The sequence below is a fragment of the Urocitellus parryii genome, chromosome 10 (genome assembly GCF_045843805.1).
Source record: "Urocitellus parryii isolate mUroPar1 chromosome 10, mUroPar1.hap1, whole genome shotgun sequence".
NCBI lineage: Eukaryota > Metazoa > Chordata > Mammalia > Rodentia > Sciuridae > Urocitellus > Urocitellus parryii.
Window position 1 is genome coordinate 58595027 of NC_135540.1, and position 68507 is coordinate 58663533.

Consider the following 68507-nt stretch of genomic DNA (forward strand, 5'->3'; position numbering starts at 1 on the left):
AACACAGTGCGATGGCTCACGCTTATAATCTCAACAAATGGAGAAGTTGAGGCAGGAGGATTACCAGTTCAAGGCCAGCTTCGGCAAATTAGCAAGAGTCTGTCCTAAAAAATAAAAAAATAAAAAATAAAAAAAGGATGGGGTTGTAGCTCCGTGTTTTGTTTGAACACCTGGTTCAAACAAACAAAAACCAAAACCATGTATTTGAACAGGGATGCCACAGATCAGGAAGCTTTCCCTACACTCCTCTCCAACAATTTTGGGCAGATCATTGGCAAGGTTGGTGACCCTGAAAGACGGTAGCACTCTTGCAGATTTCCTCTGGATCCCAACTTCCCCACCTGGCCAGTGGTGCACCATTAATAAATTCCTTTAGTACACTGACAGCGGGTATGGAAATTGTGATGAGATCCAGAAAAAGAAATCATTGGTGCGCTCAGCATAATTTCAATCCATTTCTATTCCCAACGATGGTTGTATATTAACAAAAACGAAGCATATGCTGCAGAGAAATGCCTTTCACATTCATTGCTTTCCGGCCTGGGGCTCTAGGGAGACGCTCCCAGGGCTTTAGTACAAAGTTCGAAGGCTGAACCTTAACGATACGACACTCAGCGCGCTCGGGGCCCCGAGCCCAGAAACTGCAAGAAGAGAAGGAAACTTTCTAGTCCGGTCAAGGTCCGACAAATACAACACCTACACCCAGCCATCGAGCCGGGTCAGAGGCGGAGGCTGAGGCTGGCGGAAGTGAGGCAAGGACCGGTCGCCGGAGGAGGCGGGGCTGCAGAAGAAGGGAGCCCAATCGGGGCCCAGGAGTGGCCGGGGGTGTGGCAGCCTCGGCTTCCGAGCTCGGGCCTGGCTCGCGGGAAGGCGGGGCCTGCGCGCACGACTCCCCGGGACTGGCCTACTGCGGCGGCCGGAGGCGGTCACTCGTCTTGGGCTGGGGGCTGAGGCGAGAAGGCCATGCTGCTGGCCAGGCAGTCGAAACCCCGCAGCCCGGCGCACCTCTCTCGCGCGGCCACGGCTTGGGGGCCTCTGGACTAACCGCTGCCTTTGTTCCGAGCGCCTGGTCCCTCCCGTTGCCCCAGCCCCTCACGCTGCCGCGCTCCGGCCGGCCCGCCCTAGCTCCCTGAACCCACCTTCGGCTCGTGCCGCGCGGATGCGGCTGCCGGGCCTGGGTTTGGGCTTTGAGCCGGAGGAGGAGGAGCAGCGGCGGCACCTGGGCGGCATGCGATGGGGAACTGCTGCTGGACGCAGTGCTTCGGGCTGCTCCGCAAGGAAGCGGGGCGGCTGCAGCGTGTAGGAGGCGGCGGAGGGTAAGCCCGCTAGGGGACTGGCCCAGCCCGAGAGACACCTCTCCAGCTTCTGGCCGGGGAACCCTCTCAGTGTTGCCCATCTGTTAGGAGGGTCCGAGAGCCTTGCTATCCTTACAGCTTAACAGGCGTCGAGTGGGATGATGGTCGTGGAGGCCCTGCTAGGGGGCGGTCTGTGGGCCTCCTCGCAAAAGAGGTTGAGGAGGGGGCGGGGTGTGGCTCCTGCCACCCCCAGCAAGACTCCTTGTCACGCGGGAAGCAGTCACGGGAGGCATCATCTCGAGGAAGCTGGTGCACTCTCACGCTGATGGGCAGGAGGACCGGCTCTACAGCTACCTGGACACACCCTACATTGAGTTTGGGTTTAATTCCAAAGTCGGTATATCGCTGTATTTGATCTCCTCTTTAGTCCTGACAGAGGAGATGAGAATTTGGCTCCAAAGTTAATGCCTCAGATGGATTTTAAGTAGAAGTCATCTGGATGCAGAAATAAAATAAGATTCCAGGCACTGGTGAACTTTTTGATAGAAGGAGTTGCTAAATTGCTGAGTTTCCATTGGGCATTCAGATTTTTGGTACTGATGACAAGAGAGACAGGATGTCATTTTTTTCACATTATTTTATTTTGAAATTTGGAGGGGAATGCCATGCAGTGACTGCTACCCACACGCACACTAGGTAAATCCAAGTGTTTCTGAACCTCACTCCTTGAGTGAAACTGCGAATATGCTAAGGTTTTTCTATCCACACCATAGAGTAAAAATTTTTATATTCCATTTTTGTGTTTTATTTAATAGAGTGTTGAGAAAATTGGGGCAAATCCCTTTGGAGTTGACTTTGTTGTTAATAACTATCTCTCAGGAATCCAGACCTACAATTGGAAAATCTGAACCAAGCCACTTTATGTAAGGAATAAACTATTTTGCACTTTTTGAAACATTGCTGAGTTTTCAGCATCTGCCCCACTTAGCCAATAGTATTAAGTAATAAGATGTTCAGCATAAACATGCAGAAATCAGATGATTATAATTTGAGCCATTGGGTAATGAAGGTCTCATAAAATATAATATGATTTACTTATCAACCAGACATTGTATCATCTCACTGATACAAAGTAGTTTAAGGTTTTACTCTGAATGTCCCTGGAATGGAAGTTATAAGGATTTACAGATTTTTCTGCCTGATTTAGTCTTTTGGTTTCCCTGAATTATTACTATCACTGTTAAGAGGAGCATGATTGCTCTTTTATCTTGTCATCCACAATCTTCTAATTTACCTCTAACTTTTGTGTGTGTGTATGTGTGTGCACCCATAGAATTATGTTGTTTAAATAGGCTTCCCTAAGGACTACATGCACACAATAGTAGGATATTTGCCTTTTTTATTGTTTGTCTTTGTGTTGAGGAGGTTAAATTCTAACCTTTAGAAAGGAGGGAGGGTCTTAATTCTGAATGGGTAGGCAAAAATTACTGTTTACCTTTGGACTACATTATATAGATTTTGTGGAATTTTTGTTTTATCACAGAGATTTTACAAACTAATTATGTATTAAAAGTGTAGATTCTGGTCCCTGAGCACATGAGCTGGAGGAAATCAGTGTGTTAAATGTCCATGTTTAAATGTCATTGAAACATGGGTTTTTTTTTTTGTTGTTGTTGTTTGTTTGTTTTTTTAATCTGGGAGTTGTAGATGCTGTCATCTGAAACCATACAATCAATATTGATCCTATTTCTTTTAATCCAAAAACACAAGTTTTGACAGTTTCCTTACTTGAATCCTTTGATAATTTACTGTTTAATATTAATCTTAACATTTTTCTAGCAGCTTTTTGAAAACATTTAGACAGGTAGATATAATTATTTACACAATAAGGTTAAACTTTGTCTCTCGATTTGGTTGCTATTTTTACCCACCTAGTAAGTTTTGATTTTCCTTAAGGCATAGTTAACAAAAGCTTGATTTGGTTTTGTCATGGTAGTGACCACAGGTAGAAAAATAGGGCTTACTGGGTTTTCTTAGGCTGATTCAAACTGGACTTCACAGGAGTGCTTTATGATGCAAAGCCTGGTGTCTTACTCTTGCAGATTTCCCAGGAGTACTCAAAATCAGATCACTCTTATCCAGTCTCAAAACCAGAGTTAACCAAAAATACTACAGAATTCTAGAATTTTATATTCTAGAATATCTGTTGGCTAGTCAAAATATTAGTATCAGTGTTGAAGTATATATTGGAAATCTTACTGCTAATAAAGTTATTTGGTGATAAAATAGGGTTTTAAAAAATATCTTATAAGAAATAAAATTTAGACATAATGAGTTATCCTTCACTGAAATTTAGCCTGCCAACACATTCTAGAGAGCTCCACCTGCTGGTTAGTTCTGTTTCTTTGGGCAGTATTAGAAAACTTTCATGGAGACTTTGTGTCCCTTTCTTAGTTTTATTTTTTCTCAGAGACCCCAGTTATGTTTTATTGTATTGTGTATTAATTCCCATCTTTACTTTGCTTTATAATTGCACACAGTGGTTCCAGTTCTTATGTTCTATAGTTTAAGGGTACGATTATGTTTTTTATCCTCCTCAATATTTAACAGTTGTTCGCCCTTTTGGCTCCAAGTAGCAGAGTTACCTTAGGCAATAGTTTCCATGATTTCATGGTTTTCCTTTCTCAGTAAAAATAACATTAATAATATTTTACTCATTACTTGTATGCACCAGGCACTGTTCTAAGTACTTTATATTTCCTCATTCATTCCTCATCACGCTCCTATGAAGAAATAAGTACTATCACATATTGAGTATCCCATAGCCAAAATGCTTGAAACAAGAAGAACTTCAGATTTTAGATTTTTGTAGATTTTAGGATATTTGCATACACATAATGAGATAATTTAGGGATGGGATCCAATTGGAAATACAAAACTTATTTATGTTTCATTTATACCTTGTACAGATAGCCTGAAAGTAATTTTTATAGTATTTTTAGTGCATCTGCATTTTGACTGCTGCCTATCATGTGAAGTCAGGTGTGGAATTTCCCACTTATGACATTGTGTCAAAGCTCAGAAAGTTTCTGATTTGGGATCCTTTCATGAAATATTTAGGATTTTGGGATTAATTATTTCAACCTATACAAGTATTATAGGTTAAAAACTGAAGCTTAGAAAATTTAACTTGTCTAATAAGATAGAAGAATGGGATTGCAGCCCTCTGAATTCAGATCCCTTTTCCTTTCTAAGGAATATCTCATGACTCTTTATTCTGTATATAATCATTTGGTTGTTACCTCTCCAGATACTATCTTGTACTTTGTTACTGGAAGATCATTGAACATATCTCAAAAACCTGACTTTATTCTGTGTGACGAGCTATTGAAATTGTGCTCTTGACCTCTGTAGCATCACTTTTTTTTTCTTTTTTTTTATTGGTTGTTCAAAACATTACATAGTTCTTGATATATCATATTTCACACTTTGATTCAAGTGGGTTATGAACTCCCATTTTTACCCTGTATACAGATTGCAGAATCACATCAGTTACACATCCACTGATTTACATATTGACATACTCATGTCTGTTGTATTCTGCTGCCTTTCCTATCCTCTACTATCCCCCCTCCCCTCCCCTCCCCTCCCCTCCCCTCCCCTCTTCTCTCTCTACCCCCTCTACTGTAATTCATTTCTCCCCCTTGTATTATTTTTCCCTTTACTCAAACTAAAAAGTTTTTTCTCAGCAAAAGAAACAATAAGAGAGGTAAACAGGGAGCCTACATCCTGGGAACAAATCTTTACTCCTCACACTTCAGATAGAGCCCTAATATCCAGAGTATACAAAGAACTCAAAAAATTAGACAATAAGATAACAAATAACCCAATCAACAAATGGGCCAAGGACCTGAACAGACACTTCTCAGAGGAGGACATACAATCAATCAACAAGTACATGAAAAAATGCTCACCATCTCTAGCAGTCAGAGAAATGCAAATCAAAACCACCCTAAGATACCATCTCACTCCAGTAAGATTGGCAGCCATTCTGAAGTCAAACAACAAGTGCTGGCGAGGATGTGGGGAAAAGGGTACGCTTGTATGTTGCTGGTGGGACTGCAAATTGGTGCAGCCAATTTGGAAAGCAGTGTGGAGATTCCTGGGAAAGCTGGGAATGGAACCACCATTTGACCCAGCTATTCCCCTTCTCGGTCTATTCCCTAAAGACCTAAAAAGAGCATGCTACAGGGACACTGCTACATTGATGTTCATAGCAGCACAATTCACAATAGCAAGACTGTGGAAGCAATCTAGATGCCCTTCAATAGACGAATGGATAAAAAAAAATGTGGCATTTATACACAATGGAGTATTACTCTGCATTAAAAAATGACAAAATCATAGAATTTGCAGGAAAATGGATGGCATTAGAGCAGATTATGCTAAGTGAAGCTAGCCAGTCCCTAAAAAAAAAATGCCAAATGTCTTCTTTGATATAAGGAGAGTAACTAAGAACAGAGTAGGGAAGAAGAGCATGAGAAGAAGACTAACATTAAACAGGGATGAGAGGTGGGAGGGAAAGGGAGAGAGAAGGGAAACTGCATGGAAATGGAAGGAGACTCTCAGGGTATTACAAAATTACATGTAGCATCACTTTTATCTTTTTTTTTCCTTCTGATCTCCTAGCTATTCTTACTGTATCTACTTATTAATAATATGGAGTTTTCCTGTATTTTCCCTTTATTGATTCCCTTCACCTGTGTGCTAACATTTCCCAGAAAAAATTTCATCCATTTCTACAATTTTGAACAACTACCACTTCCAAATCTCACCTGCATTCACCTATTTTCAGTTGCCAACTGAAGAGATACTCCTGCAGATATTCTGTTCAATCTCTGCAGAACCTGTTTCCTTCCACTGTGCTTGTGCCTTAAACATTGTCTCTCCTTTTGTCTCGTTAGTAGCTTCCAGGCTACTTTCCTTATAGTATCTCTCTGCCCATCTTCCTTTTCTGTCGCTGGAGTCAGGTTTCCTAAAACCCATATTGGATGGTGCCAGTCCATTATTTATAACTGCTTTCTGCTTCCTGTTTCCTACAGTTAAAATTTCTCAGTTTTTTTTTTCATCCTGTGACAGCCATGACGAATTGCATAGTATTCAAATATGCAACATAACGTCTGTTGGTATACTCAGGATGATGGCAGTTGTGCATTAGGGTATCTATAATCTTTGTCTTCTCGTTTAGAAAAATCATGTCAATACAAATCAGTGAGAAACAAAAGAATAACATTGAAGCTATTCTAATTCCAAAAAATTAGCTCCTTCAGAAATCTTAGTATTTTAACTTTTTTGATTAATTATTATCCTTGAATTGAGTAATATCAAGTTTAAACTTCTGAAGAGGTAACTTAAACTTACCCTGTTTTGCTAGCCTTATTCTTTGCTGTTCGCTCACTTGCCACATCCTCAGTCTTCTCTGTACCAGATGAACTGTGAGTGTTCCTGTTCTCTTAAAATACAGTGTTCTCTCACCCTGTGCTTTTATATGTGATATTTCTTCCTTCCTCATTTCCTGGTTTGGGTGCATATTTACTTATCTTTATATATTACTTTTCCTATAAAATTTGCTCCAGCCCCGCAAGATAACATTTTCTCCCTGAGGAAATAATGTTTTCTTCAGGTTCTACATCAGGGGTTGGTAAACTTTTCCTGTAAATGGTTAGATAATATGTATTTTAGGCTTGTCAGACTGTAAAGTCTCTGTTGTAATTTCTCAGCTTTGCTGTTTTAGTGCAAGAACAGCTGTAGCAATGTATCAAGAAATGGGTAGTGACAATATTCCAATAAAACCTTATCAACAGAAACAGATAGTAGACTTGGTCATGGACCATAGTTTACCAACTCCTGGTAGGTAGCATGATATTGGCCGAGAGTCCTTACATTCCAATACTGTATTTTTATCTTTATCTCTTCTCATTCTCAGTATCAAATGTTTGTTGAATGAATAGCATTATCTATGGACTTATAGGATCTACAAAACAGAGATTTCTTCTGTCCTTCAGTTTCTTTTTTGGATCTCAAGATAATTCCCTAACTTTGGCAAAAACACCCCCATATACTCATGCCTCTTTATGTTGACTCTTTAGGAGACCATTTAGAGTCACAATGAAAAATTTAAAAATATTTTAGCATAATGTATGTCACTGAAGTACAGTAATTGATAGTGTTAGTTGTAAGAGATTCATGTTGGTGTTTTGCATGTTTACTAGCTTTGAAAATACGAAAGTGTAAGACATTTCTGTTGACATCTTAGAAGTTGGGAAAGAAAGCAGTAGTGAATTTAAATGGATATGAATATCTTGTACATTCAGTGTTACAGCTTAAAGATTCCCTAAGGCTCTCTTCTGAACCTTACTATATTCTTCCTTAATGTATTTTTCTCTTTAATGTGCTTTTTGGGTAATGGTGTGAAAACATATGACTTTACCTCTACCCATATACTAATGAGCTCAGTCATTTCATGCTGAGTTCTGAAATATATAGTTGCCTCCTGAATATTTCCACTTGGATATCAAATATAACTTAAAATTCATTTTACAAAGCCGAACTATCTTTATTTCCTTCTCATAACCCTTTTCTCTTTGTAAGCCCTAACATTATGACTTTGTTTCCTCTCCTGAGTGTAAACATTCTGTGAGCCTGAAAATCATATTAAACTCCTCTCTTTCATTCACCCTCCAAACCCAGGGTATAAAGTCCTACAGATAATTCCTTCTGAATGTTGCCTACATCTTTCCGTCCTCTGCCTCAGTAAAGACCTTGTTGTCTTCCGTATTGTAGTTCTGCACTCATGGTGGTACCTTTTGAGCTTGTATCTTTCTACTCCAAAAAACAAAGAGAAGGAACCATTAGAACTTAGTTAGATCCGAAGTCTCCTGCCAGCTGTTTTCCTATCTGCTACGTCTTCCATTTAACAGCTTAAGATTTGTCTTGTCTTGTCTTCATGTTTCCGTTTTCTTCTCACTTAGTCTTCAAAGTAATCTAATGTTCCCCTTTCCTGCTACCTCTTTCCTTGAATCTCTGTCCCCTGCATATGTTCGTTTTCTTCTCAGTCATTACATATTGGAGTCCTTCAAAATGTATTAGACTCTTCTCACTGTCTGTACTCCTCAGAGTATAGCATGCATATAGCTGCTAACCTAGAAGTTGTCTTTGATGCTACTCCGCATCATCCCACACTTCCAATCTATCTTCAGGACCAGGTGTTTTTCTGTACTTTCTAAATAGCTTTTTAATCCACCCACTTCTCTTTCTGCTGCCATCTTAATCCAAGCTGTCATCTTGTGTTGCCTGGATCTCTAATATGCTGTGTTAAAATAGCAGCCTTCCTCCTTCACCATTCTCTGGCTCTACTTTATTTTCCTTCATAGGATTTGCCATTCTATGACTTTGTAGACTAAGTACTTATTTGCTCTTGTCCATTGCTCCTGTATAAATTGCCTGAGGTCAGGGACTTTGTTTATTCCCATATCTGCAGTACTCCAGCAGTGCTTGCCATATAATAGGTCCTTAATAAGTATTTATTAACTGAGGGAATAAACTACCAAGTGGATCTACCCACATCTATTCCTGACTTTTTTCCTGCATCCTGGAGATTATGAGATCTTAGATGTAAATCTGTGACACAAGCACAGCACAAAATTATTTTTAAGGCTGTCTAAAGACCAAAATCTTTAGAATCTTTAATGTTAACATCCAAGACTCTACATTGTCTATTCCTTGCCTACTTTTGTTGTTGTTGTTGTTGTTTTATTATCTGTGTCACACTCTGCCTTGAATCTATTTTTATTTAAGTAACTTCTACTCACTCTTCTCTTAGATGCTAGTTTAAGAATTATTCCCCACAGAAGTCTTTCCATTCCCAGCCCCTTAGGTGATAAGAGTTCACATTATCATGGAATGATGTTTTCTTCTGAGTATTTCCTCAGGTTATGATTATCCTTCAAATGATAAGATTATTTAGTTAATGTCTATCTTCTGTTCTCAAAGTAAAGGAAGGAGCTAATGCTGGGTTTTGCTTACCCTTAAACACTCACCTCCTACTTAAGTGCCTCATTGGTAGTCCATTTTCAGTAAAAAGTTGTTGACTGAATTAGTGAATACAGTTTTTTTTTAAAGTGATGTTCTTTTCACTCCCCCTTGCTTTTAGTCCTTTCTCTATGATCCCCTCTTTCCCTTTCTTGGGACCTATCTAAATTCCTCTTCTTCAATGTGATTTTTTTTTGTATCCTTAATCTAAACATTTCCCTCTCAAAGCAAAATAGTTATTAATATATCTGCATGACTACCCTGTTCAACTATAAGCATCTTGGGCACATGGATCAATTTTTATTCATTTTTATATTTTAAATTTGTAGTTATGCCTGTCATTCAGTAACCCAGTGAAAAATAGGAATAAGATTTAAAAATTCAGTATCATAGATGCATAAATGACAACAGTTTTCAAAAGAAGAAAGTGGTGAGTAATATCAGGTGCTGCACACAGACTGCAGAAGGTGAATGAGAAATAAAAGACCTTTAAGGTCCTTTCTAGTTACTAAATTCTTCTAAATCAGGCTCTTAAAGGGCAATGACTAATTTTTTTAAGCCCATTTTCTGTCTTTAATATGTTCAGAGAGAAGATTTGCTTCCTCTCTTTCAAGGCATAAAATTGATTTTCTGAGTATCTGTTCTTCCTGAATTTGTCTTCATTAGGAGGAGCTTATTAAACAGTAAGTATTGTTACTTTACTCTTACTACATATGTTAGGGTTTTCCAAAAACCAGAACCAGTAGGAGATACCTGTATATCTGCCAATAGCTGTACCTTTATATGGATATTAAATGAGATTTATTATGAGGAATTGGCTCATGCTGTTGTAGAGGTTAAGTCCCATTGTCTTCCCTTTGCAGGCTGAAGACTCTGGAAAGCCAGTGGTCTAAGTCCCAGTCCATGGGCAGCAGAAGACCAAGGAAGATCTTAGCTTAAGCAGTGCAGGAGAGAGAATTCCACCATCCCCCACCTTTTTTTGTTCTATTCAGGCCCTCAGCAGATTGGCTAATGCCTACCCAAATTAGAAAGGACCTTTTCCTTTACTAGGTCCACCAATTCAAATGATAATCTGTTCCACAACACCCTTGCAAATACACACAGAAATAATATTTTAAACAGATACCTGGGTATCTGGTAGTCTAGTCAGGCTAATGAAATTAACCATGACACCACCTGTGTTGATGCTGTTCCTGCCTGGAAAACTCTATTGATCTTATCTCTTTAGATTTGATTGGTTAAACCTCCACTGAAATATTTAATAATAATTGAAAAATAATGTGTCCATCATTATCTTTCTCATAGTTTTTGCCAGGCATCTGATTTATAACCTTTCCAGTCTTTTGTTCAGGGGGGAAAAAAGGAGTCATGGGAAGCTTTTAATTTTTAATAAACTTTGGAACCATTTACCCCGATTCTTCATCATTTATTTATACTGTCAAATAGAAGATATAGGAAAAGACTTTCTTTCTGTATTTTAACAGATGCAGTATAGAAGAATGTGAAGAGAAGGAACAATAGCAATGTAGAATTTTTGAGAGATTTTTAGTTTTACATTAAAAAAGTATTTACCTGCTATGCAAAATAACATGAGAAGCATAAAAAACTATACTTTAAGTCTGTTCTCAACAAGACAGATTTTAACCTTAAAAAAAGATTATCTTGTTATCTACCTTGATAACATAGATAAGTAAATATGTTTATAAGAATCTCCACTCCTGTACCATATTATATTCAAGCTCTTCCAAATTTTTTTATATGCCACCATTGATTAGAGGATAGGCCCCAGGAACCAACCATTACCTCTCTTTTCAACTTCTCTAAAATCCTTGACATGTTTTAAATACATTTTCACATCTCAGTAGCAGCAAAATGGATATAAAGAAACCTGTTTCATTTCATTTAGAGACAGCTCTTGAGGTGATAAGGATTATATATAAATGAATGTCTATGGATGATTTTGGAGAGTTCCTGACTATTAATAAAAGGAAAATGCACTTTTATTTTTCTTAAGTCATTTTTGGGAGCCTTTTAGTTTCAGTTGCTCACCTTTCACCCCAATTGACAACTGAGTATATATACTCTAGAATAGAATGGTTGGTTGTTGCCCACATCATTTCTCACCTTCCCCTACCCTCCAGGGCATGTGACTGAATTCCTGAAAGTTAAATGTAACTAACTATACTATACGATGTGACATTACCATTTTCTTCACAGCTGGCTCTTGTGATATGGCTATATTTCTAGAAGACTCTCTAGCATCTCACATCACTTTATATACCTTGTCCTTTCACTTCTGGAAGTGGTATGTCTTGGATTTACCAAATTTATTTTTCTCTTGTTCTTCCACCCTAGATTTCTGCTTTCATATTATATTTCTGTTGAAATTCTGCCAATGCTTCCCATCATCTCTTGATTTCCATTCCATCCGCAAAAACCTCATGATTTTTATCTTCTCATTTTTTTAATCTATCCACTTTTCTCACACCACCCTAATCCAAGCTGTCATCATTACTTACCTAGCCTCATATTTGATTGCATACATTATTCATGCATTCACTCTATGCATTTATGCCCACTTATTTATCTAGGACTCTTGTGGTTCTTGGCACTTGCCAGAGCAACTAACTACTAAGGCTGGTTTATTCTCCTAAGTTGAAAGAAAGAATTGTATTCCTATTTTTCTATAATTACTTCAAATACAATAAACATTGGTTTTATTTGCTCTATAGGATTATCTTTGATCAAGGATAGTGATTCTTACCTAGAGTGTTCATTCACAATTCCCATTTTCATGTGTATAGTTCCAGTTCATTTACTTATTTCTCTTCCTGTGTAGTGTTTCATAACATGAATAAACCATAATTAGCTTATCCATTCTGTTGATGGGCATTTCTGTTATTTTCAGGGTTGGTTTTTGTTTGTTTGTTTTTTGCTATTACTGCTTCAGTTAACATTCAGGTATATTTGTACTAGATTCCTTAGGTATATATAACTACAAGTGGAATTTCAGGGTTGTAGCTTATACACATTCAAATGTACTAGAAAATGCCCCAAACTTTTTCAAATTATACCAATTTATGTTTTCACCAACAATGGATATCCGTCATTCCCCTAACATTTGATATTATCAGAGACTTCTTTTCCCCAACATATTAATGTGAAATGCTAGCTCATATTTCCATTAAAACTTTATTGTATTCCTATATACCAGCAACAAATAAATAATGCATATTTTTAAATTATCTTCTATGATAACAAGGAAACTAGGAATAAATTAGTGATAGACTAGAACAATTTTTTTTAAATCCTATTAAATAAATGGAGGGAATACTGTGTTCATGGTTAGAAAGACTCCCCATGCTTAAGATATTCTTTATCAATTGACCAGAAGTTCAGTGCAATTCCAGTGAAAATCATAACAAACTGATTCCACAGATTTTGAAGAACGTTGAAATTGTCCTATCAGTTAACAAGTTCTAATAATTAAAACCCTGTATTATTGGCACAAATATAAACACATAGGTGAGCATAATAGAATATAGCCCCTGAGCTCTGTGTCAACCTGAGGGTGAATCTCAATAATATTCATTTTTAACAAGGTGATTATTTCTTACCCAACTATGTGAATGACTTCTTTATTAAACTAGAATTGTTAGGACTAATAAATCTATTAGTTGAGATATTTTTATATATTGTATATAGTTCAGGGACTCATACTTTTTTTCCCCTCTTTTTCTACCTGAACTGTTAAAGGTATCACTAATAATAACTTAACTATTGAGTTTTGCCCAAGAGTTGGGGCTGCCTCCCTAGATTTACTATTGTCATTTTCTTATGTTATTTCCTGCAATACTTAAAACATTCACACCTCCAAGAATATCTGGTGTAATGAACTTGGGAGTTTGCAAAAGGCATTGTTGTGTTATCATAGTAAATGAATAAAGATTCAGTAACTTTAGTCAAATGTTACAAATATGAATCCAGAGAATTGGGGGTTTTAGCTTTCCATTTTTATTTTTAAGCAATGTTTACATAATAGAAAAATCTTAAACTGCTCTGTGCTAATAATTTTTTTAAGTAAATTTAGGGAGCTTCGTACAGTATGACCCACTTATATGCTAACAATAGTTCTAAGAAAGTAGGATGGCTATTCTCCTTTATTTTTAGATCCTAATCAGTTATGATTGAAAATATTAAACCAGATTTTCTTTTGCTAACATTTTGTGAAAAACTCTTTACAAATAATAGTCATTTATGATTAATAAAAAAATCATAAATGTTTTGTATATAATACAAAATGATTTTCTTTTAGAGTAGGCTAAGCATATGCTATGACCAGTCTTACATATAAAATGAGCATACTTTTAGATTCTAAACTGTATTGGAACATGCACAGCATTGTTTTCAGCTGCTGAAGTGTGATCGATTAAATTTAGGGAGAGGATTAATTGAAGAAGATCTAAAAGTTATTTTTCTGTATTTGACTATAGAATATATTAAAAAGAGCTTAGAGTTATTGGAGTTAGATATTTTACATTTTTTATACTCAGTCTTCAAAATCAGTGTGTTTTTGAAATGTATATAAAATACAAAAAAAAAATACAAAAAAAAACCTTTAGTTTCTGCCCCTTTTTAAGGGCCTTTGTAAGGACTCAGTAATGTAAATCTCTCTTTGCTCTCCATTATACTAATAGCTTGTTAATTTGATTTTTATAGCATCATATGTAGCTGAAAACATCAGGTCAATAAAGTACTGATTTTTTTTCCTTTAAATTGAAGAAAGGAAAATGTTCTTGTTATTTCTGTGAACTAACAATAATCAGGAGTCAAGTTTTTGCAATAGATATTGTACTTTTACTCATTTTGTTTCCAATTTTTCCAAAACTCACCTTTCATTGAAGACCTGGGAGAACTGAATAAGAAAAGTCCTGTGACCCACCCTGCCCCAACACACCCAATAGCCAGTTTTGCAGTCCCATTTAAGCTGTTCTTCTATTTTCTCTTCATAATGAATTTTTAAAGGAAGATTAACTTCTATTTTCATTTAAGTCGTAAAACCTAGGAGTCTTAAACCTTTTTCTTTAAGGTAACTTAGAATGCTAAAGTTATGGATTCATTAGGTATTGTTTAGTTTTAATTTTTGCTTATTGTTCTACTTTTCCATAGTGATTAGCAGTAAAATCCATAAAAATAGTAAGCATTATGTATTTATTGGTGATAATATGAAGTATATGTATGGGAGAAAAGTGCTGACATTGCCATCTTTGCAGTCAACATTCCTTGGGATAGGAAAAGAAAAAAAAAGATGAATTTCCTGTGTTTGATGTTATTTATTTATTAATTGGCATGTTGCTGGAATTGAACCCAGTACCTTGCACATGCTAGACAAGTGTTATACCACTGAAATTCACCCCAAGCCAGGTTTCCTGGGTTGAAGCAAGGAGGAAAAGAAAAGTGCTTTTATTGATCTGGAATTGAGAAGTAACACCAGGGTTAATTATAGGAAAGTATTGTTAAGGAGTTTTGGGACTGATATTCATGTTAATTTATAGGTTTGAAATTTATTGTTAGAGAACTGTTACCCAAACTCTAACTTTGTAACAATGTCAGGCTCTAGGTATCCAAAATTACCTCCTTTTCTAGCCTTTCTCAACTCTGTAAATGATAACTTCACTCTTTGAAGTATTCAGTCCGAACATTTCCCACCCCAGTTGTTCTGCTTACCTTTCACTTAGTTTCATCTTTACCTGCAGCAAATAGTGAAGAATTGCCAAGAGCCTGCTCCTCCCTTTAGAACAAAATCATGAGGTAGAAAATATAAAAGGTCAGGAATATTCATCACAGGAAACACTAAAAAGGTTATATTTCAAATTTGTTGGGCTTTTAAGGATCCAGTAATATTTTAGTATTAATTTCTTTCATTAGCTTTTTAAGTAATTTAGAGCTCTCTGACATTTGAAATGGTACTTACAAACAGTTGGCTTTCTAATCACTTTTAAAATATGTATCATGTGAGAAAATGGAAAATATGGAAAAAAACTATGGTTTTTATATGGCTAAATTTGGCAAAATATCAGTGATCAAATTTAATATTTTTTAATACTTGCTGCACATTTGGGGGTTCTATACAGGTGCCAGCAATGTTCAAACAAATAAAAACAAACATCTATAATTCATAAAAACATATATATATATATTATTATTATATTGACCTTATTTTCAGCTATATCTCAAATAAAGCTTCTTTGATAAAAATGTTGCCCAAGTTTGTCAAATTGAATATTTATTTGAACCTATCAATATAATCTTAGCATTTATGGTAATAGGAGTCAACGTATGTGTCTTTGTGAATGAGGTCTCAGTCTACTTCAAAAGAACAATTTGAGGTTTTTTAAATATTTTTTAACATTTTTAACATTCTGCTTTCTGGTTTATTTGTCATGGTATCTCTTTGAATCATGTTTATTTTTTAGTCAGGACTTTGTAGGAACAGAAGCCCAGATCAAACATTTTAAGCAAAGGAGTTTATTATAGAAATATTAAGTTTCTCAAGTAGTGAACTGTGAGCCAGGCAGAGATGTACCAGCTCCTTAGAGATGACTTCAGTACTATCAGAGAGAGCACTCTTTCAGTTGATTTCATTCCTCTTGTTGCAGATTAATAGGAATCATAATCTCCAGCAGCTCTTGAGGTCTTTTAGGAGCACATTGTCTCTGTCTCTGAATAACCCAAGCCAATCAAATGAGATGTGGGGGACGACTGGCTGGGTCAGATATTCAGTCAGAGCCATGTAATGACATGATTGTCCTCAAGGTGCCGGTTGTGGATACAGGGGATGGATAAGGGAGACATTTACAATGAACACCACCTTTGGCTTCTACTAAAATTACCTTATGTATGTAAAATTTGAACAGAATAGCATACTGCCATCAAATGTAAATGTAGTTGAGTAATTACTTCCCTGAGTTTTGATAGTGTTCTATATAAGCTTTTTTCGGCTTTATTTCATACTGATTGATGGCTTATATTGATTGGGCTACCTAGTATTACTGAACTGTTCATTTATACAAGTTGGTAAGCCCGGAAGGGGAAATAGAGTAATCAGAGACAGTCTTCATTCAAGGGAATAAAGTGAAGGTTGCAGGGAGAGAAGCTTATGTGACCCAAAGCTGGAATCCTAATGCCAGAATACAGAGCTACTGGGAGGCTCAGCTCATTTATGATTTTGTTTGAGAATGAAAAAGACAGGAGTGGATGCACTAAATAGTAAGAGGATTAAGGATATTGTGTTTGTAGTTGGTATGTTCCAGAAGATCTGTGGAACAATACAGAATCTTCTACAGTTTACCAGTGATCTCTTGAGTAGGCAAAAAAGAACTGTTTTGCATCTATCAGCAGATAAAGATTGTCACCAGAAAAAAAGAAGAAAGAAAGAAAAGGTACATAACTATAATTTCATTGCTACTTTTATCCTTTAGTCATGACAATATGACATTCTCTTTCACTGAACCTACTAACTCTCTCTATATACACATAATACAAAGTATTCAAATTGGTCATCCCAGGGTCCTCCCCATTTCTTGAAGGGGAGCTTTCTGTCCAAAAATGCTGATTAATTAGCAGTCCTATATGTGGATATGGATCCATGTATACATAATACAAAGCATTCATACTGGTCCTCACCCCAGGGCTCTCCCCATTTCTTGAAGGAGAAAATTCTGCCAAAAATTTCTTGACAAATCAGCAACTCAGGTATAGACATGGATCCCCATAGTGGGCATCCCTCTCCTTCATCCAGTTTTAGTAGCTATAAAAGGAATCATAAGTGAAAGTTTTAGTTTCCTGACACTTCCAGTAATAAAAGAATTTGAAGACTCTGTTCTAAACCAACTTTGATACTATAGTAGTTACAGTGTAGACATATTGTTGGAGCAAGTATGATAATAAAGATGTTTATTTGACCATATGTAAGTTTCTGTAATAGAAGCAGAAGAGAATGATTAAAGTCAATAGTTGGCCCTACTTGGAAAATTAATATAAGGAACTGTTTGATTGACATATGTAGGCATTGTTTTTCTTCTTTCTTTTATTATTGAGGGCATAGGAAGAAAACACAAAGTCTGCATAAAGATACATGACTCCATTATCTAGAGATAACTTCTTTAGCATATTTTCAGAGATATCTTTTTATATTTTTGATGTTTTACATATTTTAACAGAATTTGAGGACATACTTTTTGTGTATTACTCAACAGTATTTTTTAAATTTGGGGGGGTTTCTTGTTGTGTCATACATAATTGTGGGATCCATTATGCCATATTCATTAGTCTCCTTCCCCAGTTTCTTCCTTTCCCTCTTTCCCTCCCTCCCTATGATCTACTTGCTTTGCTGTACTGATCTCTCTTCTATTGTTATTATTTTAATTAGGGTACCATAATTATATAAGTGGGATTCATTGTGATCTATTCATATATGGTCATAGCATAATTTGGTAGATTTCATTCCCTAATACTTCCCCCTCCCCTCCTGCCTCCTTCTCAGTCCTCTCTCTATACTGAATTGGTCTCCATTATCATGAGATTCCCCCCTTTTTTTTCCAACTCATTTTTCCCCGTTTTTCCCACATATGAGAGAAAACATTGGACCTTAATTTTCTGAGTCTGGTTTATTTCTTATAGCACACATGATGTTTTCCAACTTCATCTGTTTATCAGCAAATGACATAATTTCATTTTTCTTTATGACTGAGTAGAACTCTATTGTGTATATATACCACATTTTCTTTATCCATAGCTGGTTCCATAATTGGCTATTGTGATTTTACTGCTATAAATATTGATGTGTGTATATCACTATAGAATATTGATATTTCTTTTAGATGAATACCAAGGAGTGGGATAGCTGGATCCTATGGTAGTTCTATTCCTAGACTTTTAAGGTATCTTCATACTGCTTTCCAAAATGGCTGTACTAATTTGCATTCTCCCAACAATGTATAAGTATACCTTTTTTTACACATCCTTTTTGGCCATTATTGTTATTGTGTCCTTGGTGATTGTTATTCTAATAGGAGTGAGTTGAAATCTCAATGTAGTTTTGATTTTCATTTCCCTGATTGCTAAGGATGTTTAATTATTTTTTCATATAATTAATGGTTATTTGTATTTCTTCTTTTGAGAAATATTTGTTTTAGCTTATTTGCCCATTTATTGATTGGATTATTTGATTTTCCCTGGTTAACAGTATTTTTAACAAAATATTGAAACAGTAATAAAAAGATAAATTTTTAAAATGTAATTGTAATCTGTTTTATGTAATAATGACGTAAACTAATTAATTAGTATAAGTTTAGTAAGTATTAATACCAGGAAAAAGAAATATCTGTTGACTAAGCATTTAAACTCAATAAAGTTTAGATTATATTGTTTGGTAAATTTGTTTGTTCCTTTTTGTGAATATAAGATACTATATATTAGAGAATTTAAAGTTGCTCTTGAGGAAATATTTTTATGCCATCACATTAATTCAGTTTTAGGGTCAGTTTTGATTTTTACGGTTGTTTTTCTGTTTTCCTTCCCAGATCCAAGTATTTTAGAACATGCTCAAGAGGTGAGCACTTAACTATAGAGGTAAGTAGAATCATGAATTTGATTGGATTAAAAATGCCTTCAGAAGAGCAGAAGAAACTTTCAGTTAGGGAGAAATAATCTAGACCCAAATTTAGTTCAGACTGTTTACACTGCAATATTATTGATTCTAGTGAAGAGGGAAAAAAAAATGGGCAACTAGGAAGAAGAGTGGGTAGGGAGAAGTTTATTCTCCTAATAGGTTTGTTTTCATTTTACCCTATACATCTCAGAGAAAGGGTGCTGTCCTGTCAGTGATAGTGGCTCTGTTGACCTGCCCTATCAGAGAGATATAGCAGAATCAAAGTAGCAAATTGTTTTTTAAAAATTTTTTAATTTGTTTTAATTAGTTATACATGTCAGGTAGAATGCATTTATGCACTTTGATATATCACACATAGCAGAAGCACTGAGTGCTTTTTCTTTGCTTATAAAAATGCAGATAACAGTAGAAGCTCCTGAATCCCCTACTATGTACCAATCACTTTCCATTTGGTTGAGAAAAGCCACTGCACATAATTCTTACTATAGCTCTTTTGTAAACATATGATAGTTATCCTCTTTTATGGATGAGAAATCAGAGGCTTAGACAGATGGAAAAATTGGACTATAGAGTGCTACCTGGAAGTGGCAGAAAACAAAATCCAGTCCTAAACTACTTTGCTCCAAAACTTGAAAACTATTCTTCACTGCTTTCTATGTTAAATAAGGAAGTATGTAAACTGAATTAGTTTTCTTAAAAATATCACAAACTAGTACAAAAAAATAATTTTTAACAGTTTTCTTTTCTTGAATTGTTTCTTCTTGATCTTTAAACAAGACAATGTTAACATTAAGACTTTTCTTTTAAGAGGTTATATATCAAAGTTTTTTATATTTAAATTACAAATATTTTAATAGTGTAATTTAATAGTAATGACTTTCATTAGGTCACTTGACATAATAGCATTTGTCACATTATAATCAAATTGTTCACATTCCTGCCTCTATGTAAGGATAGTGTCTACCAATAATTTTTCCTTGAAAATAATTATACAAATAAGTAGATGGATAAATGTAAACATTTAGAGAAATTCTTACTTGGGTATTTTTTTTTGTCCCTGTTTCTTGAGTAATTTTTCTTTATGACATTGAGTAATTTGTTCTGAACTAAAGTAAAGTGAAAAATTCTGGTAGTATATATTTAAAATACCTACATAAAACTGCATCAGGTAGGAGGATCATGAGATCAAGGCCAGCCTGTGCAACAAGGTAAGACCTTGCTCAAAAAAATCATAATAAATAAATAAAAATAAAATACCTGTATGAAATATTCAAGTCAGGTGAAGATATAGTTTAGAATGTAGTTTCTCCTTTATATTTAATATTGCTGTAATTCTCTTTTTATTTTTATATAAAGTCATAAATACAAATAATATATGTTTGCATGCCCATTTTGTAGACTTTTGAATATGTTAAATGAGCTGATGTATAAAAAGGCAATTGACTAAAGTATCTTATTAAAGTATATTATTATTTTTTTCTCATGAATAGATTTGAAAACTAACAAAATAATTTTTAAATTTTTATTTATTTATATATAAAAGAGGAATGCATTACAATTCTTTTTTTAATGTTTTGTAATTGTAGATGGACAGAATGCCTTTATTTTATTTGTTAATGTTTATGCAGTGCTGAGGATTGAACCTAGTGCCTCTAGCGCTCTGCCACTGGGCTACAGCCCCAGCCCCATTATTACAATTCTTATTACATGTAGAGCTCCATTTTTCATATCTCTGGTTGTATACATATTATACTGACACCAATGATGATTGAATGTGATGATCATTATTATCTAAAGTATGTGTATAAAGTATATTATTTTTAAGGTGAGAAAATTATAATTTCTTGTGAGATATTCACCTTTGACAGGTATCCCTCTTAACACTTACTTTCTTGTTCTTTCAGTTTGAGAATCTAGTAGAAAGTGATGAAGTAAGTATTTCCATATTAGTATAACACTCATATTTGTTTGTCTCTTGAATCATCTGTTTACTTCTAAAAATTATTTTTTAAATTTTATTTTAGAATATTTAGTTTTACTTTTTGTCCCTTCTATCTCATTTCCTTCTTTTACTAATTTATGTCAGCAAAGAATTTAGAATTTTTTATTATATAACCCACAATATAATACTACACATGCACAGGTTTTAAAGCTTCTTGTAGAACTCAAGGAACTTCAGAAAGCAAAAATTCTAACCTCTTCACTTAAGTATGTAAAATACTTCAGCAATCTAGAATGGAACCTTTCTTAAAAATATTTTTCAAGGATTTCTGAGTATAGAATTCTATAATTTCTACAAAACATTCTATAATTTCCTTTCTACAATTTTCCATAACTATTACCTCTTTTCAGTTATTCTTAATATTGACCTTCTGTATTTCATTTTGTCCAAACTCAAATTTAAAATGTTTCATAAGTATAGAAATGTTAAAATATGAAGAAAAAAGCATTCTTTAGGATCAGCAAAATGTAGTGTATATTTCTTATACAGGTATAGTTAGTTGTGCTAATTTTCAGCTTTACTGAACTAATTGTATGAGTTCTTACAAATTATTTAACCTCTGAGGGACCAACTTTCCACATCTCCAAATTTTTAACTATAAAAGCACAGCAAGCTCTGACTTTTTGTCCTTTTTATTTTCTAAAGAAAGAGGAAAATGAATCATACCTTTTCTTTAAATTTTTAAGTTGTTCTTTAGCCCAGCATTTCCCAGAGTGTATATAAAATACTAGTCTCAAGATATAAATTGGCATATTAAAGATTCTGAAAACTGTTGTTAAACAAAATTATTTAAACCTGTTTAACTTAGAATTTCCCCAATTAATTTGCATATAAATCCTTCTTAAAAATCATATATATTTATCAACTGGTAGGACAAATTTGGGGAACTGTCTACCATTTTTTTTTTTTTTTTTTTTTGCCAGTAAAATAACATCCGAATTTCATGAACCTAGTTTCCTTACCTTCTCAAAGGTCACTTTCACCTCCATGTCTTTCCCTTTTAAAAGTTTACACAAACACAATACAACATTTTTAAAGCTTCTAATAAATAAGAGTTCTTTCAGCCTTCACAGTAGTTCATCTCAGTATTATATTGCTTTTCAAAAACACTTATAGTTTCATGTGTACTCCTAAGGTACTTTTTATTTGGTTGGTTAAAGGTTTTCTTGATTATTTGTTCTTATTGAACAATATTAACAATAAAATAGTTTTCTTTCAAGTGGTTATTAAGTTACTTATTTGAAAATATAATTTAATTGTAATAATGCCATATTAAGTATAGAAATGTTAAAATATGAAAAGAAAAAAGTACACTTTAGAATCAACAAAATTTGTATATTTCTTATATAAGTATAGTTAGAAGAACTTTAGCTTTTGTGCTAATTTTCAGCTTCACTAAACTAATTGTAAACTAACTTTCCTCTCATTTCACATTTTCTATTTGGTTTAGTTGAAAATCATCCTGTTTTGTAGTGCTGTTTTCTAAGTTTATTTGAATTATTTAGAATTTTTATTTCTCATCTTGGGTAGTCATGTGTTTCAGTTGTCAGATATGACTAGTGTAAAAGTGTAAGATAAGCCAGGCATGGTGGTGCATGCCTATAATCCCAGTGAGTTAAGAGACTGAGGCAGGAGGATCCAAGTTCAAAGGTAGCCTCAGCAACTTAGCAAAACCCTAAGCTACTTAATGAGACTGTGTCTCAAAACAAAAAATAAAAAGGATTGGGGATGTGGCTAACCTAGTGTGTTTTTAAGCACTCCTGGGTTCAATTCCCAGTACCCCCCCCAAAAAAAAAGTGTAAGATATATTCATAAGCCCAAATTAGTCTTGAAAATAATTATGGTTTACTTTGGAGGAAAAAGCTGTAGGTGGTTTCATAGCCTTGAAAAGGAAAACAAAAACAGTCAGATCTTGTCATCTGCTGTAATTGTGTTCCTTAAAGTCCATGATGCCACATTAGTGCATATTGAAGCATCATTCCTAGAGGAATAACAGGAGTAAATCCTGAGACCCTCTTGTCACACATGTTTTCATCAACCAGTCACTATATAACTATGTTATATATGTTTATCTTTAAAACATCTTATTAAATATGTATTGTTAACTCATTAACTTTGAACTCACTGCCACCAGCTTAAATTTATGCCTAAGTGAAGCTTATCTAATGAACTTTACTTTTTTCAGTAAGGCACATCACAACCTTCTTGCACTTAAGAACAATACGACAGCACTTAGGCACTAGGGGTAGTGTTCATTTTGAAACAATGAAACCATATACAAAACACAAAAATGCAAACTACTTGGCACCAAATAGCTATGAAAGGTCACTTGTTCATAGCCTGAAAGTTGCAACAAGAATGCTGAGGAATGTCCTGTTCTACCTGTGCCAGACATATGCATTGTTACACACACACAAAAAAAAAAAAAAAAAAAAAAAAAACCACAAATTTGCTGCTCTGTGCATATCTCTGAATGGCCAAGAAAGCATAGCATATTGAATATTGATTTGGAGTTACAAATACATTTTAGCAGGTAGGTAAATTTATGTATTTGGATTGAAATAATGAGGATCAACTGTAAATGATGAAGATGTTGTCTATCCTGATTGCAGAAGTTTACTTGGTATCTTAGAAATGTTTGTTGAAAAAAAAATTAAGAAATAAGCAAATGGCTGCTATATAACTAAATATAAATTTTGATTTTGCCTTTGAAAAATAGTAAAATTTTCAAGATTTTGTTTCAAACACTTTAAATAATGAAATTTGTTTGCCATGATAAAATATGTAAGTAGAAAATATTAATTAAATAAAAATTTTATTGGCTTGCCTTAAATAGAATTCAGCTATTGAAATTTCTTTAATTTTCTAATTAATTTTTGTACAGGGGGAGAGCCCAGGAAGCAGTCATAGGTAAGCCTTTAAATAAATAAATAAATAAATAAATAAAAACTTCTGTGTGAACTACAAGATGCTGTCTGAGAATTCAGGCTTTATTATTTGCTGTCTTTGAGACATTGAAAAGTTTGTATTACAGAATGTTAGTTTTTTCTTTTCATGAAATTGAAGCAAATAATGTATTTCTCAAAAGATTGTTTTGAACATGAAAGAGTTTAACAGTTGTCACTGTCTAGGTACTTTCCTACTGAAGACTTTTTAAAAAGTTGTTTAATATTGATAAATTTCTAAGTTTTTCAGTTTTATCCCCCTTTCTTTCTTTCTTGACATTCTAAACTTGTTCTGCTAATCAAAGAATTTGACATCTTTCAACAGTAACTAGAAGCTCAATACTATAATTTTTTGAAGTAGCCTTTTAATGTTCAGTTAAAATTACATGCACTATTTGAGAAAGAAGCATACTGGGATTTAAAAACCAGATGGTCCCTACATGGAAAGAAAGAATATCTTGGTCCAGGAAATAGATCTTATAAGTGACATTTCAGCATAAGGCAGGAAAAGTCAGGAAAGAGCAGTTACAGAGAACACATTAGGAAACCCTAGAGAGAGGTCCTTTGCCCAAAATGTGTATGGAGAATGTATTCAAGATACTCTTTAAGGTGATTACACCTACACTGATTCCCAAAGGACTGGTTAGTGGTTACTATCTAGGCAGAGGAGAATGTGTCTGACTGGAGAAATTGCATACAGAGTGAGAGAATTGATTGGAAGGGACCACAGGAAAACTATATGGGGTGATAGAAATGTTCTGAATCTTGCTTTGGGTAGAGGTCACATGAGTGTCTGCAGTTGTCAAAATTTTATGAAGTGAACACTAACAGAATTAGGAGATATTACCTTATACATGGCTCCTTAGCCATGGTAAGTATCTAGATCACTTTTAAGTCCAGGATTGAGGGAGAGATAAAGTAGGGTAGACAGAGCACAGAGGGAAGTGGTCTAGGGGTTGAACAGACAAACAGAAGAGTAGTCTGAAGATAAGCAAGTAGTCATCAAAAAGAACAAGGAGAGCAAGGGAAGCCAAGGGAGGAGGTAAAGACAGACAGATGGGCTAGAGGGAATGTTCAACAATGTCACCTGAAACATTGGTAATAAAATAAGGACTTAAATTTGTCTATTGTATTTGGCAACATAGAAGCCAGTGATTAGCTTTGCTAGAGTTACTGGAGTGATGGGAACAGAGGTAGACTGTGGTTAGTTGTGAGTACATGGAGGTAAGAAAAAGAAGGCAAGAGAAGCACACCGTTGAGAACAAGTTGCTAGACAGACCTCCTGGGTTTAAATTCTGGCTTTGCTTTATACTACTATGTTACTTCCTTAGACATGCTCTTAATCTGTCTTCATCCCACTGCCCTAATATGTAATTTCTCTTTATACCTTATAAGGTTGTTGAGGATTAAAATTAGTTAATGTGAGTAATATTAGTTAATATGTATAAATAATTAATATGTGTAATATTTAGAGGAGAGTCTGGCACTTAGTGCTGCATATGCTATCTATAATATTATATGTTTTAACTTGAGGAATTTTGGTTTAAAAAGGAAGCAGTAACTAGAGGTAGAATCAGGACAAGGGGTTTTTACTCCTTTTTATCCTCTCTTTCTTTATATGGAAGAAAGTAAAAATAGACAGAAGGGATAGGTTAAAGATAAGGGAGGTGCTAATTAATGGAGCAAAGTCCCATGGAATTCTCTGGAATGAGGGAAGGGAAGTGGCACCGGTGATGTTAGTCAGGAGTGTAATAAGCATAATGGTTGACTTTAAGCAGATTAAGGAATACTCACTCTTTAGAAGATGGGAAGAAAAACAAACAGGACATACTTAAGTAAGTGGAGGGATGGAAGTGGAGAGAACTTTATCTTTTAAGAGAAAACCATTTGAGAGCTGGGGTTGAAGCTCAGTGGTATAGCGCATGCCTAACATGTGAGGCACTGGGTTTAATTCTCAGCACCAAATATAAATAAAATAAAGGTCCATTGACAACTAAGAAAAAAAATTAGAAAGAGAAAACCATTTGGGTAAAAAACTTACAGAGTATGTAAAGATTTTGAAGTTAGCATAGGATGTGAGAGGGAGTTGACCTTGTATGAGTAAATTAATTGCTTGGGGCTGAGAGCCAATGATGTTAGATTTTCTATAGTCTCACACAGCAGAAAGAGCAAATCATGGGAATGATCCAGGATCAGAATGTGAGTAATCTGAGTGAATGTGGTGTAATGATAGATAGGAGTGTAAGAAGGAAAGTATTTTGGTTGGAAAGTAGTTCAGATCAGGCCCCCATTGGTTGTAAATGAAGTGAGGCCAGGAGATTTCCTGGATAGATAGACTAGAAGGAAAGGAAAGGATTGAGGGCCTGGGAATGCCTGCTTGATTGAGCAGAATAAATAGGAAAGTTAAGAGTTCAGAATATCTGAGGGCTGGGATTAGAATTTGTGTACTAGTGTTTATATTTTATGATGAACATTTTGGGGTACCCTCCAGGGTATATATTCACAGGTTAGATGACTAGCGTGGACCCTGTGTAAGGTAAGCTCACAGTTCTTAAAAGGTTCAGCAAAACCAAACTCAGATACTTCATCATCTTATTCAGTTTAAATACCAAAAGATAATGTGTTAGAATGTATACTTTTTACTCTTAACAATTGAATCATAGTATCAAATTGCCTTCATAACTTTTTGAGAGTAATGTTCAGAATTTCACTGGGTTTTATTGTTTGTGTGATTTTGGATTTTGTGTTTGTTTTTGTTTTCCTTTTCCCTGCCATCCTCCTACCCTCTCTTTTTTTCTGTAGGCCTCTTACAGAAGAAGAAATTGTCGATCTACGAGAGCGGCATTATGATTCTATTGCTGAAAAACAGAAAGATCTTGATAAGAAAATCCAAAAAGAGGTAAAATCTTTTATGTTACTTAAATGTGTTATCATAAAACCTCTTGCTTATAGGGGATAGTTGTCATTAAATAATTTATTACATATAGTCATTATACCTATATTTCAATATATACAGTTAAAAATTATTTAAAGTAAAAACTTATTTCAAACTGTTATAATTTTTTTATTTTGGTTCAGTTTATAGGATTATGTGAACCAAAAATGAAGATGTTACATTCTTTTAACTAATCTTAGTCCACAGATAGGGATGTTAGTGAGAACATCTACCTTTGTGTTTAAAATTAACTTTTAAAATAATTATTCTGTTTCATAATAAGTAGGGTTTAAATTTTTGTCTTGGCTTTATTTGTTTTCAGTGAACCAAGTAATTTTAACAACTATAAATGTTTACACAATGTATTTATAGGAGTAGACTGTAATTATAATTTTGCTATCACTAAACTAAATGGAATTATTCATACTTCTTTATATATTTATTAAGTGTTCTTAATGGTTTTATACCAATTAGTGATTTCAAGTGCATTCACTTAATCAACACAGTAGATGCTAATATTAGTTTTTTAAAAAGTATAAAAATCTTTTTTTAACTTAGATTTGACATGCAATAGCTATCATTGAATAAGTGTTATGAAAGGCAAGAACTTAACTTTGAAAGTAATTTTAAGATTACTAGTAATAAAATTAAGAAGACATGTGCATTGATGTCGATTAGATGCAAAGACATGGATTTGTGAAAGCTTAGTTCCCTTTTATAGAGAGTGATATGATCAGCCTTGGTATTAAAGATTTTTTACTTAAGAGAGTCAGAACCATTAAAATAGTCTGGGTGATAGGTGTTGGAATGATTGTTAAAATGAAGATCATTGCATATTCTAGAAAAGGATAGATTGGTACTTTTACAAATTAGATGCTACTGCTTCATAATTCAGTTTCTAAAGAATTCCATAATGTCTTTCATATCATCTGGGTTATTTTATAAAAGGAGAAACTGAAATGAACAATCTCAAAATATCAATTTTGATATGTTTTATAGATCACTTATTTTTAATGATTTATTTTTTATTTTATAAATAGAAACATTTTTAGAGCAGTTAGACAGGTTCTGATTTTTGTTAATCCTTATCGTTTTGTTCATATACAGTTAGCCATACAAGAAGAGAAGTTAAGACTAGAAGAAGAAGCTTTATACGCTGCACAGCGTGAAGCAGCCAGGGCAGCAAAGCAGCGAAAGCTCTTGGAGGTGAGGGGAAAAGACCCCAGCGAATATTAGGGTTGCTTTTCTCCTTATTTTCTCTAACAAATCCTAATTAGGACTTTTTTCCCCTAGAATCAAGGGCTTCTTGTTTAACAACAAATGTATTTATGCATATTCTTAAGAATCATAAAGGCAAATTGTTCAATCTTTATAACAGCTAAGAATAACATAAAATTACATGCTTGATACCGAATCTTGTTTAGCTTTAGATTAGCAGAAGCTAATTTCTATTTATTCTAAAGCTGAATTTTAGTGCTCCAAAATTTAGAATTCTTTTGGAAAAGTAAATATACTTTTTGAGGGAAAACTAGTCTTGAAATAGAATTTCCAAAGCATTTTGTAGTGTATTTTTGTGAGTTTTTTTTTTTTGTCTGTTTTGTTTTGTTTTAACAATTCTTTAGCTCCTCCAATTTTTTTAAACTTCCTAAAATCATACTAATTTTTCCCCAAAAGAATATTGTTTACTTCTTATCTTTACTCTTGTGTCTTTGAAAGATTGAAAGTTTAGGTCTTGAAAAATCATTGGCATATTATAGGGAAGGTAGCAAATGTACCATATCTTAAAATGCCATGTGGAAATGAGGCATTATCACAATGCCTCACAGTTATACCGTCATTTATGAAGCCCTGACTAAATGTCAGGAACTGTTCCAAGTAGTTTATTTGTGTTTAATCCTCACAGCAATTCTAGAGAACAAATTGTGTTGTTAATACCCATGAGGCAAGATGTTAAGTAACTTTCTTGAGATCCTACAGCTGATATATGGCAGAGCCAGAGTTCAAGCACATCAATGCTTAGCCAGCATACCTATTTAGTATCTTCCTCCATATTTTGCCTGTATGTATTCACTACTGTAGTGTTAATTGAAGCATTCCTAAAATCATCTCACATACTAGAACTAGAGGAACTGAAAAGTCATATCTTTCATATTGTTATGTGATTTGTGGACTGTGTCCTTTGTCTTTCTCTTCCTCCCTCTGTCTTTCTCATTCTCTCTTCCCTTTTCCCTCCCCTGCTCGCCTGGAGGAGAAGAGGGTCTTAACAGATAAACTTTATGAGCAAGTGTCTTTTTTTTTTTTTTTTTTTTTTTTTTTTAGTGCATCCTAAATAATGGAGAAGTTTTACAGTTTCACCTTCTGAAAAAAAAAAATGATTTGGGGGTTAATGTAGGTACTTACTTTACAATAATTAAGTCTCTACTCCTTGCTTTTTAGAGACTAATAGCATTCCATATGTAGCATCCATTTGGGTGATTTTCTGAGTTAGCTGAGTTTTTCCTTCCCTAAGTATTTGTTATAGGTCTGTGCAGCATGCACTGATACACAAACATACCCAGACACGCACCACTTCATTTGCTTTCCATAATAACCCTATATTTGTTAGGACAGTAACATGCCATCTGTAATACACAGATGAGGAAGCAGAAGATAAAGGCCATGCCAGGGACACACTGCAAATAACTATCAGAGCCACAATTCTGACAGGTCTTCTAAATTCTGTCTGAGCCCTAAATAATCAATCGCCTTTAATGTTTGAGTCAGCTTAGCCAGGCCTTATAAATGCTTTGTTTGATTACTACTTATTTCAGACAGAATAGAATTCCAGGTACTGATTAAGCTATTCCTTTCCTGCCTCTCATCTTTCATCAGTTACTAGGAAGTACTGAAGTGTACTAAGAATAGACATTAGTACATATCCCTTTTAAAAATTATCTTTTTACAATACCATGAATATTCTAAGCACTGGGAGATTACACACTGGTAAATTCACAAAAATTCTACCCTTAAGTAACAAGGTATAGAAGTTGAGTATTGGTGAATTGAAGTAAAAAAAAAAAAAAAAAAAAAAAAAACAAGAGAATCACTTTTTTTATTTTTAAAAACTAGGAAAAAATATTTTTCAGCATTGCATGCGTGGTTTTAAAAAGTATAATTTTCCAACAGAATGATTTTTGTATTATATTATGTTTCCAAAGCAAGAAAGGCTGAGAGTTGTGCAGCGGTATCATCCTTCTAATAATGGAGACTATCAAAGGTAAATATTGACATCTATTTCCTCTTCCCTTTGTGGTAGACAATGGTATTTCCAAAGAGAACACTGTTTATAACAGGATGTATGTGAATGTATTCACATTTATTTGATCCCTAAAAATGGTTGCTTCTCCAGGCTGGGCATGTAGCTCAGTGGTAGAGCCTATGTGTAGCATGAATAGACCCTGGGTTTAATCCCTAGCACCAAAAAAAAAAAAAAAAAAAAAGAGAGAGAGAGAGAAGTATCATTGCTTCTAAGACTGTCTTGGAAGAATACTGAGAGCATTTATTTTCTTTAAATCAGAAAGTGACCATTTATTTAAATTGACTTCAGGGCATTTTTAAGAGTATCACATCTTTCATGTTGAAAGTGATGACAGTAGCTGAATGCCTTTGGGTGAGTTATTTATAGCTTTACTTGTTTGTGTTTTCCTTAGTCTATCTCCTTTCTTAGAAAGTTAATGTGTTTTTTTGTTGTTGTTTTTTAGAAAAGTCATTTCAGTGTCACCTTCTCACAAGTAGTCCTGCTCATTCAAAGAACTAAATCATGCCTTGTTATTATAATTGTAAAGCTGGACATATAACTAAGCTCTAGAGATTTGACTTCAGAATTAGCTTGAATCTTATGTTTTCAGTTTCATGTTAGCATTAAGAAAATTAAGACCTATTTTCATTAGTTATATTGACTGTATGGCAATTACGAATTTTTGAAATAGGCCTTCAAACCAAAATACCATCAACTTATGCATTTCTTCTGTTGCTTCTGCTATGCACATACTATGCATTTACAAAAAAATTCAATTTTGTTACAGTTCAGGACCAGAAGATGACTTTGAATCTTGTACGATAAATGTGAAGTCTCAATATGAAGTTTTTCGAAGCAGCAGTAAGTCTTTTCACATATTCTTTGTTCATTTTAGTCTACTTTATGCCACATTAAACAGATAATTGGAAATCCTGGCTCTTTTTCTATAGAACTCCCTACCCTTCAATTTGTATTTTCCAGATAAATTAGTTAAATAGCTATTCATTATACAATATTATCTTTCCTTTTTAAAAAGGATTTGAAACAAAGGAAAATCTCAGACTATTTTTGTATAAGCCACATAGGGAGTCCAGCACTGCTTTTTCCATTTCTGTTCTGATCCTACCCCTACCCTTTCCCAGAAAACAAAGGAAAAGTGGGAAGAAATAGTAGAAAAGTGTACTTGTTATACTTATTACAAATTGGTTTGTAAGATTAAAATGTTTCTTCAAGTATCAAAAGTTAAAACTCTGATGTTTCTTCAAGTCATCTAGTTGTGATGGTGCACACCTATAATCCCAGCAACTCAGAAGGCTGAGGCAGGAGGATTGCAAGTTTGAGGCGAGCCTCAGCAACATAGTGAGTCCCTAAGCAACTTAGTGAGACCCTGTCTCAAAATAAAAAGAGCTGGGGATGTGGCTCAGTAACAGAGCATCCTTGGATTTAGTATCCAGTACCCAAAAAAAAGAAAAAAAGTTCAAAAGTCAACTCCTATGCTTCTACTCCTGGGAAGCTTGGGGAGCTTAGGAGTGGTTCCTTTGGAGAGTATAGGCTGTCTTTCATGTGTTTTAGCAGTGTTTTTGTATTAGAAACATTACATACAGCTTGTTTATCCTACTTACAAAGCTTGTAATTAATTTAGATTTGCATGTTTGCTGTGCTTAGATGGCAAAAAAAAATGTACTTTTCTTAACAGAAACTTACCAATGTAATATTTTGAATAATTTATGTTTTGAAGTTTAAAGGAATAGTAGTATTTAGAAAAATACAATTGTTGCAAATGAAAATGTTGTGGTAAAAGAGCACAGGTGGCAACATGTAATTGTATTTTATATATGTATTCTAGGACTGTCATCAGATGCCACAGTATTGACACCAAATACAGAAAGCAGCTGTGATTTAATGACCAAAACTAAATCAACTAGTGGAAATGATGACAGTACATCCTTAGATCTCGAGTGGGAAGATGAAGAAGGTATTTTATAATTCACAATTTTACCTTAAATGTTTAATTTGTTCTTTATTGATTTATACAAATCTTCTACCTTGGTATTTTACTTTATTTAAACTGAATAAATACAAAGCCTTGCAAAAAAATCAATATAAAAATTTTCTGTACTGTTGCTGTATTAGCAGTTATCATTTGTTGATAAATGGTTTAGAAAGTAATTTAATTTTTAATGTTTCTTGAGATTCAGAAAATAAATATTAATTTCTTTTTTTTTTGTTTGTTTGTTTTTTTGTTTTTCAGATTTAGTTTATTTTTTTTTTTATTTTTTTTATTGGTCGTTCATAACATTACATAGTTCTTAATACATCATATTACACGGTTTGATTCAAGTGGATTATGAACTCCCGCTTTTACCCCGTATACAAATTGCTGTATCACATCAGTTACCCTTCCATTGATTGACATATTGCCTTTCTAGTGTCTGATGTATTCTGCTGTCTGTCCTATTGTCTACTATCCCCCCTCCCCTCCCCTCCCCTCCCCTCCCCTTTTCTCTCTCTACCCCTTCTACTGTAAATCATTTCTTCCATTTGTATTCTCTTGACTTACCCCTCCTTTCCTCTTATATGACATTTTGTATAACCCTGAGGATCGCCTTCCATTTCCATGCAATTTCCCTTCTCCCTTTCCCTCCCACCTCTCATCCCTGTTTACTGTAAATATTCTTCTCAAGCTCTTCGTCCCTACCCTGTCCTTGTTTACACCCCTTATATCAAAGGAGTCATTTGGTATTTGTTTTTTAAAGATTGACTAGCTTCACTTAGCATAATCTGCTCTAATGCCATCCATTTCCCTCCAAATTCTATGATTTTGTCATTTTTTAATGCAGAGTAATACTCCATAGTGTATAACTGCCACATTTTTTTTATCCATTCATCTATTGAAGGGCATCTAGGCTGGTTCCACAGTCTTGCTATCGTGAATTGAGCTGCTATGAACATCGATGTAGCAGTGTCCCTGTAGCATGCTCTTGTTAGGGCTTTAGGGAATAGACCGAGAAGGGGAATAGCTGAGTCAAATGGTGGTTCCATTCCCAGCTTTCCGAGAAATCTCCATACTGCTTTCCAAATTGGCTGCACCAATTTGCAGTCCCACCAGCAATGAACAAGAGTGCCCTTTTCCCCGCATCCTCTCCAGCACTTATTGTTGTTTGACTTCCTAATGGCTGCCAGTCTTACTGGAGTGAGATGGTATCTTAGGGTAGTTTTGATTTGCATTTCTCTGACTGCTAGCGATGGTGAGCATTTTTTCATGTACTTGTTGATTGATTGTATGTCCTCCTCTGAGAAGTGTCTGTTCAGGTCCTTGGCCCATTTATTGATTGGTTTATTTGTTATCTTATTGTCTAATTTTTTGAGTTCTTTGTATATTCTGGTTATTAGGGCTCTATCTGAAGTGTGTGGAGTAAAGATTTGTTCCCAGGATGTAGGCTCCCTATTTATCTCTCTTATTGTTTCTTTTGCTGAGAAAAAACTTTTTAGTTTGAGTAAGTCCCATTTGTTGATTCTATTTGTTAACTCTAGCGCTATGGGTGTCCTATTGAGGAATTTGGAGCCTGATCCCACAGCGTGTAGATCATAACCAACTTTTTCTTCTATCAGATGCCATGTCTCTGATTTAATATCAAGCTCCTTGATCCATTTTGAGTTAACTTTTGTGCACGGCGAGAGATAGGGATTCAGATTCATTTTGGTGCAAATGGATTTCCAGTTTTCCCAGCACCATTTGTTGAAGATGCTATCCTTCCTCCATTGCATGCTTTTAGCCCCTTTATCAAATATAAGATAGTTGTAGTTTTGTGGATTGGTTACTGTGTCCTCTATTCTGAACCATTGGTCCACCCGCCTGTTTTGGTACCAGTACCATGCTGTTTTTGTTACTATTGCTCTGTAGTATAGTTTGAAGTCTGGTATCGCTATACCGCCTGATTCACACTTCCTGCTTAGTATTGTTTTTGCTATTCTGGGTCTTTTATTATTCCATATGAATTTCATGATTCTTTTATCGATTTCTACAAGATATGCTGTTGGGATTTTGATTGGCATTGCATTGAACTTATAGAGAACTTTTGGTAATATCGCCATTTTGATGATGTTAGTTCTGCCTATCCATGAGCAGGGTATGTTTTTCCATCTTCTAAGGTCTTCTTCTATGTCTTTCTTTAGGGTTCTGTAATTTTCATTGTATAAATCTTTCACCTCTTTTGTTAGGTTGATTCCCAAGTATTTTATTTTTGGGGGGGATATTGTGAATGGAGTAGTTGTCCTCATTTCCGTTTCAGAGGATTTGTCGCTGATATACAGGAATGCCTTTGATTTATGCGTGTTGATCTTATATCCTGCCACTTTGCTGAATTCATTTATTAGCTCTAATAGCTTCTTTGTAGACCCTTTTGGGTCTGCTAGGTATAGAATCATATCATCTGCAAATAGTGATAATTTAAGTTCTTCTTTTCCTATTTTTATGCCTTTAATTTCTTTTGACTGTCTAATTGCTCTGGCCAGTGTTTCGAGGACTATGTTGAACAGAAGTGGTGAGAGAGGGCATCCCTGTCTTGTACCAGATCTTAGAGGGAATGCCTTCAATTTTTCTCCATTCAGAATGATGCTGGCCTGTGGCTTATCATACATTGCTTTTACAATGTTGAGGTATGATCCTGTTATCCCTAATTTTTCTAGCGTTTTGAACATAAAGGGATGCTGTACTTTGTCGAATGCTTTTTCTGCATCTATTGAGATGATCATATGGTTCTTATTTTTAAGTCTATTGATGTGGTGAATAACATTTATTGATTTCCATATATTAAACCAGCCTTGCATCCCAGGGATGAATCCTACTTGATCATGATGTATAATTTTTTTGATATGTATTTGAATCCGATTCGCCAGAATTTTATTGAGGATTTTTGCGTCAAGGTTCATTAGAGATATTGGTCTGTAGTTTTCCTTCTTTGATGTGTCTTTGTCTGGTTTCGGAATCAGGGTGATGTTGGCCTCGTAGAATGAATTTGGAAGTTCTCCCTCTTTTTCTATTTCCTGAAATAGCTTGAAAAGTATTGGTGTTAGTTCCTCTTTAAAGGTTTTGTAAAACTCTGCTGTATACCCATCCGGTCCTGGGCTTTTCTTAGTTGGTAGTCTTTTGATGGTTTCTTCTATTTCCTCTATTGTTATTGGTCTGTTTAGGTTGTCTATATCCTCCTGGCTCAATCTGGGCAGATCATAGGACTCAAGGAATTTATCTATGCCTTCACTATCTTCTATTTTATTGGAGTATAAGGATTCAAAGTAATTTCTGATTATCTTCTGTATTTCTGAAGTGTCTGTTGTGATATTGCCTTTTTCATCCCGTATGCTAGTAATTTGGGTTCTCTCTCTTCTTCTCTTCGTTAGCATGGCTAAGGGTCTGTCAATTTTATTTATTTTTTCAAAGAACCAGCTTTTAGTTTTGTCAATTTTTTCAATTGTTTCTTTTGTTTCAATTTCATTAATTTCAGCTCTGATTTTAATTATTTCTTTCCTTCTACTTCTTTTGCTGTTGTTTTGCTCTTCTTTTTCTAGGATTTTGAGATGAAGTATGAGATCATTTATTTGTTGGTTTTTTCTTTTTTTGAGGAATGAACTCCAAGCAATGAATTTTCCTCCTAGAACTGCTTTCAATGTGTCCCATAGATTCCGATATGTTGTGTCTGTGTTTTCATTTAACTCTAGGAATTTTTTAATTTCCTCCTTGATGTCTTCTAAAACCCATTGATCACTCAGTAACCTATTGTTCATTCTCCAGGTGGTGCTTGCTTTTTCCTTTCTTCTTTTATCATTGATTTTCAGTTTCATTCCATTATGATCAGATAAGATGCATGGTATTATCTCTACCCCTTTGTATTGTCTAAGAGTTGCCCTGTGACATAGTATATGGTCTATTTTTGAGAAGGTTCCATGTGCTGCTGAGAAAAAAGTGTAGCTACTTGATGTTGGGTGGTATAGTCTATATATGTCAATTAAGTCTAGGTTGTTAATTGTGTTATTGAGTTCTATAGTTTCCTTATTTAACTTTTGTTTGGAAGATCTGTCCAGTGGTGAGAGAGGTGTGTTGAAGTCTCCCATGATTATTGTATGTTGGTCTATTAGACTCTTGAACTTGAGAAGAGTTTGCTTGATGAACACAGCTGCACCATTATTTGGGGCATATATATTTATGATTGTTATGTCTTGTTGGTGTATGGTTCCCTTGAGCAGTATGAAGTGTCCTTCTATATCCCTTTTGATTAGCTTTGGCTTGAAATCTATTTTATTAGATATGAGTATGGACACTCCTGCTTGTTTCCGCGGTCCATATGAGTGATATGATTTTTCCCAACCTTTCACCTTCAGTCTATGTATATCTTTTCCTATCAAATGCGTCTCCTGTAGACAGCATATTGTTGGGTCTTGTTTTTTGATCCATTCTACTAGCCTGTGTCTCTTAATTGGTGAGTTTAAGCCATTAACATTTAGGGTTATTATTGAGATATGGTTTGTTCTTCTATCCATATTTGTTTATTGATGTTACTAAACCTGATTTGTTATCCTCTTTGACTACTTTCCCCCCTTTACTGTCCTACCTCCCATTGTTGGTTTTCAATGTTATTTTCCATTTCCTCTTCCTGTAATGTTTTGCCAAGGATTTTTTGAAGAGATGGTTTTCTAGCTGCGAATTCTTTTAACTTTTGTTTATTGTGGAAGGTTTTAATTTCATCTTCTAACCTGAAGCTTAATTTCGCCGGATACACGATTCTTGGTTGGAGCCCATTGTCTTTCAGTGTTTGAAATATGTTATTCCAGGATCTTCTAGCTTTCAGAGTCTGTGTTGAGAGATCAGCTGTTATCCTGATTGGTTTACCCCTAAATGTAATCTGCTTTCTTTCTCTTGCAGCTTTTAAAATTCTCTCCTTATTCTGTATGTTGGACATCTTCATTATAATGTGTCTAGGTGTGGATCTCTTATGATTTTGCACATTCGGCGTCCTGTAGGCTTCTAGGATTTGGGATTCTGTCTCAATCTTCAATTCTGGGAAGTTTTCTCGTATTATTTCACTGAATAGACTGTTTATTCCTTTGGAATGGAGCTCTGTGCCTTCCTGTATCCCAATGACTCTTAAATTTGGTCTTTTGATATTGTCCCATAATTCTTGGATGTTCTGCTCATGGTTTCTTAGCAGACTTGCTGAGCTGTCTATGTTCTTTTCCAGTTGAAATACTTTGTCTTCATTGTCTGATGTTCTCTCTTCTAAGTGATCTACTCTGCTGGTAGTATTCTCAATTGAGTTTTTAAGTTGGTTTATTGTTTCCTGCATTTCTAGAATTTCAATTTGTTTGTTTTTTATTACCTCTATCTCCCTGTGAAATTGATCTTTTACTTCCTGGATTTGTTTGTCAATGTGATCTTTCATTGTCTGATTTTGCTGTCTCATGTCTTCCTTGAGACTCCAGATCATCTGAAGCATATATATCCTGAACTCTTTATCTGATATTCCATCTGTTGCAGCTATTACCTCTTCTAAAGTTGAGTTGACCTGCATTGCTTGTGGTCCTTTCTTTCCTTGTCTTTTCATACTGCTCGCGTTTCTTTCTGCTTGGTGCAACTGTTGTGTTTTGAAATTTACCCCCTATTTATTTATGTTGCTCTTGTATACTTGAAAAGTCTCCCTTGCAGGTGCGGGCGGCGGCTGTGCCCCTACTCCAATTGGGGTGACGTGTCTACCACGCTGACGGCTCTCTGGGCCTGTTCCGGGAGTGGAAGGCGGCTCTGCTCTGTCCCTATTCCAATTGGGGTGTCGTGACTACAATGCTGGCAGGTCCCTGGGCCTGTTCCGGGCGTGGGCGGTGGGCTTGGCTGGCGGGATTCCACCTAATGGCAGTCCCTAACCTCCCTGCTTGCTAATTAATGGCTTCTCTGAGGCGCCACGCCTTCTGTAGCTTCGGGGCAGGCCGCGCGAATCAGTTGGCCTGGATCTCCGGGGTCCTGCTGCTGGCTGTTTTGATGTTGCAAGCTGTTGGAGAGTGGTGGTGTATTCTTCAGCTTTCCCGGATGGTGGCCGCTGACTGCCTGGATGGAGTGTCCGCTGTTTTGATGTTGCACTCTGAAGGAGAGTGGCGGTGTATCCTTCAGCTTTCCCGGATGGTGGCCACTGACTGCCTCGGTGGAGTGTCCGCTGTGGGGGATGGGACTGTACCACTTCCTTCCCCTTCTGAGATCCCGTGCTCGGCCCAAGGGTCCGTGTGGGCTTGGCTGGTGGGATTCCACCTAATGGCCTTCCCTAACCTCCCTGCTTGCCAATTAATGGCTTCACTGAGGCGCCACGCCTTCTGTAGCCACAGGGCAGGCCACTCGAATCAGTTGGCCTGGATCTCCGGGGCCCTGCTGCAGGCTGCTGGGATCCCTGGCACTCTATCACTTTGATTTTTTTTTCCAATAAATATTAATTTCTTGAAAGTTTTTATAATGTATTTCGTGAAATTACTCAGTGTAAGGGATTACTGCCCCCTTGTGGGCAGTCTAAAGCAAAAAGTCATTTGACTTTTTGGGTTAATTATAAATTAACCATTTGATTTTTAATATTTCTTTGGTGTGGAACAAAAGGCATTACTCAGATATGAGCTTGAATTTTAACTGCTGTGTCTTCATAGCTGTTGCAATTTAGTTCATTGTAAAAAAGGAAAGATAATTTTTCACTGTTAATTTATTTGGGGGTATAAAAATGCTTGGCACATAGTAGGCAATCTATAAATATTTGAACAGAATTGAGATGTGGTTGAGAGCTTACTAGCATTTATGAGATCTAGGTTCAATCCTCAATGCTGAAAAAAAAACCAATTATTTGAACAAATAAAGGAATATTGTGAGGATTGAATATATAAAATAAACACACAGTCCAGGGTGCATCACACACACTCAACAGTAGCTAAAATATTTTTCGTTTGGTTTTCTTTTTGTAAAATCTATATCACTAAACAAGGCCTATGTTTTCATTTTCATGTTAAGAAATAGGCAATCCAAGAAGGAAGACTCAATTATAGAACCTTAAGAAAAATAATAAGCATTAAATATTTTCTTAAGTTTTGAAATGGAATGGACCTTAGCTCTCTTCTAGTAATGCTGATTTGTGGTTCTGTCATCCCCACCAAGCTAATAATATTTGTAGGTGCCAGGCACAGTGGCACACAACCGTAATCCCAGCAGCCCAGGAGGCTAAGGCAAGAGGATTGCAAGTTCAGCCTCGGCAATGGCGAGGTGCTAAGCAACTCAATGAGACCCTGTCTCTAAATAAAATACAAAAAGGGCTTCGGATGTGGCTCAGTGATCAAGGACCCCTGAGTTCAATCCCTGGTACCAAAAGTAAAAAATATTTGTAGGTAATTGACTTTCTAGGTTACTATTCAAGTTATTGAGAGAATTGTTAAAACCAGGTATAGGAAAAAGACTACTAGAAACCTACTTTTTCATAGATGTACTATCCAGCTTCCTTTAGACATAAATCCCCCAAAACAAACTACCAGCTACAAATCTACAAAATTAAATTAATATCCAGGGCATGCTTTTATATGAGCTCTTATCTAAAAATAACTGGCTTTACTGGGTTTGGATTGAGTCTGTGCTTTTCAAGAATGACAGATAACAGTGATTCAAATTTAAATACTGTGGGATCTAATTTTTAAAGGTCAGAAAATGAAATTGTCTAAGTATTATCTTTAAAGTCTCTTTATCAATCCATTCTAATTTTAATTCTATACCTATAAATTCACATTTCTTTTCTGTGTTCTCTACCTTTAATTGCCAGTAAAATGACATTTTTTTTCCTCCAAGATTTTTGACACTTTTCATTTTATCCATTTATTTCTGTTCAGAGTTAGATCTAGAACAGCTTCCTCTAGAAACATTGCTACTCTTTTGTGGTAGAGAGTAAGAATACCATGAGAGCACAGACTTTGGAGCCAAACTAAGTGAATTAAAACTCTTATTTCAGAGCTTGGGATGTAGCTCAGCAGTAGAGCAGTTGCCTAGCATGCACAAGGCCCTGGGTTTCATTGTCATCACTAACCAAAAAAAAAAACTCTAACCATACCATTTTATAACTGTGGTATCCTGAGCAAATCATTTACCTTTCCAGTTTCCTAAACTCTAAAGTGGAGTTAATACTAATAATAATGCTAATAATGATGTAACTTAACTTCATAAAATTGTTGAGAATTAAATTAACATATTTTGAAGTGCATATAATATTAGCAGGAACCTAGTAAGTTCTGGAAAAATGTTTTTGATATTATCATTAGAGTGATTGTCAGTCTCGGGGAAATGTAGTTATCATCTAAGTAAGAAAGAACCTTAGCAGACACACTGATTTGATAAATAAGACTAATATCAGCTATGCGCAGTGAGGCACTCTTGTGATCCCAGCAAGTTGGGAGGCTGAGGCAGGATCATAAGTTCACAGTCAGCCTCAGCAACCTAGTGAGATCCTATATCAAAATAAAAAATTAAAAGAGCCAGGAATGTAACTCAGAGGTAGAGTGCCCATAAGTTCAATCCCTAGTATCTCCCCCCACAAATACAATACCAATCAAAAAACTCAGTGTATTCTGTTTGATTTATGACTCTTCAGAAATTTCATCTCATCAGATGATCAATGTTATATCCAAACTGTCCTTTAGAATAAGGGAAGTAGGAAGGGAGGAAAAGCTGTGGGAATCTAAATATCTGTCGTGTTATCTCAGGATTAGACCCCCAAAATGTCCCATGAGAAAGCCTCCATTGGACTGGCTCCTTAAAAATTAATTCACAAATCAAGTCTGATAGTAAAAACCTGGGAATCTTTTAATATAGCTTTTTATGTTAACTGAGATTTTTTTAAACTGTGTTCAAATCCTAGGCATGAATAGAATGCTTCCAATGAGAGAACGTTCCAAAACGGAGGAAGACATTCTCCGGGCAGCACTTAAGTGTAGCAGCAAGAAGACTGGAAGTAACCCCACATCAGCCTCTGATGATTCCAACGGACTAGAGTGGGAGAATGATTTTGTCAGTGCCGAAATGGATGATAATGGCAACTCCGAGTATTCTGGATTTGTAAATCCTGTATTAGAACTGTCTGATTCTGGCATGAAGCAGTCTGATACAGGTCAACAGACTCGATAGGGTGAAATTGTGTAACCCGTTTATCCCAGTTATGACCAAATGTTAAAAACCAACTAGAATGTATAGATGGTTGTGTTGCGCCTTTTTGTAAAGAGGAGGTTAGAAACCACAGTGTAAATGATTATTTTGTTAGAAAGGAATAGGAATGATAGATCTGAATTGCTTCAGAATTAAGTGCAATTTTATCATCTGCCTTCTGCTTTTCAAGACCTATTTAATGGTTTTGTCATGTTATCAATTTCCTTTATTTTAACTCGTTATAGCATTCCTGTTTACTCTTATAGATTTACATATTTTAAAAATGTTCATTACTTTTACTTCAAATGCTTTATTGATAAGCCTATTCCATTACTGTGAAAATATTAAAAGTATTTTTTGCTAATTCTCAGCAGATGTGAAGGGAGCATGACCAGGGATTGTCAGATTTAGAATAGTATCCATTTTCCAGCATTATTTACTTCTATGGCTTCTTTGGATTTTATTAACTAGTATTAAGCACAATTAATTTGCATAGATGACCCTAAGAAATGCTGAACTATCAGTTTCTTTCTGTATTTATTGTATAACCTGGTATGATGATCTTGATTCAATCTGAACAAAAGATAAAAACAAACTTTCAGAGTTTGGACATTTAAATTGGTAATAAAAAATGATATTTAAGGAAATATGTATAATTTAGGTTTTTCGCTTCCTTTTACATGCTACTATATTGACTTTAAATTGATATATTAAGTGTTTAGGTGTCATTATTTTTAAAATTTCTATATTTCCAATGAATGATCTTAGATTTTACAGAACATTCTCTGAATGATTTAAGAAAAGGAAACATAAAAAGAGTAATACGGGTATTTCAAAGTAAATAAAATCCTTTCTGGTATGAAAGGTTCTATCGATTTTATTTCACTTTTCTTTGCCTTGTAGTACAAGGTACTTCAATGGGATGGAACTAAGTCTATCAATATGTATATATATATAACTGCATTTTGTGATAGTTAACTTTCCTTCTCATTGAAATTCGTGTATCAATATCAAAAGCCAGGGATATAAAACATTCCCTAATTGCTTTCCTTGATTTTGCTGAGAATGGAGTATGATTTAATAAGCAAACCAATTCTTTTTTTCCTTAGTGTATTTTTCTTTTCTTTTTCTTGCAACACGTGCATGTTCTCAAAAATATAGGAAGGTCCAGATATAAATAGTAACTTAAAGTTCCTGCTGTATTTAAAAAAAAAAAAAAATCATGTGGTCCTTTCAATATTTGAACTGCTAGGCAATGAATCTGTAGTTTTATGTCCTTTTTTTAATCTCATAGAAATAAATATGATAATTTAATATGTAAATATAATACATTAGGAAATGCTTTTATGTACATCTGTCAATATAATTTGAGTTGTAGCTATGTCATTGAAAATATTTTAAAGGTACTCTATATTCACATTGCCTGTGTTAATGCTTTTTAAAGTTTATATACATCAGATGTATATTTTTGGTTTGGCATAAGCTACTATTGTAATTTTTCTTGGCTTTTTGTTCATAAAAAATTTTCTGAAGGAATGATAACTTCTCAAGGATTGTGAATAAACACATTTTTACATTTAAAGATAATAAATTATTTGATTATTACTGATTTTACTTTATAAAGATACAAATATTATGACTCAACTTAAAATTATTAAATCTGATGTGAAAACAAAAAGGAGTAAATTAGGAAAGGAAGATGGAACTAAACTTGAAAATACGTTTTAACTTCTAAGAAAAAGAATGTTAATTTTTGTTTTATGTTTATAAAATACACTAGAAATAACTTATTTATTGAACAAACATTGGAGAGTCCGCAGGGTCTAGGAGAGTGTTAAGGACATAACAGTAAAAAACTTAGAAGGTCCCTGCTCTTGCTTACTTAACCATCTTGGTGAGAAAGACAGACGATAATAAATAAATATAAGAAAATCAGTTAGTAAATACGCAAGGTGTAACTGAGGGCCAGGTGACTACCTTTGATAAGTCAGAGGAATCCCCTCTGAGGAGACATTTAAGCTGAGCTGGAAGCAAAAAGGCTTTGTGAAGCACGTTATAATCAAAGGGAACGGCAAGTACAAAGTGTCTGCAGTGGGAATGAATTTGGTATGCTGAAAGAATTAAAAAACCATTGGAACTGAAAGCATCAAGAATAAGAGGAGGAGTGGGATGAGTTGATGTTGGAGGGATAGTTAGGGGGCCAGATCATTCATATGAGGCCTTCTAGGTCATGGTTAAGAACGAATTTTATTTGATGCATAAAAGAAGGCCACTGGCTTGTCAGGATGTATAGTGATCAGATTTGCATTTTCCAAAGATCAGCTGCTATGTAGAGAATGAATTGTAAGAGGACAGGAGTGTATGCATACAACTCCCAAAGGGACATGGTGTGGTTTGGAATTATGAATGGATGCAGAAATTAAGAGCAAATTGAGAGGTAGAAACTGTAGGATTTTCTGATGAATTGGATATGAGGATAAAAGACTATCCTATTCATAACTGCACATAAACCACACAGGCAAAAACTCTGATTCTTCCTGGAACATGCCAAATAGTCTTGGAGGAGTTGTCAAAGGGCAATTTGTCACCTGCCTCCCTTTCTTGAAGAAGGCTGCCATGAGGTAAATTCCTCATGCAATTCCATGGTTCCAGTGAAGAATGAGACTCTACCTCACCCCTAGTCATGTACAGAAATAGGCTAGGAAACTGTTTGGCCACAGTTAACAGAGCTCCCCAATAACAGAACTACCCTCAGCTACACTTATGTAGTCTGTCTTCTCATTCCTTTGGTTCAGTGTCATCTCAGGGACATTTGTAAGGACAAGGGATGCAGGGAGATGACTGTGCTGCTGTTGCTTTTGCTATCAGTGCAAGTAATAAACTATCTAAATTTGTTTGAGCTCAGAGTCTCCCTAAAGGCCAAATTTGTGGGAGTGTGAGAGCCAACATAGCAGCTGCAGCTGTCCCTCACTTTAACTTCTTGGCTCTGACTTGAGTCAGTAAATGTAATGGAAGAAACAGGCTTGGGAAAGTGGAGGACATGAAGAGTTCTGTTTGAAAGCTGAGTTTGAGCTGTTTATGAGACATTTGAATGAGGATCCTAGGGTGTATGTCTATAGCTTAAGGAAGGAGGTCTAGGGTGAAGTTTGGGAGTCATTAGTAGGTTAGTGGTATTTTAAGTCATTCCATCATCTGAGTTCACCCAAGGGAAGCACAAAAGCAAAGAAGGCCAGTTTCTCTAAAGTTGACCTTTAAAGGAAGGAGAAACAGCCTAAAGAAGATTCAGGAGGAATACAGGTGTGGTGTCATGCCAGGAGATGGGGTGACCAACATCAAATGCACCGAGAAGAGGATGGGTGAGTTAGGGTTGGGTTTGGGAACATGAAGACTGATGCATATCTGTTATATAAGTGAGGGGATGGAAACGGAGGAGGTAGGGGATAAAGAATGAAGAACAGCTGGTGTAGATATTTTTCAAAAAGTTTTGCTCTCAGCAGAGAAATGGGGTAGTTGGAGCGTATGTAATCTAAGGTTTTTATTTAAGATACCAGGAATACTTTAGGTACTTCTAAAATGATATAATTTGGAATTATTCCTGCTCTTTTTCAATAATTTGATATATTATTTTTTAAATTTTGTTTTTAGTTGTATATGTTCATGATAACTTTATTTTTATGTCGTGCTGAGGATTGAACCTAGTGCACTACATGTGCTAGGTAAGTGTTCTACCCCTACCTAAGCTACAACCCTAGCCCAATAATTGGATATATTATTTTAGTAGAGGCCCAAATTATCATTTTGCTCTATATAAAGATGTCCTAGTCATAAGTTTTTAACATAGCCATCTTAAAAAAACACACTTGATATCAAATATATTAATAATGTTATCCTATATTCATTTTCTTGGTGCCTCTAGTTAGTTATCTGATTGGTGAGATCACACAAGAATTATATAAGAAATGGATTTCCTGAATCTAATTCTTATATCCTTAGGTAATATTAAAGGTAAAAATAAAATTAAAGTAGAAAAATATTAATATGAATATTTTTGTTATTACAAATTATTTAAATGAGTGAATATACACTAACATCCTCTGTAGTTCAGAAATCTTTTATATGTGACTGTAAATATAAGGAGCTAACTATGCCCAGTGCTATTCACAATAACATGCTATGTGGAACACTGATAAGGGACCATAAAAGTGTACACAACTGATCTAAACAGAGACACTACTAGGGAAGCACTATTTTAATCCTTATTTTTCAGAAAAGGATCCTGAGCTAGTGTCAGGTTACACGAGAAATAGATGAACTGAGGCAGTGTGATTGAGAGCTCACTCTCAAGACTATAACTTCATCCTGTAGAAGTTAGGTCAATATTATTTTTTGAGGGGTCTGGGAAGTTTGGGTTTTGTTTGCTTAGCTGAGTGTTGAAAAATTGTTTAAAGATACCCAAAGTGATACTGTCATAAAAAGACACTTTGACCCAAGGTGAAGTTCCATTGTTGCACCTTATCATGACAGAAGTTTTCTTTTTGGCTCTTGAGCAACAATGACAGTCAACAGTACCAGACTGGTTCATCTCTACTCCCTTGTGGCCTTCCATCAGTAACAAAGTAGTGAGACCATAAACAGCTGAAATCACTGTTCTTAAATTTTCTTCACTAGAGCTCCTGACCCTAAATTCCTCACTTAAGAGGTAGAAGTCAAGTAAATATTTTCATGTGGAATGAATAGTTGAATAATGAGTGATTGGTTTGAGGACAATTCAAAGCAATTAGAAGCCAAATAAATTTCAATCACATTTTACATAGCTCTCATCCTTGGTCACCACCTGAAATTTAAGCTCTCTGATGGTTTCAATCATGGTCCACACAATAAAATAGTAACCACAGTTATTTTAACACAAAACACCTAATAAAAGGAATTAATTAAATAAGTGTTGACTGACAAAAAGGGCCCTGAAGTAACATGAAAGCAGCTACCACTTACACACAAAAAAAAATGTTAACAGTTATCTCCTGGTAGTAGGAGTATGGCTAATTTTTCTACAGATACAAATAATTTAAAGTACAGCTTAAGTGACTGCATATCCCATCTTACCTTCATAGAAATGAATACCATCGTTCATATAAGCCTAAAAGTTAGGCTTCTACAAGTCAATCCAGACATCATATAGTATACACAGAATTTTCTAGAAAATGGTTATAGAATCATATGGCATGAGATTTCACCAGTGGAAGGCACAACCATGTCGTGAAACTACAGACTCAGGAAAAGTTACTATAACACTGGCACAAGTTAACATACCTCTCAACTTGGCACAAGAAAATTCAATTCCTAGGGACAAAGGAGTCTTTCAGGTATATGTTGAAATTTTCACAGTTCAGCTGCAGAATATCAATATTTTGTTTGACCCCACCTAGTCCACTGTGGCACTTTTTGTTTTTTGTTTTGTTTTGTTTAGAAAATGCTTTTTCTACCCAATGGTCACTGACCAGAGCAGCTATTATATGTGACCATGTTACCTAAGGAGAGTTGGTTGTGAGGGGTGACAAGCTGACTTTTCCCTGGAACTGGAATAAGGAGATCAGTTTCTTTTTGAGTGATCAATAACATGTAAATCTTAGAGTTATGCGTGGTCTTGTGCCACCATGTATTAGGAGAATGGAGCTGATATTCGTTGTGGGGCAGAGCTGCAGGCATTTGAATCCTGACTAAGGTTTGCTGGTTTCCTTCCATGTGTTCCATGAGGTACTTCAGCTTGCCTCTAACAACCCCTATTTGTGCTCAGGTAGCTCTGGCAGAGATTTTATGCTTTGTAATCAAAACAATTTTAATACTAACCTATTACTCCATTACTACTAAAAGAATTGGTCTATGGAAAGTTTCTATTATTTGGAGAATAGTAGTATTACTATTTAGTAACCCTCTTTTTTGTCAATCTATTAAGAAAAAAAAACTTTTTTTAATTGAAGCTTGTATTTCTCAAATCAAACAAATCTTTTGCAGGTTAAACATTAGGAAAAATCATTAACTAGTTTATATGAACATGAGGTTTTTCTGGATGTATCTCCTAACACATTTTTGGGTTCAGTAACAATGATACCGAAATTTCTTAATATTAAAACTTTGTAATTTAGCATTTAGCCATCAGCCTCAAAGACAAGAAACAAGTGGAAAGTTCTTTCAAAATGGCTGAATGTTACATAACCTACACATTAGAGTGTATACACTTTGCTTAGAGACAGCTTGTACCATAAGATCATTTTCACTATGAATAATTCTAACAGCCTGGGTGACCTACTTTGTAAATCCATCTCAGAAAGGAAGTTACAATCCCAGAAAAAGATAATATAGTAAGCCCGGCGCCGTGGTGCATGCCTGTAATCCCAGCAGCTCGGAAGGCTGAGGCAGGAGGATTATGAGTTCAAAGCCAACCTCAGCAAGAGCAAGGCGCTAAGCAACTCAGTGAGACCCTGTCTCTAAATAAAATACAAAATAGGGCTGGGGATGTGGCTTAGTGGCCCAGTGTTCTGAAAAAAAAAAATTTTAAATATAATATAGTAAAGGCAACTTAGTGACTAGAAGAGATAGTAGATAAATAACTTCAGGTCAGAGTATTTGCTGCTATAATGAATTATTGCAATTTAATGGTTCACAACAAATTTATCATCTTCAAGTTCTGTAAGAAGTCAAACACAAATCTCACTGGACTAAAATCAAGGTATCCACAGGATTTCATTGCATTCTAGAGGTTTCTCTGCCTTTTTCAACTTCTAGATATCAAGTGCATGATTTCTAGCTTCTAGAGACTACCTGCATTCGTTGGCTCACAGCCTCCTTCCTCCATCTTCAAATCCTGCACCAGCAGATCAAGTCCTCACATTTCATCACTCTGACATCTTGCTCTGCCTCTCCTATTTGTAAGGACCCTGTAATTATTAGGTCCAGAATAAGCTAAAACAATCTCTCTATTTTAAGGTGAACTGATGAGCAAACCTAATTCCATCTGCAGCCTTAATTCCCATTTGCTACATAACAACACATTCACAGTTTCAGAGGTTAGCACATGGACATCTGCACATCTTGGGCCAAGCCATTACTCTGTCTACCACAGGAAGTAAGAAAAAAAAAAAAAAAACAGGACAAAGAAACTGAAAAGTTATTTGGGCCACTTTAAGTAGGGACAAATAGTTCTCTCTACAGCAATAGTTCCAGGGCCGAAGTGTTGGACATCATCTTTTATAGCCAGGAGAAACTGATGGTCTGAAACAACAGAAGGTATACTTGGGCTAACAATCATTGGAAGGAGGCCAGAAAGTTTAAAATATTATTAAAAATATTTTAGAAAGGCTGTTACAGGAATACGTTAATTTTTTTCAAAATTGGACCTGTGACAGCAGGACATTTCATTAACCTGGAAATTTCACTTCTTCTTCTTCTTTTTTTTTTTTAATCGTCAATGGACCTTTATTTTATTTATTTATATGTGGTGCTGAGAATCCAACCCAGTGCCTCACAATTGCAAGGCATGTGCTTTACCACTGAGCCACAATCCCAGCCCCGAAATATCACTTCTTAATGCTAGAATCTAATTAATCAAATGGTTCTTATTTATGTAACATTCACTTTAACTTAGCTAAAAGAAGTGAAATGTGAATGTTTTAAATAAATACAACTTTATTTGAAGCTAAATTTTTAGAAATGTTTAAGCATTTATTATAAATATTTACATATATTTATTTATATAGAACATCCTAAGAATAATTATTTCCCTTTTTTCAAAAGTTTCAAAGAATTGGTTAAGGAATTAAACTTTGATTTTATTATGTTCATGAATGCTGTTAAAAATTGAAATTTAAATTGGGCTGTGGCACACTTGTAATCCCTGTGACTCAGGAGGTTGAGGCAGGAGGATCATGAGTTCAAAACTAGCATCAGCAATTTAGGGAGGCCCTAAACACCTTGGTGAGACCCTGTCTCAAAATAAATGATTAAAAAGGGATAGGGATATGGCTCAGTGATAAACTGCCCCTGGGTTCAATCCCTGGTACCAAAAAAAAAAAAAAAAATTGAAATTGAAAAGTTATGTAAAGTACATAAAAATCAAACTTCAAATTTGGTAAGAAAGTAATTTTAAACACTGGTTTTTAAAAGTGTTTAAATATTAGTTTTAGATAATGAATATAGACAAGGAGATTAAGGAGAACTGTTGTCTTAGGAACAGACTATAACTCCATAAAAAAAAAAATCAAGGTATTGTTTCTCCTTATATTTAAGCCACAATGACTTGCAGACAGAACTCTAGAACTCATTCCAGTACTCTGGTTCTACAAGTACTAACAGGCTATAGACACCAGTTAATAACCTGCCTGGAGCTTTGACCTTGAAAATTAATGGCAGCTGTGAAATGATGTGACCAAACCAAGATATAATTCCTTACAAAAGCAAATCCCAACCGATATCAAGAAGAAAAAGAAAATATATGACCTTATTTTGAGAACACAATTTCATCACAAGGATATTTTTACACACTAACCCTCACTAATGTACACTTAATTCTTCATAGATCCAGAAGTGCAACAGGTGACTAAGACGATGAGTAACAACACGATGGTAATAACAAATCCCAAACTTGGCAGCCTAACAGATGACTATGATGTACTAAACTAATAAACTTTTAATAAGCAGAATGTCTCCAATCTGTCCTTCATCCTTCATGTTTCTCCTCTTAGACCCTCGGTTCACAATTCATTTTCATCCATTTCTGTAGGAAGAGGGCTTTGGGTAGAACAGGATGAACAGCTGCCATTCTCAGGTATGGGTATCTGTGCTGGCCAGTTTTCCTGCAAGAGCGGTCTTGGAGAAAAAAGAAATTGTGTCTCAAACCATTCCAGTGACTCTCCATCTTCCTTCTCCAACAGGAACTGATACTCACCGAATCTGACCATGCACCGGTAGGGCAAGTCCATTTTATTTAGGTAGCCTAGCTCCTGGCTGTCCACAATCAGACTGGTCTTCCTGCTCATATTTTTAATTTCAAAAGAGAGAACTGAGCTGTTAAACTGTTTAAATGGCTGCAGAGAAAACTGGATTCGTGAAGCCTGTTTGTCCTGAAAAACATAATGACAGATGTTGGAATTCCGTCCAAATTTTATCACTTCGGTGGAAGGGAATTTCTGTCTATCATAAAATGTTCTGGATTGAAATATTCCACTTTGCAACTGGCCAGGATGATAAACAGTCATGTGGAGACAAGTTACTGTCTCTTCTGTGTCGGCATCTTCAAAAGTAGACATGATGTACACCAGAAGATCAGCCTGCAACAGTTAAACCACCAGAGTTAGTTCATATCGCTGAGAACTTTGATTCTAGTATTCTGATGAAAACTTTTTGATAGATGATAATACACAGGACCCTCTCAATTAGCTAATGCATGTGTGTAATCTTACACCAAGCCCTATCGGAACTGGTGTCTTACCTTTTGCTATCTCTATTTTTCATTTCTAGTTTGACCCTAAGACCATACATATAATCTGGACATTAGCAAGTAATGATTATTGACAACATAGTGACATGGAAATTTCAGATCCATTCTCATTGAAATAGAATAACTTTAGCCCAGATAAAATATGACAGTTGTACTTTAAAAAGAAAATTGGGAAATAAAAAAATCTCTGGTTTGAATACCCTGAGAGGATGTACTCATTAAACCTACACTTTATTAACTGTATTATGATATCATTAGAAATTGTGAAATCTGATTAAATAAGAAATTTGTTATAAACAAATAATTGAAATATTGTTCCTTATAGCCTCACTTAGAGTTCCAACAGTTAAATGATTGAAAATAGTAAATGCTTTCAATGGTTATCATATTCTTTAATTTTAAATTTAGACATTACACACTTAAAATAAATCTCCACAAGGTAGTTCTAAATATCATGGTCTGCACTGGTACTGGAGTTGTTTATTTCTGTGCAACTGGATGCTTTTTGGTCATTAACCACAAGCAACAAACCAACTGCTGTTAACCACATCCTTATAGCCCCGAGCCCTCGGGTGCCCTCCAACTACACTTCCCTATGTTCACTTTTGATAATCAGAGTATTTAAAGTAGTACAACTAGAGAAGAGAATTAACTGATAAAATTTTTTTACATTATTTTAACATGAAACTGCCATTTCAAAACTAGTTTAGTTTTAAAATTACATGCATATGATTTGAAAATTCAAACAATAAAACAAGAATTTAGAAGTCGCTTTCCACACCCTAACCCTTTGTCTTTCTCTCCTAGAGTCTATCAAGATTACTTTTAACCAACCTTTAAAAAGTTGGTTCTTGCTAGCATAAGCGCACACACACACACACACACACACACACACACACACACTCTCACACCAGCATGAGCATGCACACACATGTGCCACATGTGCATGTTTCTCTCTAAGGTCTTTCACAAATATAAACATAGTAGATTTAGTTCTGGAATTTTCATTGTTTCCTTAAGAGTGTACATGGGTGATTTTTTTTCCACCTCTACCCATCTCAATATAGCTCACTCCTTAATAGCTCCATAGAGTTCCTTTCATCTGTGTTGTGATGAGGTATAGAGAGATGCTAAGCATCCCCTGCTTTCCTTGTGTGCTTCTTGCTTGTATTGCTGGACCTTTGCTTATACTAGTTTGGGGTTTTGACACCAATAATCTTAAGTGAGGTTGATTTTTAGTTTAGATTTCATTATTTTTTTGTTTGCCATCTACATTAAATGTTGGTATCAAAACTATACTGGTCTGAAAAAGAAAAAAAACAGAATACTTTATTCCCTTTCCGTTTGTTGCTATTTACTTTTTAAATATTTATCCTTAAGTTTTAGGTGGACACAATATCTTTATTTTACATTTATGTGGCACTGAGGATCGAATCCAGTGCCTCGTGCATGCTAGGTGAGCACTCTATCACTAAGCCACAACCCCAGCCCCTACTATTTACTTTTAAAATAGAATCTTTTCTTCTGTTTTGCAATGTTATGCTGCTAAAATCAAAATTAATTCACTTCATTATTCAACAAGTGGCAGAGCTGAGCAAGATTACTATTTTTTACTTGGAAATGCATCTTTATCTTTACAGTTTCATTCATCATATAGTTCTTGGACATTGTAACATCATATTGGACTACCCAAAGAGAAAAGAAATGTCCAGTTATAAGTAGAAAAAGTGAGAGAAACCCTCAAAATCTTGGGCCAAGAGTGACAAAAATAACCATGAAACCAAAGCCAGCAAGAATTAACACACAATGAATAGAACTGGTTGATCCATCCTACACTGTGATTTGAAGATGCTTTAATTAGGATAATAAAGTCTCATTATTCAAGAAGTAGACAGCATAAGAGAGAATAATTATAATAAGTCGTAGGATGATGCAATTAGCAATTAACAAGAAAAAATGTGCTATTGTGATATCTGGGTAATTTTCACTTTCCTCCTAGGTTTTCCTATTTGTTTTAAAATTTTCCACAATAAACATGTATTACACTTGCAATATTAAAAAATCAAAATTAAAGAAAAAAATTTAAAACAAAGAATTTGCTCTTAACATTCAGTAAATAAAGAAGAGCAAGAATCTGTCCGTGACCTCCAGCTCTGTCTGGGATAAGCTGCCATTATTCATTCCTGGGCTTTGGACAGTTCCAAAAAAAGAACTGGATTTAAACATTCTGTATTCTGGATATAAACAGACTTTTTGTGGACAGCCAATTTTTGGTTTTGGATTTCTATATAAGCTCTTAGCTTATAATTCTGTCTTTTGAGCAAATTCACCACCAAGAAAAGTTTGCTCCATATAGGCTTTTACACCTTGTACCCAGGGAAGATATATTATCCAAGGGAAAAAATAGGCATTCTGGTTTGTAAATCAAGGTCTAATATGCAGGTCAGTGTGAATCAATTCGTATAGGGTTTGATGAACCTATGAGCACACAGTAGTGACTCCTTCCAACACAAACTGTCAAGTATTTGCTACCTCTTCCTCCCAGGCCTACCCCTCCCAGTTCTGATCCATTAGAAAGATGACTGGTCTACTCCTTCAGAATGGTGATTCACCCCTTAAGAATCATGTCAACATGAATGGAAATTTGGGGGAGGGGAGTACCAGGGATTGAACCCAGAAGCGCTTAACCTCTGATGTACACTCCTAGCCTTTTTAATTTTTTATTGAGACAGGATCTTGCTAAGTTGCTTAGGGTCTCACCAAATTGCTGAGGCTAGCCTCGAATGTTCAATCCTCTTGCCTCAGCCTCCTGAGTCCCTGGAATTACAGGTGTGCACCACCAGGCCAGGCTCCAAGCAGAAGCTTTAAAAGTTACTGTATACTTGCATCTTCTCTCTTTCCTTTGTTACATCAGAAGTTTCCAAAAGTTAATGATCAACCTGGGTCCTGGAGGGAAGGGCTAGAGACAGATACATAAAGAACATAACATAAGCAAAAAAAATCAACCCTTCTTCTCTGAAATTTTTGGGGTTATTTGTTACTGCACCATAAAGTAGCCTGAGCTAACAAATGCATTTACCTATCTTTCAAAGGTAAGAAAGGACTGACAACAAGGGTTCTTACTTACTATGTATGTCTTACATGTGCCAAGCACTGTGCTAAGCCTCCACTTCATCTTTCCTAATGTGCAAAAGAACCCTATGATCCACCACTTCACAGATGAGGGACATCAATCTCAAAGGATTTAAATACTAGCCTATTCACAAATGCAGTGTCAAGGGCAGGATTCAAACTCTAATGCTCCCTCACTTACCATTACAAGTTCTACCTCCTTGGTTACCAGTTCCTTCACAAACTATAGCAGTTAATCTAAAAAGAAGGAGGACTTGGGAATGTGTGTTCTATAGCCAGCAAGCCACCAACCTAGACTCTAGTTTTTGGGGGAAGGGAAATATGGTTATTAGCACTGCCTCGTTAGAGGAATATGCTCTGAAGCACCAGGTTACCATCAATATCAGTTATTCTGAAACCTGTGTATAAAAATTATGAGCATGGACCTGGTACACACCAGCAACTGTGGCAGGTTGTTTGGGGAGCGTCAAAGTTGCTCTAGTCTCTGATCTAATCTGATTAAAGATGCTCTGACCATAGTCTCTGATTTCAAGGAACTCAGAAACTAATATATTTGTTACAAAGTAGCCTGGATCCCTGGCATTTCAAAGTAGTCAGAAGGAAAACAGAAAGGGCAGAAACTAACAAATAACTAAAATACTAAATTTTAGATTAGTGGATTTTTACAAAAATCTCCTGTGCAGATGCTCAAAAAAGCTTTTTGAAATCTGTGAGACTACCAAATGAACAGAAGGACAATGAGCTTAGATAGTGAAAACAGTAGGGTGGGTATCTCTAAAAAGGGAAACAGGCCAAGAGTAGGAAGGAGACTTACTTTTCACCATATACTTTGAAATTTTGGGATTTTACACTAAGTGCATTAAGATCTATGCAAACACAGCCCAGCCCAGTGTCACATGCCTGTAATCCTAGCTGCTCTGGAGGCTGAGGCAGAAGGATCATGAGTTCAAAGCCAGCCTCCATAAAAGTGAGATGCTAAGCAACTCAGTGAGTCCCTGTCTCTAAATAAAATACAAAACAGGGCTGGTGATGTGGCTCAGTGGTCGAGTGTCCCCAAGTTCAATCCCCAGTACCCACCCCCCCCAAAAAAAATTCCACAAACTATTCAAACATTAACAATTTTTTTCTTTACAAAAATCATGAAGTCTTAGAATTTTAAGGAATTTATGGGAATTGGAGATTAGCAAAGCATCATTAATTGGCAAACTATGAAATCTGACATCACAAAGTTGAAGAACACTGATGATGTCTGACAAAGAGTATTATCTGTTTTAACAAAAGAGCTACAATAAAACAGGGCATGTGGGTTGCATGCTTGAGTGTCAAAAGAAGAGCTGACCCCAGCTGGACACCAGGAAGTGTACACTTAACTGGAGGTCTTAGGAGGGGAAAAGAGGGTTATATGTAGTTCAAGAGAAGACTTCTGACTCCTCTGAAAGAAAAGGAAAAAAGAATGGATATGTGCACAGGCATTGAATGAAACAATGCTATGGCCATCTCCCAACTCTGACCCCTCCCATACACACCCTATCCCCAAGGTCCTGCAAAACCAGTGAAGTGACATACTACCCTGGTATTGCAGAAGGATATTTGGCCTTCAAATATCATAAATAAAAAGTTATTCAGAGATCTTTCTTTCTTTTTCTTTTTTTTTTTTTTTTTTTTTTTTTTTTTTTTTTTTTTTTTTTGCTAGAAGTAGCCAGGTGTCCAAGCAGTTTAACAGAAAGTTTGGCACCCCTGGGTGGTCATGCATGCCAAAAAAGTTTCTCAAGTTTTAAGAGTTTGGTCAAAAAACAAAACAAAACAAAGTTGACCCTAATGATGGAATTCCTTGTGGATGATGTGTTAGGAAATGTACCCCTCTAAAATTTTTGCCTTCTTCTCTCTCTGCCTCAACTCCTCACTGATATTCTGGAGAGAATATGTGATTAAAAGTAGAAAATTCCCATTATTTTCCAAGTCTTTTCTCCCTGACAAATACCCCACTCTAAGCTTATAGAAGGGGAAGAGAAAGTTGGGAGCAAAGCTAGACAGTTTTCCTCCTGCCCAACCCGCTCGGCGGTCCTCACCCTGCAGCGCCCCTTTGCAGCCATCAGGGAGGACCCCACAGTTTAGCAGAGCTTGTCGGCAGAATCAACATGTGCTGCGCTCACAGATCTTCCAAAAAGAGTGCCGAAAACCAGACTCAGAAGGAGCAGAACCTTAGAGAGCTCAGCGTTCTCAGGGACTGTGCCTTCTTCCTCCCAGGCCGCTGGACTGGCCTGGCCCCTGGGAACGTGCGCAGGCACACTTGTCCAAGGCTGCGGACATCCGCTGTGAACAGTGTGAATTCAGGCTTCCAGGGGATTGGGGAAATTCCGATTTCTGCTCTGGAAGCTGGGGAAAGTCCCAGAAAGCAACGGATATACTTTCCTAACGAACCGATCTGAATTGGCAGGCAGAGGAACTCGGCGCTGCGGGGAGCCTCGGGTGCCGGCGAAAGGTCCCGCCCCCCAAGGAGAGCGTGGGGTCGGGGCAAGGGCAAGGGACTCAGGCCAGGATGCTCCGTGCGCCTGCCACCCTCCTACGTGACACTTTTTTTTTTTTTTTTTTTTTTTGCTTTCTGGTTAGGAAAAAAAAAAAACCCAAAATATAGCAAAGTACAAAGAAGGCACACCCACATCTCCAAAACTTTCCAGAAACTTCCCATTTTACAAGTGTCCATGTTTTACAAGGCTGGTGGCTCAGGCTAGCATTTTTCCTTAGCGTGTCGTAGGTGTCCGCCTTCAAACCCAGCCAGCAGGCGCGTCTGGTGATGACTTCAGGCGACACCCGAAAAAACTTCCTAGACAAAGCTGACTTCTCTAAGGGGTAAACAAGAGTCCCCACCTCACCCCTGGACGGCTGACCAGCAGGTACCTGGGGACTCAGGGGTCCGTGAACTTTCTCGAGCGGCTGCGGCTGGAGGGAGGCTTGGGGTAGCTGTCCCCGGGGCCAGATGTGGGACGCAGAGGGTGGGTGCGCGCGACAGGCCCAGCGACACGCCAGGCTGCGGGTGCGAGGGACCCCGGGCAGCCCAACCTCCCACCCGCGAGTGCTTATAAAGCCTGGCGGAGGCGGGAAGGTTTCAGACTCCGCCCGCCCCTCGCCAGCCCCTTCCTTCTTCTGGTCACCGCCGCCAATGACGTTCCCTGGAGAAGCCCGCCCCCGTTACCGCTGAGTTCGCGTGACCCGGTGGGAGGCGCTGGGTGCCAGCGGGGACCACGCCTTCCCCAGCAGCCCACTCCGGAGAGCGCGTGACTTGAGAGTTCGCTTTTGAAAAGAAGGGAACTAGATCACTTCAACTTTAAGGGCTACTTCTCCCCACAAAGGAGGGTTGCCCTGGGGTCACAGCAGGCTGGGAATAGAACTCACTTTTTGGTGACTAAGGATGACCAGCAAGCTAGGAATGCAGGATCACAGTCTCCTTCGCCACTGAGTGAGGACCCGGGGGATGAAATGGACAAAATTATGCTCTGTGTATCCATGAATAGATCACAGTGAATTCCACCTTTACGGATACCCAGAAAGCCCCAGTTAAATTTGAGTTCAGTGGTAGAGTGCTTGCCTAGCATGTGCGAAGCCCTGGGTTCGAACCTACCACCATAAAAATTAATTAATTGATTAATTAATTAATAGAAGGACGATCTGTAGAGTTAAGGGGAATAGGGGGAGGGAGAGAGGGACAGGGGGAAAGGAAGCCCTGAGGTTGAAATGGAGCAAAATATATTCCATGCATGTGTGATCGTGTCAAAATGAACCCCACTAGTAATGTAGAACCATAATGAAAACATTTTTTCTAAAAAAAAAAAAAAAAAAAAAAAAAAAGCACAGAGGATTCCAACCTACTCCTCTGCGTCTTACACCCACGCAAACAGGCCCTTGCTCTCCAGTCACACCCCTTATGAGGGAAAAGTGATACATGATGAAATGGGAAGCATCCCCTTGGAGCCCTTCATAATTTAGAGTGAAGAAGGTAATGCTTTTCTGCCCCCAAAGAGGTTCAGAATGAGCTAATCATGGAGAAGAGCTAAAGAGGATAGGTGTCGATATTGGGACAGGAGCCAGATTCTGTATAAGGAGAGAATGGATTGAGAATATAGGAAGGAGGACAAATTTAGCATGACTGAGGTCATCATAGCCTACTTCATGTTTTGCGAGACATTGCACTGATTCTCATAGTCATCAAATGGAAGCCACTCGTCTGGATTCTCTGCTTGATTGTGGGTCATTTTCACTGGCCATAAAATGACACGAACGCATGCTTGATGCTTCCCGGTCTGACTGAGAGGCTGTGTGGGAGGAGTGGAGTTTTGAACTTCTCTCACTGAGATAGGGATAGTCAGGAGCGTAATTATGATCAAGGGAGGGGTGCATCTGTAGTGAAGCAGATTCCTGTAAGGACTGAAATTTTGTTAATCATCAACATTTATTATTTCTTGTTAGGAATAAAGACAGCCAGTGTATCTTCTTTCCGTTGAAGAACATTATTGCAGGTGGTAGATAAGAAGTGCAACTTGACTATGCCAATAAACACATAAAATAAAACAATGTTATCAGAATTGGACTTTCTGCTTCATAATTTTTTAATATTTTTTTAGTTGTAGTTAGACACATTACATTTGTTTTAGTTATTTATTTTTATGTGGTGCTGAGGATCAACCCAGGGCCTCACACGTGCTAGGCAAGCGCTCTACTGCTGAGCCATAACCCCAGCCCCTGCTTTATAATCCTGAAAGGTAAATCAAAGAGGATGTGATAATGTTTTATAAACTGCAAAGAACCAAATAAGTAGGTGTTATTAGTAACTGATAAAGAAAATGCAACAATTGCTAAAAAAGTACAAAATGCTAGAGATTTAATAAAATTTAAATAAACAAATTTAAATAAAGTGTAAAGATCATTTTTAACAGAAAAACCTAAGCATCATTCTTTGATTATGAAAATGTCTTCACTGTGAAAGGAACACAGTGGGACTTTATGCAATGAAAGTTTACTAAGCAAATGACTAAAATGTGAAAGTCCTCCAGCAGTCACATTAGACTGGAGAAATGTAAAGCGCTCACCAGGTGCTGCCATTACAAATCTGCTGATGAGAAAATGCCTGCTGGACTGCACTTTTGAGGTCTTCTAATTTGTAGTTTCCTTTTTTGAAAAGGAACAGAAAATTGATTCTTTTAGTTTCAATGTGGTCGTGTCATTTTAACAAACTTGTCCTTCGGTCCTAAAGTGGCTTCAAAGAATAAAATGTTCTCTTGCATCCATGGGCTGCTCACACCTTGTAAATTAGAGGTTAAACTACTTTTTTGTGACTTTCATGAAGACTTCAGCTGAGGGCTGGGGATGTGGCTCAAGCAGTAATGCACTTGCCTGGCATGCGCGGGGCGCTGGGTTCGATCCTCAGCACCACATAAAATAAAGATGTTGTGTCCACTGAAAACTGAAAAAAAAAGTATTAAAAAATTCTCTCTCTCTCTCTCTCTCTCTCAAAAAAAAAAAAAGAAAAAAAGACAGACTTCAGCTGGCTTTAAAGTTAGTTAACTTCACTGGACACAGTCAAACCCTCCCAAGGGTCATAAGAAGTACACTAAATGTTTTCAGGAAGATTTTAAAAGGAACTCTTTAGTGAAATGGATACCCCCAAAGTTGGACTTGGATTGTTCAGCAAATCAAAACAGAAGAAAACAATGGATATAAATGTTCTTGGTACAAAAATGAGAGACTTACTGTTTGAACTATCAGTAGCTAATCATTTAATTTGAAAATAATATAAAATGCCCACGATCTAACATATTTCTATCCAGCTTTGAACATTTTGAAATTTCCAGGTTGTATTGATACTAAAAGTAATTTTTCCCCTCAATTCTTCTATTCAATTGTCGTATTCCATAAATTAACTTTCCCCACCACCGTCACCCTCATCCCTATGATATGGATTCCACGGAAGATCTAATTGATACTTGGCTGTTTCAGACGACAAAAATATTTTTCCATGGAGAGAATCTTCAGAATAGTTTTTAGATACTTTCTCAAAATCCATAATTAAGCCCACTTTTTTCATTTATAATTAGAAATAAAGGAAGCTGATTTATGGTAATACAATGACATCCTATAGAAAAAGTAAGACAGAGTTGCTTGTCTATGTTTCTTGCTGGTAACTGGGTCATGGGATACCTGCTCTGTATTCAGGGTGCTCTTTGCAATGAAGATAATCCCTCACCTGACTCCGTTGTCCAACTCAGACCTTCAGATTATGTGTAACTCCACTCAGGACTGCTATGCTAGTCTACAAAAACATTTGGCATTGTCTGAGATAACCTCACCTAGCTCTTCTTCCATTAATCCCAAAATGAGTGACAGGAAGAAGCCCAAATTGTTTGCATGGGAACCCAGAAGGCTTAGTGTGGATTTCTTTTCCTTTTCCTGCATTAAAGTAGCTGGAATTAAAACGAACAATTTAGATTTATGTGGAAAGAACTTCAGGATGCACTACTAAAGAAAAAAAAAAACAAGTACAGAACAAAAATGCTACCATTTATAGAAAGATGTAGTTCAATGCATGAACTATCTGCAGAGACCCAAGAAATTGGAACTGATACTATTGATTAATCTGAGAAGAGCATGATGGAGAGAGGGGTGAAAGGTGAGAGTGGGGGAGAGATTTCTCATTGTATGCTTTTTCAAGCTGTTTGGATTTTATAATATTTTGCATGTATTACATTTACTTACTTATACACACATGCTCACACACACACACACACACACACACACTCACACACACACACACTCAAACTTAATAAAAAGAGACAAGTAAGAAAATCTTTCAAGAGACAAATCCCAATGCTTCAGAGCCTCAGTATTTTTCATATGATAGAAGACTGATAAAATTCAGGCTCTCAAGAGAGTAGTTAGTGATAAGGAGAAAACTGGATGCCCTAGAGACAGGATCTGTGGAGGGTGTAGGGAGGTGAAAGAGTCAGCCTGTATAGGGCCCTCAGTTCTCCCTGGGAGCAGTGTGGGACGGTTGCTGTGGAAGACAGAGTTCTAAGATGGCCCCCAAGGCTCCTGCCCACTGGTGAACAAGGCTGTATCAGCTCTTCCTCTGAACAGAACCTGTAGATGTGATGGCATGCCACCTCTGTGATGGGTCCTAATCATTTGTCTTAGTTTCCAAAGGAAGAAGATCCAGCTGGGCTGCACCTAAGCAGGTGAGTTTTCTTTTTTAATTGGTGCATTATGACATGTAATCGTGGGCTTGGTTGTTACATATTCCTACTAAACTGCAAATTTTATATTGGATCCACAACAAACAGCCAGCCTCCTATATGCACATAACATAATTTGGTCCATTTCATCCCCAGTACTTCCGTTTTCTCTTCCCTCCTCACTTCTCAGGTCCTCCTACTCTACTGGTCTCCCATCTATCTTCATTAGTTTCCCCAGCCTCCATTTTTTTGTTCATTTTTTTTTTCTCTCTCTCTAGTTTCCACACGTTCTCGACAAGCTGGTGAGTTCTTAAGAGGACGGATCTTTCAGTGAAGTCAGAGACTTCTGGCCTGGAAGCAGGCAAATGTTTCACCAGAACTCCTTGCAAAGGCCACAAGACAGGGAATTTGGGGTGCCATCTAAGAGTGGAGAGCCGTCCAGCCAACAACTAATGAGAAAATAGGGACCTCGGCTCTACAACTGCAATTCTGTCAACAACCCAAATGGTCCTGAAAGGGACCTGGAGCCTCAGATGAGAGCTAAGTATTCTCAGCAGTAACGTGCCAGATTTCTGACAGAAATCTTGAAATAAGAATGGGATGTACTAGGGATTACACTCAGGGGCACTTGGCCACTGAGTCACATCCTCAGCCCTATTTTGTATTTTATTTAGCGAAAGGGTCTCACTGACTTGCTTAGCACCTTGATTTTGCTGAGGCTGGCTTTGAACTTGAGGTCCTCCTGTCTCAGCCTCCCGAGCTGCTGGGATTACAGGTGTGCACTTGGTGCCTATTGGGCACTGTGGTTTTTGTTTGTTTGTTTTGTATATCATAGAAACTTTATTGTTCCTCTAAATTCTTAAAAACTTTTAAAAGTTCCTTGCTCTAGTTATGATACCATACGTAGACATTTAAAATGCGTTTGCATTTATAAATAGTTCGCAGATAATTTAATGGATGCTGTTTTAAACTGCAAATTTTATACTGACTACACAACAAACAGAAAACTAACAAGAGTTGCTTTTGTTACAGGGTCCCAGTCTATTATGAAGTTCGACAATGGCCCTGGGGCTCCCAGTTACCCACTATCAGTACCAGAGGCCATGTAAGCAAGGAAAGAAGATTTGGAGGGTACACTGTTTTGCTTGTCATATGTCCCCTAAACCAAGTAGCAATTTTCCTTGTTGATTCTAAATTTCCTCAAAAAGTACTCCTTGTCATCAAAAGAAATTTTTAGTACAAAAAGAAACTTCACCTTAAATATTATATTTAAGTATTTACTTACTCAGCAAAAAAAAAAAGAAAGAAAGAAAGAAAAGAAAATCATGGCATTTGCAGGTATATGGATGGAGTTGGAGAAGATAATGCTAATTGAAGTTAGCCAATCCCAAAAAAACAAATGCCAAATGTTTTCTCTGATGTAAGGAGGCTGATTCATAGTGGAGTAGGGAGAGGGAGCTTGGGAGGAATAGACAAACTCTAGATAGGGCAGAGGGGTGGGAGGAGAAGGCAGGAGGCAGGAGGTTAGAAAAGATGGTGGAATGAGATGAACATCATTACCCAAGTACATGTATGAAGACACGAATTGTGTGAATATACTTTGTATACAACCAGAGATATGAAAAATTGTGCTCTGTATGTGTAATATGAATTGTAATGCATTATGCTGTCATATATAACAAATTAGAACAAAAAATAAATGTTTAAGAAGTATTTACATTTTGCTTGTTAATGCTTCACCACTAATTTTTAAAATCTGCAAATCACTAACATCCTGAAAAATAATGACATTTTTTAACAAAGGAATCATAAAATACACATTATTTAATCTGCAATACAATAATTTCATTCTCTCCTAAAATGAAATGGAAAATCCTGGCTTATTGAAATACCTGACCTGAAATAAGTTTTCCATCTATCCTCCATCTCTGTTTCTCTCATAGTGTTCACTATCATTGTGCTATCAAAAAAGTATATAATTCTAAAAAGAAAGTTCCAGAATGGCATTCTGGTCACCCTCCCCATACATGTACCACTACCAGATTTAACACTATTCATTGCTATTTCTGTCTTCAAATTTATGACATAATTAATTATATTATAAAACAGGTAAGGTGATGTTGAGGTCATCTTGTTCTAACATTTAAGATCCTTTCAGGAAAAGTACAACTCACTCCCAAAGTATGTACCCCCTGAATATTTTATTTAGCCAAAGCTTAGTTGGAATGTTCTCTTCCTGCTTTATTTATTCATCTTACTTAGATTGTACAGTATTCCATCATTACTCTCGTCTGCCCCTCCACTGATTTGTTCCTGTTAAAGTCATCCTGACCTTCTTCCCAAACCCAGGGACACTTTTCTGTTCTCATCCAGCTTCACTACTCTGCATCCGGTAGAACTGTTAACCCCTTCCACTGCATTGCAACTGTGGCCCAATCCACTGCATCACTTCTGCCTGCTTGGCTTTTAGTTGGGGCTGGCTTCATGGCTGTCCGGTATTCCCTGCTGGCTTGTTGTCACCCTTTTGAAATTCTTAATTATTTTTTAATAAGAGACCCAGCAAATTATGTTACTGGTTCTGTGGATGGGGGAGGAAAATTTTGTTTTTTCTCTTTTTTAAAATTTATTCTAATTTGTTATACATGATGGCAGAATGCAATTCATTTCATATTACATATATAGAGCATAATTTTTCAAGTCACTGATTGCACACAAAGTATTTTCACACCATTCATGTCTTCATACATGTACTTAGGGTAATGATGTCTAACTCATTCCACCATCATTCCCACCCCCTTCCTTTCCCCTCCCACCCCTTTGCCCTATCTAAAGTTCCTCCATTCCTCCCACACTCCCCCCACCCATCGACATTATGAGTCAGCATCCTCATATCAAAGAAAACATTTGGCCTTTGGGTTTGGGGGATTGGCTTTCTTCACTTAGCATTATATTCTCCAACTTCATCTATTTACCTGCAAATGCCATGATTTCATTCTCTTTTAATGCTGAGTAATGTTCCATTGGTGTATATATGCCAGAATTTCCCTATCCATTCATCTACTGAAGGGCATCTAGGTTGGTTCTAAAATTTAGCTATTGTGAATTGTGCCGCTAACAACATTGATATGGCTGTGTCCCTATACCAAGGAGTGGGATAGCTGGGTCAAATGGTGGTTCCATTCCCAGTCTTCCAAGGAATCTCCATATTGCTTTCCATATTGGCTGCACCAATTTGCAGTCCTACCAGCAACATGTGAATGTGCCTTTTCCCCCACACTCTCGCCAACACTTATTGTTGTTTGTATTCTTGATAGCTGCCATTCTGACTGGAGTGAGATGAAATCTTAGAGTAGTTTTGATTTGCATTTCTCTGATTGCTAGAGATGTTGAACATTCTTTCATATGTTTGTTGATTGATTATAGATCCTCTTCTAAGAAGTGTCCAGTTTCTTGGCCCATTTATTGATTGGGTTATTTGTTGGGTTTTTTTGTTTGTTTGTTTGGTTTTGGAGTTTAGCTTTTTGAGTTCTTTATATACCCTAGAGATTAGTGCTCTATCTGATGTGCTTGTGGTAAATATTTGCTTCCCTTCTGTAGGTTCTCTATTCACTTCACTGATTGTTTCTTTTGCTGAGAAGAAGGTTTTTAGTTTGAATCCATCCCATTTATTGATTCTTGGTTTTAATTCTTGCGCTACAAGAGTTTTATTAAGAAAGTTGGTGCCTAATCTTACATGATAGAGATTTGGGCCTACTTTTTCTTTCATTAGGCATAAGGTCTCTTGTTTTCATTCCTAAGTCCTTGTTCTACTTTGAGTTGAGTTTTGTGCATGGTGAGAATAGCTGGATATAAAATCAACACCATAAATCAAAGGCATTTTTGTACATCAGTCAAATCTGCTGAAAGTGAAACTAGGAAAACCACCCCATTTACAATAGCCTCAAAACAAAAATAAAATACAAATTTAACAAGAGAGGTGAAAGACTTCCACCATGAAAACTACAACATGCTAAAGAAAGATATTAAAGAAGACGTTAGAAGATGGAAAGATCTACCTTGTTCTTGGATAGGCAGAATTAATATTGTCAAAATGACCATACTACCAAAAGCACTATACAGATTTAATGCAACCCCAATCAAAATCCCAATGGAATTCTTTATAGAAATAGAAAAAGCAAGCATTAAATTCATCTGGAAAAAATAAGAGACTCAGAATAGCCAAAGAAATCCTTCGCAAGAAGAGTGAAGCTGGTGGCATTACTATTCCAGACCTAAAAATATACTACAGAGCAATAGTCACAAAAACAGCATGGTATTGGACCAAAACAGACCTGTAGACCAGTGGTCGAGAATAGAGGACACAGACTGTAACCCACATAACTTCAATTATCTCATATTAGACAAAAGTGCCAAAAACATACATTGGAGAAAAGATAGCCTCTTCAAAAAAATGGTGCTGGGAAAACTGGAAATCCACATATAATTTTGTTTTTTCTACATCATTCCAGGGAATCTCTCCCCAGCCCCTCTGAGGACTCCTCTTTTTTTCTGTATAACTCCTAATATATTTATTATTTTTATTAATGAGTTTCTTTCTCAATGATCTCTTTTCATCCTGTCTGTTCTCTCTCACTAATCTCTAACTAGTTAGTTTTTTTTTACTATCTGTAAGTCATTTATCCAGATTCCTATGTCTCTTACCTAGGTCTGTTATTCTTTCTCCTAAATATTTCCTTCCCATTCTTTATATTTCCGTTATTATTGTTTTTAATTAAGCCCAGTCATTACTTGTCTAGAACATCACAGTAATCTTGTAACTCTTTTCCTTAACTATCTTGCCTTCCAATCTACCACCTAGTGATATATATAAACCTTGCCTCATAATTCAATTTTTCCCACTACAACAAGCATTTTCTCTCTTTCCTCCTCCTCCTCCTCCTTTTTTTTTTTTTTTTTTTTTTTGCAAAACTTCATCCCCAGCCCTCAAGGGTACCTTCTAAAAAAAAGCTAAATGATTTAGTTACCATATACCTTTAATTTTTTGTGAGTCCCCAGTATTTTGGATACAAATTTACACACTTCTTAAAATGAAACAAATAGCTCTTACATTATGAGCTAATTGCTGCCTATTTTTCAAGCTAATTTCCACTGATCTATCTATCATTGTGATGGCCTTAAGAATATTGATTATGTGCTCAGTCTGGTCGGAATCCATGGCACCAAACAAACACTTGGCACAAAGCAGGTACTTTGAAACTTATTATTCATATTCACAATTATAAAACTCAGAAAATAAAAATGAACATGACCCTGCAACCAGTCCTTCCCAGTGTGTCACAGTGCACTTCCTTCATAGGTGCACGTGTCAAGCATCTGCCATGGCTGAAGCCTGTGCTATTACATTTTCACCTAAGGAACCACTGTCTTTGCAGACGTCCCCAAACTGAATACGGTGATCACAAATGAGATATCATATGTGTGTTTCTGCGATTCTGAGGATTCTTCCGGGAAATCTTATCAAAGGCCAACCTGACCGTTCTCTAAGTATCTGGAAAATAAATGACTCATTAGGTCCCTCCTCTTCCATCCATACCCTTTTCTTCTTTTCCAAGTGTCCAATGCTCTCTTCTAGGCTCTCAAATGCCCAGTCCTTCTCCCTAAACACTCATTTTCTAACACTTACCTCACAAACAATTCTGCAAAACCAATTAGTCCCTCACATGTTTTTAAGTTGATATGCAGTATTTATCATGACTTTAAATAGTTGTAGAAGACCTAAGTGTGGCCTTTAAGAAACAAAACATATTCTAAATGTGCTCAATGAAAATGATATATCCCAGTGATTTGAAGCTCCCTATCATCCATTTAAAAACACATGTGCAAGTTCTTCAACAATAGGAAATTTTACATTATTCCTTTATCTCCTTAAAATTCTGTTTTCATTTCACTTTCTCCATAAAATTTTCTCCTAATATAAAATAGTTTATATGCCTCAAAGTTTGGATTGCATTTTTTTTCTTTTTGGTACTAGAGATTGAACTCAGGGGCACTTGACCACGGAGTCACATCCCCAGCCCTATTTTGTATTTTATTTAGAGACGGGGTCTCACTGAGTTGCTTAGCACCTCACTTTTGCTGAAGGTGGCTTTGAACTAGAGATCCTCCTGCCTCAGCTTCCTGAGCTGCTGGGATTACAGCCATGAGCCACCGTGCCCGGCTTGAATGCATTTTTAATATAATGAAAATATGTACACGTTGAAAATATTTTTGCTTCTTTTGACATTAGACAAGTATTAAGTTTTTTTAAGATAAGTTATACAAATAATACTCATTCAGAATAATTATTCATTCAGAAAGACAAAATTATATAGTTTGATTAGTATTAAACAGAAAATAGTTTTATTTAAAATGCATTTTTCAATGAGATGTATGGGGATTTCAAAAATTTGTTCATGGATGAATTTTATTTACAGTTAGAATAAAACAGTATTTCACAAAAATGAAACTTTGTTTAGAAATAGAGTTTTGTTATACAATGCTTTTTAGTTATGTGAACTTTTTCCATGAACATTTATTAAGAATTATGTAGTCCTCTCTCACAAACAGTTTTGTAAAGTGATCTATCTTCTAACTACTCAGTTCTTTCATTTAGTTGTGTTTTTTTTGTTTTTTGTTTTTTGTTTTTTTTTTTTTTTTTTTTTTTGAGGCAGAGCTGGAAACCATGCAACTTGCCTGAGGTTTTCTTACCTAGTTATTAAAGTCCTTCACTCTCTCAGATTCTGGGAAGTACACCAAAGGCTTTACCAAAATTTTCAAATTACCATTAAAGAAATCTATTCCTCTTCCATTCACATAAACTTCTTCAACCCAGACGACTCAGAAAGGATTAAGAAAGTTTAAATATCATTGCCTTCAAAAACTTTTCCAATAAAATGTACTTTTTAAAATATTTTTTAAGTTGTTGTGGGACATGATTCTTTTATTTATTTATTTTTATGTGGTGCCGAGGATCAAACCCTGGCTCATGCATGCTAGATGAGGCTCTACCACTGAGCCCCAACCCCAGCCCCCAATAAAATGTATTTTGATAAATAATTTAAAATTTTCTCTTGTATTTTTTGATTTGTTTTTGTTTTTTGGTCAAAACTTGGACTTTAGATTGTATCATGGAAGGACAGTGCCCACCATATAACCCAGTTAAGCCATCCTCACTATCAAACCAGTCAGCCTCACCAGATTTTCTA

General features: G+C 36.1%; 2 protein-coding genes across 4 annotated transcripts; one reads left to right on the forward strand and one right to left on the reverse strand.

Annotated features, from left to right (window-relative positions):
- The first annotated feature begins 916 nt into the window (after positions 1–916).
- On the forward strand, positions 917–42656 carry Ap1ar (adaptor related protein complex 1 associated regulatory protein). Its single transcript, XM_026389680.2, has 10 exons — positions 917–1316; positions 18971–19019; positions 20964–20990; positions 23946–23971; positions 26809–26905; positions 28049–28147; positions 30139–30197; positions 31006–31079; positions 32065–32193; positions 41132–42656. The coding sequence occupies exons 1-10, from the start codon at positions 1234–1236 to the stop codon at positions 41395–41397; spliced, it is 909 nt and encodes a 302-aa protein (XP_026245465.1). The 5' UTR covers positions 917–1233; the 3' UTR covers positions 41398–42656.
- Positions 42657–49670: 7014 nt separating this feature from the next.
- Tifa (TRAF interacting protein with forkhead associated domain) lies at positions 49671–57055 on the reverse strand. Of its 3 annotated transcripts, none has more exons than XM_026389713.2 (2): positions 56939–57055; positions 49671–50738 (listed from the first exon to the last, which is right to left on the reverse strand). In XM_026389713.2, the coding sequence occupies exon 2, from the start codon at positions 50715–50717 to the stop codon at positions 50163–50165; it is 555 nt and encodes a 184-aa protein (XP_026245498.2). In that variant the 5' UTR covers positions 50718–50738; positions 56939–57055; the 3' UTR covers positions 49671–50162. The 3 variants fall into 3 exon arrangements, 2 of the variants coding, with proteins under 2 accessions (XP_026245498.2, XP_026245499.2); XM_026389714.2 differs by lacking the exon at positions 56939–57055 and adding an exon at positions 53669–53834; XR_003300876.1 differs by lacking the exon at positions 49671–50738 and adding an exon at positions 53832–53867.
- Positions 57056–68507: the final 11452 nt, after the last annotated feature.

Bases quoted from the DNA above. Each gene is read 5' to 3' on its own strand.
- Ap1ar (XM_026389680.2), top strand. From the start codon at position 1,234: ATGGGGAACTGCTGCTGGACGCAGTGCTTCGGGCTGCTCCGCAAGGAA. The intron at 1,317-18,970 runs GTAAGCCCGCTA...TTTCCTTCCCAG, and splicing joins CGTGTAGGAGGCGGCGGAGG to ATCCAAGTATTTTAGAACAT. The intron at 23,972-26,808 runs GTAAGCCTTTAA...TTTTTTCTGTAG, and splicing joins AGCCCAGGAAGCAGTCATAG to GCCTCTTACAGAAGAAGAAA.
- Tifa (XM_026389713.2), bottom strand. From the start codon at position 50,717: ATGTCTACTTTTGAAGATGCCGACACAGAAGAGACAGTAACTTGTCTC.